This window comes from Clytia hemisphaerica, unplaced genomic scaffold (genome assembly GCF_902728285.1).
Source record: "Clytia hemisphaerica strain Z4C2 unplaced genomic scaffold, Clytia hemisphaerica genome assembly, whole genome shotgun sequence".
NCBI lineage: Eukaryota > Metazoa > Cnidaria > Hydrozoa > Leptothecata > Clytiidae > Clytia > Clytia hemisphaerica.
Window position 1 is genome coordinate 1,048,216 of NW_027104076.1, and position 51,315 is coordinate 1,099,530.

Consider the following 51,315-nt stretch of genomic DNA (forward strand, 5'->3'; position numbering starts at 1 on the left):
GGCTGCATCGTAGATAGCAGAGAATTCAGGATGGTTGTTCATCAATATGGTGTGAGTCGTGTAGTCAGATGTTGATGGATTTGCAATAAGTTGCTTCAGGAGGGAGAGTTTCCGCTTTTCAACAAGTTTCGATACGTCCGGAATATGGTAGGCGCGGTGGAGATGGTTTTTACTGTTTCTGGATACACCAAATAGGGACTTGAGACAGGACCGTGCTGCCACATTCAATTGGTTTGTTTCGGTTTTAGTCAGATCACAGAGTTCTAATCCATATAAAAGCTTAGGTAAGATGATATGATTAAATATGGTAACGATTGAGTTAGGGTGACAATGCCTCAATCCTGCAGAAATGAGTGAGGTAGTAGTTGACCACATTTCAGAAATACGATTGTCTTTGTGAGATTTGAGACTGATGTGGTTACGGTGTTTTGTCCAATGGAATCCAAGGTGGATAAGATCGTTACGAGGAAGCACTGGAATGTTATTTAGGGTAAGACGAGGATCCTTGATTGTCGATTTACCAGAGATTATGAATTGAGTTTTACTTTTTGTCGTTGTGTGGAAAAAGTTAATGCCGTTCTCCTTGCCAAACGATTCGCACGTACTAAGCATTCTCTGAAGGTGAACAAGGGTGGAACTCAACAAGATTATGTCATCAGCGTAAGCGATCACTGCGGTGTGAAGACCATTAGGGAGAAAGGTACCCAATTTCTGTGACTGGATCGACAATAACAGTTCCTCGGTGTAGATATTAAAGAGGTATGGTGATAATACACTGCCTTGACGGACACCTTGGGTGAGAGAAAACATTTTTGAAAAATGTGACGCATAGTGGATTACTGCTGTTCCGTTTAGATATAGTTTGATTAAGAAGCAGACTACTGAATTTGGAATGTTCTTTTCTAGTAGTTTATCAAAGAGGGAAAGCCAGTTTACACAATCGAAAGCCTTCTCCGCATCCAGGCTACAGATATAGACTGGTGAGTTTCTGCTATTGTAGTGCCGGATGGTGTCAAGAAGAATTGTTTCAGCGTGTAGAGTTGATGAGTTAGCTGTAAAACCAAACTGCATTGAGTTGCTCTCTTTGAAGATGGGACATTTCTCTACGATAATTACCTCAAGTAGCTTTGTCATTATTGGGATAAGGCTAATGCCCCTGTAGTTGTTTGGATCCTTGAGTGACTTTTTGAATGACTTCACCAGGGGTATGATGATGGAGGAACTTAAGCCTCTCGGGATAATGTCTGTAGTGAATATGTTGTTTGCAAGTTTGGTTAAATAAGTTATAAAAGTAGGTGATCGTGCGAACAAGAAATGCTCTGCCTTCAGTTGAAATGGATCCCTTGCTTTTCCAAGTTTCAGCTTTTTCAGGGAGTTGGCGACATCTGTTTCAGTGACGAAGAAATCTGGTTCCTTTGTATCAAGAGCAGTCAGATTTTCAAGAAGCGTTTTGTTTGAGATAGAGTTGTTGAAACCTGTTACCCGGGGCGTGTTAAGTAGATTATCGAAGTGTTCTTTGAATTCAGTGGTAATATCATCTTTGTTGGTTTTGCCATTAATCGTATACAGTTTTTGAGAAGAGCTTTTTAAAGCTTGCATTTGGTTCCAGTAAGTTTTTGGTTTGACGTTTTTGAGCTTGTCTACACAGACGAAATGATCAATTGTTGATTTATGTTTTGCACGTTTAACAAGAGTACGAAACCTTTTACGGGCAAACTTGTAGCGATTATATGAAATGCTGGATGGGTCTTTCGTAAAGCAGTCAGACTTCCAGAGATTAAACATTTGTTGTAATGTGTTACGTGCTGTACGGAGTTCATTGTTCCACCAACGTTTTGGAGAAAAGTTATAAAATTTTTTCTCAATCTCAGTGTATGCAGAGCCTGCTGAGTGTTGAAGGATAAGATGTAGATTGTCCAATTGGGATTGGGGGTCTCCATCAACATAGTTTTCGAGACTTCCAGTAACTTTCTGGTGGTATAGATTTAGAAATTTCTCATTCTTCCAAATGTAATTTGGTACAAAGTCATTCTCTATTTCAGGCTGTTGGGTCACAGATTCTGGACTATCTGGTAAACGAAAGGTAGCGGAGACAGGTATGTGATCCCCAGTGTTATCCGGGTGTGGATCAACAACATGAGTGTCTGTAACGTAATCGGAGAGCGTAGATGGAATCAAGATGTGATCAATGTAGGACTGGTTCGGAAGTGTCAAATGTTGATAGGTGTAACAAGGGCCATAACCATGAGTCATGTCTACTGGTAATAGATTGTTCTCTGTCATGAACTTTGAGAGGTGCAGTGAGAGGGCATTTGGTGGGCTAGATCGAGTACAGTTTTGCCATTTTGGACAGCACTGGAGGTCCCCTAGGATGATTGGATCTGCCAAATGGTTAAATTGATCAATGGTGCCTGAGATGCAAGCGAGTTGACTCTTATAGGTTTCGATACAGTCTTGTTTGCCATTCAGGGATTGCAGGTATAAAGCTGATATGATGAGGTTACTTTGATGGTGGGATGTTTTTACATGTCAATGTCTCTAGAACATGATCAAGTTTTAAAGTGGGAACAATTTGTTGTACTCTCTCGTCGATAGCTTTTACAATTTCCACTCTCCAAGCTCTAAGAACAACCTCATCTAAATGGTAACGCTCGCAGTAGGATTTAATGCATTTGTCAACACCTTTCAAAATTTCCATTTTAGCTGCTTCAAAATCTAGTTGTTTAGGTTCACGAAATTTAGGTCCACGAGAAAAAAGTTTACGTAATTTTTGATTGTCAATGATAGTTAAGTCACCTGTTATTATGTGATTATGAAAAGGATCTTTGAATTTGGAATCATTACATGAACAGGGAAGAATCGTAGGATCATTAAGAAATGACTTAACATCTAAAGTAGTGGAAAATTTGTTAAAATCAAAGATTCTAGAGCCAACAGGTTCTTTCAATGTATAAATGATGGTTGGTGTTTCAAAAGTTTTAGCTAAGAAAATGTAGGTACACACAAAAAAAAATTCACAGCCCTTTTTTTGCTTGTCAGAATTTTTTTGTTGAATGAAAAAGTACAACCAAGGGGGTAAAGCCATACGGACGGCTCCAAAAATCTGCTGTTTGAACTTAATAAGTGTTAGTTATTCAGGAAAACTTTTCTTCGGATTTCCATGAAGCCCACGGCTAAGCCCAAGTAAAAAATTACTGCAAAGCTTGTATTCTCGGCTGCCGTATCATTATTAAACAGTAAAAATGGTAGATAAATGGCGAAGAGAGGTTTCTGCGAAGAGAATTGTGCGGGAAATTTTGTGGAATGGTGTCCTGTGTTCCTTCTAAACAACTATAATAATACATAATAATTTTCTAATCAGGGAAAGTTTTACTGACTGATGGAGATTGGAAACAAGACCAACAAAGACAATGATTTGATTCCCTTTATTATTAAGCTGTTCTGTTAGAATCTTCAAAATCTTTATAGTTATAGTTTCTTACCGTCGTTAGACAAATCATTCCCATTTTCTGCCAAACATTCAAATGTTAAAATGGCCCAGAAAATGCAAAGTTTTGGTATGTTGAAAAACGAACCAAGCTGGCACTATGTAATAAAAATGAGAATAACATTGTTTATTCCGCTTTTTTCACGGGGTCAGAATTTTAGTTGATTGACCAGCGTGGCTTATCTTGGTCGTTAGAATTTTTTCATTTGAAAGTTTGGCAAAACATTGGAATGATTTGTCCAACGACGGTATTTTATAGCCTTTACCACATTTTGTATCAGGTTGAATATCATTGAGGGTAGTTGGTTTTCTAGAAACATATTTAGATGTAATTGATCAAGAATGATTCGAAATTCCCCAACTTGGTAGTTAGTAACGAGTAATTAACTTTTATGACTTTTAGCTATTTTTAGTCTTGGGTGAGGGTTCAATATAAATACATCAAAGGTATGGAAGCTTGAATCAGTTGTAGGCTCTTCTCCATCGACTAAGGATGTCAAATAAAGTTGGAAAGGTCAAGATTATCAGACTGTCTGCCCATTAAGAAGTACCACAGAGTGTATCTTGTTGTGATTATAAAAACCAGGTGAAACTTTTGAAAGAAAAATTAGAACTATAATTGGAAATTGGAAACACTACTAGGAAAAGTTGCTGAATTAACGAAACATCTTGGCCGGGGTGATTGGCTTCAAGACTTCAGATTTCAAAAATGATGAAGAAAAAGTTTCATACAATACATCTTTGCCAAAATTTCTATACAATCCCTTTAACACTTTTGATGAAGAGTAACCCCGAAGATATTTCAACACTTGATAAGGTTGTTGTAGTTGCTTGTGCTCTCACAATGAAGACTGATTATCAAAATAAGGTTAAACATTATAAGTGCTGCATGTGAATTAATACAATATATGACATTACACTTTTTGTGTTATTGCTATCACATCTTCTAGGTTTGGATCTCTTTATATTATTGCAATATACAAGATAAACGTGGTCCTTTAGACCTGCTTATTATGACCAGTACTTACGTTATATCTTCTCTATCAAGAGTCAGCGACAATGAGGCCTTTGGGAAGGCTGATACCCTTTCCACTTTATTTTAAAGTGGACCACTTTAATTTTAATTCTAAAGTGGATAATACAGACTATCTCAAAAAGAAAAATATCATTCAGAGAAACAAAAAAAAGAAGTTACTTTTGCGAATGAATTTCTTTTGGTGCTAGAACTTATTTAGAATACTAATTCTTTTAATCTTGGCAAGTATGAATTTTGGCGAACATGAGGCGTTAATATCAATTGTATCAAAATAACAGAAAAACTTAATATTTTTTAAAAGCGTGCGATGAGATAGTCTGGGGGATACCCAAGATAGATTTTAGTAGTTTATTTTTATTGATTTAATAATATTTTCAAAGTTTATACTCGTGACAGGGGGCATGAAGGTACTACATGACACTAACATAACACCGGTTAGTGTAAAACGCAGGTCACAGGTCACAGGTCACGGGTCACAGGTCACAGGTCACAGGTCAGTGTTGACAGGTCAGCTTTGATTACTGTAAAACACAAAGAAAATGTTTGAAAAACAGTTGTTAATGTCAATGATATAATTTCAAAGGTATTTTATTGATCTAGAACTATTTTGAAGCTAAAAATCTACCCACGTGTTTACCACGTGATTTCGCGTTTTATGCCGTGTATAACACGGACCTGTAATACTTGTATTATATATTAATTACATCTATATCACACATACAAAAAAGTTATCTTTTCAATGTTATACGCATGTTAAGAATGTTATATACAAAGAATAAAGAAATATTCGAATATCGATCTCACCTTTGCCTTAAACAGCCCCTAACAGGAAAATAGCTATTTCACAATCACTAATGTCATATCTCATTTTATCTCCTGCATCACCTTGGGTATGATGACAAGAATTGATGAAAATAGCGTCAATGGGATTATATCTTATAAATGTTTTAATATTTTTATCCCCTGCTTCGTATTTTTGATAAAATGACGTCACTATTTTCATCTCTCTAAAACAGCTCTCTTGGAGTATTTATTGTTTTCAAAACCTGTCAATCTATATCCACTTGCAGCGTCGGCATCCTATTACGCATGATCAATACTTTATTGTTAATTGGTGTACAAAACCTCATACTTTGAGATAACACCATTATTTACATAATTTAAGTGTCATTTGTTGTCAATTTTGTCGTTTAAGTCCTCTAAATACCATATTTCGATATTACATTTCCATTTCATATAATATTTTCAGGAACTTTTGTTATGAGTTGTATGTTATGGGTTGTATGTTACGAGTGCGTTACAGTTTTCCGGTCTGTAATTTGTATGACCTGTGACCTGTGACCCGTGACCTGTGACCCGTGACCCGTGACCTGTGACCTGTGACCTGTGTTTTACACTAACCGACATAACACACACTACAAAGTGGTCTAGTTTTGAATATTGTCAAAAGCAGTACTGCAGGGTGGTATTTTTTAAACTTCACTTCACTATTAGAGACCGCCAAGATAGGGTATAAATTTCCCCTGTTCGTACTCGGTTCATCGATTGGCTGGTGGTGAGAAAAAATCTGAGGAAAAAACTTTTTGTTTCTTTTCCTGATGCTTTAATTTTTTACTCAATGTGAGGTTTAACACCATAGGTAATATTACAAGACCTTGTTAAGAGCTTTAGTTAGCTTTTATGTTAGCTTTATATTCAAGGTGGTGACAATTTACATTTTTTCTTTGTATATAGGGACGAGATAACATGAATAGAAGCAGTATTATGTTGTGAGCAAAAATCAAAAAAAGATTTCAAGGGGGGGGGGGGAATTATTTTAAAAACCTTAGGGAGGGGAACTAAAAGGGGGGCAGAGGGATTTTTTTCAATTTTCAAGGGTGGGGAACCAACCTACTAGGACACTATGGCGCTGAACTGCGGATTCTAATGAATATAAAAAATAATCCATCAATTAATATCCATTATTTTCATGGAAACAATAAGGAAGGGTAGAACCTTTACAAAACCATTTGATAAAAGGAAGGGGTATAGAGGAAAGTGCCTTCAAAAAGAAGGGGTAAAGGATGAGTGTGGGTAGATTTTCGAAGAGGTTAGAACTCTTGAAAGAATATTTTAAGAATATATTTTATAGTTAAAGAAGTATTAAACCTTCAACTATTTAAAAAATGTACAATAAACATAGAAAGACAAGAACAATACCAATAAGCGGATACAACAATACAACATGCTCAGATTGAATATTCATAGAATGGAAAATATAAAGCTTTTAGTTCTATATTTTCAAAAGTTTTATTTCTATCTCTGGTCAGTGAAATTCTTTCTATCTTTGATACATTTCTATGATAAACTTTTAGGGGATAGGCTCATTTTGTGAAAACACAAGGTTCATAAAAGGGACAAATGCGTGGATAGATTTGTAAAGGAAAAGGGTAGGACATCTCTCTGCTAGCTACACTTTGTGCTAACAAAAGTTTTTGACAATTAAGAAAAACCTCTTTTTCAAAAGAGTTTCATGCAAGGAGGTTGTATCTCAATCAGGTTACTTTACCCTACTAGTCAACCTCGTTAATTTTTGAAATGTGTCATACTGGATGTGAATATGGAAAGCTTACAACAGGCAACCTGGATATAAACAAAATGGAATTAGTGTTCTGTACTAAATAGAATGATGGAAACATTTTTACAGAAACCTCACCTTTAGAAAAGTTTGTTGTATAATGAGAATTTAGAACTTGAAAGAAATTGGGTCTCTTTAGGGTCACTTTTGGGAATGATTAGTGAAATGTAACTTAATTTCTGGATATTTAAAACTGTGCTTTTATAAAACTAAAACATATTTAAAACTCATGTAAAATAAGGATTTTGCTTAAAAACTAAAATACAAATTATTGTGTGAAAGAAATTTGAATCATAATCAAAATCGACCACATGGAACCACTCTCAAGGGAATTATTCCACTAACATGGCTTCCACACGAAAGTCGAAAAGAGTACACACTTATTGTTAATAGATTTAAAACTTATTATGATAATATTATTGTGATAGTTATTATAACAATATGTGGCATATCCAGTGTCTTTCTTTTCCAGCTTCAGGGCAAAATCTTTTCCAGTGAAAGCTGTTTACTTTTGGTGACATTGATTGAATAATGTATCATTTTGGGGAAAAGAATTTGCCCTGACTTTGGCATGATCTCACAAATCTTGCTTTCTTCTCGGTTAGAAGGAAGCTGTCATCTAAGATCATTGGACTATGCATAGACAAGGTGTACTTTGGGTTTGTTTACAATATACACCATTCTTTCTTCCTGTGAACTTTACCAATATAGGCATTATTTAATAAGGCATTTGATGCAATCCATCCGTTCTTTCATTTTTGTTCGTCCTTCCTTCACAGCTTATGGTCTAGTATCAACTAATGACCAGGGTGACAAACAATAGGATCCCATCAAATGTTTCGATGTTCTGCAAAAAAAAAGAAAAGTTTAAATAAAACTTGATAAATATATTTTTTAAAAGATACTTATGGATATGTTGCTATTTTTTTCTATCTTTGAATTTTTTTCACTAATTTATTCAGATGTTAAATTATATATAAACAGACTGATCTGGATGAATTTTAAAGGAGATTATAAGAGTATGAAAATAGCTTTTCTGATACAATACAATAGAGTATATAAATATGAGTATTAAACTCTGTAAAAAGAAGCCTTTAAAGGGTATTGCATACCTCTTTATTGTGGGAGATAATTGACTCTCTCTCTGATCATTCTTTCTATGAAAAGCCACGTACAAAGAAAAAATCAGCTCGGTTCGTTGGGCAGGGATGCCAAACCCTGAAGAAGCAATCAGTGAGCCTCTACCGTACCCAAAGCTATAAACTCTAGTCAGTTCTTCATGTTAATCGTGCTTCTGTTCTTCTTGAATACATTATCTTTTATATTTATTTATGGGTCCATCATGAACTAAAACTTTTCATTTACGGGTCATGGTGACCCTATCTTTGGAACGTGTCCAAGTATTTTGATGAAAATAATAACTTTTCCTGTAGGATTAAGATTTTTGTTTTTATATCCATTTGTTCCTCCTGGTTCTTTTAACTTAAAACATGTAATGTGAATATATTTTTCACTGTCTTTAGTTTTTATAGATAGATATAAAAGGGGAATCACAAAGGTACTTTACCTTTCTCTTTACGGTGTGAATTATTAATCATTTTTACTTTTTCACATCTACTTAATGTTTATGCGGATTAGGTGAAATTTTCCATAGGGAATCCACCTAGGGACTTTACCTTTTTCTTTACGGTGTGAATTATTAATCATTTTTACTTTTCCACATCTACTTAATGTTTATACCGGGTGTCTCTGAAAAAACTTCCCCCTGTTTGATTCAAAATTGCGCAAAAGTGAAAAAACATATTAGCTTGATTTTTTCGAAATCGTTTAGAGGAGGATTTAACTTAAATTTTGGTATATCAAACTTTAAAATTGCTTCATTAGATCAAAAGTTATGACAAAAAGAGTAAAAAAATTGTTTTCAAAAAGAGCGCAAAAAAGACAAGAAAACAGGGTATTCAAATCTTTTGTTAGAAAAAATAGACACTCAAACTTTCTCTTCTCCACTCAGATCCCAATCAAAAATAAACCCCTGTTTTGTCACATTTTTAATGTCAACCACTAAATTGACCATAACTTGGGAAAATTATGTGGCTTACACTTAGGATTGCTTTGGTTGTTAAGCTGAGGAAATTAGCTATCCATTGCATAAAGGGCTAATTTCTGTGGCTTACTTAAAGGTGAGTTACAAGCAAATGAAATGTGGGCAAAAAATGTGGCTTACTGGTCATGTGGCTGACCCTACCAAGAAATTTTAAAGGCTGAGTTCTCAATAATGGAAACAGTCAGAAATATACTTTCTTTTCAGTATTGACAGCAAAGAGCTAAATTTTTCATTAGCTGCAGCTAATTTAAGACAAACCCTCCTCTAAACGATTTCGAAAAAATCAAGCTAATATATTTTTTCACTTTTTCGCAATTTTGAATCAAACAGGGGGTAGTTTTTTCAGAGACACCCGGTACAGATTTATAAATATAGGTGTAATTCTCCATAGGGAATTCACCTAGGGGCTCTCGAATTAACAATTATTAGAATGATTCATGGATACTAAATAACAAGGTGATACTAAAGAAGTCGCTAAGGATTTCGAAAGTGATTTTTCAATTTGTTTTTTTCCATAGCTACAGAGCTATGCTTGGATACAAATTCAACAAATTTAAAATGTTACCTGCGTTTAAACCAATCTCAAATTACTTCTAGATCGTCATTTTTAGAGTTTTAGAGAACTCAAAAAACTTTCCTTGACTTATGTTTGCTTCAAAAAATTACAGTTCTTACATTTTTGAACCTATTGAAGTAAAAAAAAGATGATAATAAGTAATTCCTCGTTAGGAAGATTATAATGAACATTAAATCTCTTTGAATTTCGCCCATTCTCAGCCATTTATGGTCCAAAAAGCATATATTTTTTTTCGAGGGTGCTATAACTGTTAATCCTGGTTCATCTAAGAAAAACACATACTTGAAATCAGGGAAGTTTCTGAAAAGTATTAAATATTACGTTCAGTAGAACAGTCTTTATTTCTTTTGGTATTTTAATTCTTACTGTCTTCTAACAAGGTATGGCTTTTGGTAATATTTTTAGTCAGCCCGTAGTTTGAAAAGAGAAACTAAAACAAGCTTTCATAGGCTAATTCATCAACTGTCATTTTGAGGAGCGAAATTCAAATTCAATACAGCAATGGTATTAATTTGTTTCACCGACTTCTGCTTTGGACGGATCCCACTATGCACCACTACTTTTTCGTCTGAACGTTTCAAGCAAATAGATACGCTCTTTCAAGCTGTTCAGATTTTAACAAAGCTAGATCTCTTATTTGTACTTCTAAGCCTTCTAAGCCTTTTGGGCTGACTTTCCAGCGCAGCTGGTTTATTTTCATTTAAGAGCAATGTTTGAAAATATTATTTCAACTAGGCTAAATCTAGAATTTCCTCAACTCAACACATCCCTGGTATTAGTATCTTGAACCAAACCTTGAACAGCTTGAACAGTTCTAGAATTACCAGCTTATTCAAGCTATGTGTTCAATCTTAGTTGAATTTGAAGATTTGAGCATCTTGAACAAATCTTGAACATTGTTGAACAGTCTTTCATTGAAAAAAGAGAAGGTTGAATTTTCTTGAACCAGCTGGGAAAGGATTTCTAAAGCTTGAACACGACTTGAATATTCTTGAACAATAAAGATAAACTATTTTTTAAAAGTCCAAAAAAATTTAAAATCATTTTTTGAATTTTTGAAGCCTGAACAGTTTCTTGAACAAGCTTGAACTTTTTTAAACAAGATTTCTAAAAACAAAAGAATCAAATAAATGGAACATTGTTGAGAGTGTCTTTTGTATTCTGTTGGATGCTCTATTAAATTTTAAAGTGTGTTCGTTGTTGTATGTTTTCTCTCTTTGAGTAAAAAGTGAAGTTGTGTGTGGATTGATAATTTTTCTGTAGTGGAATTTTTATGAAGTGATTCTTCAGCCCCAAAACTAATGGTTTGTTTCTCTACGTTACAAAGTAAGTAGTAATTTGTTTTGACTATATACTCTTACATTCTGCATTATCTAATACAATAAAATCTTTAAATTGACCAAAAACGCCATACAAACTACAAGGTCTTCCGAATTTGCATGAGCTTTGCCATGAAATTGTTTGAACCTTCTAGATGAGCTGGATCTTTGATTTATCACTTAACGTCAGAACTTCATCATTGTTGAAAACTCTAATCAATTGACAATTTCATTTCCTTTATATAAGTCTTCGGCTTCTCTTACCCCTGTAGATACACCTAAATATGCCTTCGAAATATAATTTTTTATAATCTAAAGATTTAAACTTTCAAAAATGTTATAACTTACAACTCATAAGTTACATCTTCTACTTTAAAGTCGTGTTGTTTTTAAAATGTTCTGAGCACACCATCTTGAATCACCATGCTGTCTTTGCAATGCATTAGTTTTAGTTTTATAGATAATCATTCAACCAAATAATGGTCTTTTGTTATTTGTACAAAGAAACCATTGATTGTTCTTGGAAGGTTGAACAAGGATGAACAGGCATGAACATCCTTGGATGTATATGTATTCATGAAGCATTCATTGTTTCAAGCTGGTTCAAGCTGGTTCAACTTGAACCAGCTTGAATCAGCTTGAACCGGCTTGAACCAGTTCTTTTCAGAATCACATTGATCAGTTCAAGCTTGTTCAAGTTTTTTCAAGCCTTTCCTGGCCAAAATTGGTTCCTGAAAATTCAAGCTTTTCCTTGAATTTTGCTCCCTTGAACCAGCTGGGATATTCTTGAATGAAGTTCAAGCTTTGTTCTAGAATTTTCAAGAATTATTCAAGCTTTTTTTTACCAGGGATCTATAAAGTTCACTGAAAATGTATCTATCAAAATCTCTTAGGAAAAATGCTAAATAAATGCAATCAAAAATTAGATTATTGCAAGAAATTGACAAGATGTTTTTCAACAACAAAAGCAGTCAATTCAAAACGACGTGTGGTGTGTACAGGAATTGGCATCACGTGTCCATTAGGTCATGGAACAAAACACTCATGGAAAAAACTTATCAATAATCAATGTGGGATTGTTAAAAATGAATTTTCTGAGTTCCCAAATCTACCTTCTAAAGTTGCTGGGATCATACCCAAAGGATTACTTGATGGAGAGCTTGATATTGATTCAATTGTTACCAAAAGCCAGCTGAAATATTTATCAAAAAGCATGGTATATGCTTTGGCCGCCTCAGAAGAGGCATTGAATTCATCCAACTGGAAACCTCAGAACGAAGAGGATCGCCAAAGAACTGGTGTTGTGATCGGTACAGGCATTGTAGATTTAGAAGCCATCTCCGAAACATCTAACATACTCCTAGAAAAAGGTTATCGTAAAGTAAGCCCGTATTTCGTACCTAAAATCTTAACTAATATGGCTGCTGGGCATGTTAGTATCAAATATGGATTTCAAGGACCAAATCATGCAGTATCTACAGCATGTACTACTGGTGCTCATGCAATTGGAGATTCGATGAGACTGATTAGGAATGGTGATGCAGATGTCATTCTATGTGGTGGAACAGAAGCTGCAATTGTACCAGTTTCAATTGCCGGGTTTGCAAGAGCTAGAGCTTTATCGACCTCATTTAACAATATACCAGGAAAATCTTCAAGACCTTTCGATAAACTTAGGGATGGATTTGTCATCGGCGAAGGTTGTGGGATTCTAGTCCTGGAAGAATTGCAACATGCTAAGAATAGAGGAGCAACAATATTTGGTGAGATTCTAGGATACGGTTTGTCTGGCGATGCCCATCATATGACAGCTGGCAAGGAAGACGGTACAGGTGCGTATCTAAGCATGAAAGGAGCTATACGAGATGCTGATATTGATTCGACCGATATCCAGTATGTCAACGCTCATGCTACTTCCACCCCTATTGGGGATGTCATTGAGAATAAAGCAATCAAACGATGTTTTGGAGAACATGCCAAGAACTTGAAAGTTTCATCATTCAAAGGTGCTTTAGGTCATCTGTTAGGTGCAGCAGGTGCTGTAGAAACTGCATTCACTTTATTAGCACTTTATAACAAAGTTATACCTCCGACATTGAACTTAGAGCAGCCTGGAGAAGAGTTTGATTTAGACTATGTTCCATATAAGTCTGTTGAATTTGAGCTGCCATCAAATAGAACTCGCAGAGTGGCTATCAAGAATTCGTTTGGCTTTGGTGGGACTAATGCTTCACTTTGTTTGGCGGAATATATTGATTAAAATCTTTTCTAATGAGATGTTTTACTGTATTTTTTTATACAAATCTTTTGTTAAAACAGAGAACTATTTATTATTCAAATTCGTTATAAGAAACTTCAGAGCTGTCTTTTTCGATTTCAAAATCCTATACATATGCATTTTTCTGCAGTTTGTAGCAAACTTTACTCGGTCTCAAAACTTCAGTTATCTAGTTAAATATTCTATTAACTTTTTTATTATTCCAGATCCAAAAGAATTGAAAATAATACAAAGATGGCAGAAGCAAATGACGTGTTAAGACAATATAATGTTACAGTGAAAGGCACGGAGAAGAAAGGAAAAGGACTTTTTGCTGAGGGTCGTATCAAAGAAGGTACGGTAAACTCTCGCTCTGCTTATTCGAACTTCTATAACTTTGAATCCTTCTATAATTCGAAGCTGTTTACAATCCTCGTAAAGGAGAAATCCTCTTAAAGTATTTTCTATAATTCAATTGTACTTAGTGAAGCTTTAGCATTGTAAACTTTTCTTCCCAGTTGACACATTTTCAGTGTTCAAACTTCTTCCCTCTCCGACAGATTTCCGTCTTTGTGAAGTAAATTTAAAGGGATTTCCAACTCAAAATTTTGTATAATTCTCCGAAATTTCAAGATTATGTTCTATAATTGCTATGTAAAATCTGTTTTCCGTCTCAGTCAAAAAACCTTGGTTTGACCATTGCATTTTGAATTAACAGGTGTCATTTGAAAATCAATTTATCGTTTGATGGCTCTGGTTGCTTGCCTTATGCTATAATAACTCGAAGAAACTGTTTGATCTAAAATATATTTAAGTAAAACTTTTACTTTTGCCAACCTAAGATATAGCGTTGATAAACCAATTGCCTATTATATTTCATGACATAATGTTTAAATGGGAGCATCCATAAAAAGACTGGGTGTTTGCGACTAAATTTGAATTTAAACAATAAAACTAGTGGCAAACGCCCGGTCCTTTTTTGGGTGCTTCCGTATGAAACATTACGTGAATATCTGATACGTGAATCAATAATTTACTCAAAAATAACATTTTAAGATTTTCATAACTTAAAGGTGACGTCATATTAATTGAGAAGCCACTAGTTTGCAGTCAATTCTTGTGGAATAAAACGTACAGCTACACCGCATGTGAATATTGTTTGAAGTCTATGGAAACTGCACAGAACATGGCACGAAGATTGTCCAGTAAATATGATTTGGAGTTACCCTACGCAGAACAATGCTGTGACAATTTGAAACAGAGGATAGAAGTCTTTCAATGCCCACGATGTAAAGTAAGACTTATTAATATTGCTTTATCGATTTAATGTTAAATATAATCTATACATGAAGCTGACTATTCTAATTGAGAACTAAAGTCAGCAGAAAGTTGGCTGTCTAAGCCCTCTTTTGACGCCAATGTTATGACTTCTTTAATCTTTTTCAAGAAAAGATTTTTCCTTTCAACCTTCTGCCTACTTATTACCTACTCTTAACAATTAGAATAGACAGGGAAGAAAGTCTAGAAAGTCTAAACCATCTAAACTAGAGCTTACTGATTCGGTCATCGAATTTTTCATCTTAGGAGAAGTATTGTTCGGAAATTTGTTTTCAAAATGCAGAACAGAAATACCATCGTTTGTTGTGCCTTGGTGACGGGCGAAGAAATGCTAGCCATCCCATCAACCAACTAGATGAAGCTTGGAAGTAAAAATCTACCATTTTTTCAATACATAGTTTTTCTATTTTCTGGGTCATCGTGTCTCCCTGAGCCAGTTCTTGGTCATTGTGTCTCTTTGTGTATTTCAGTTCACTGATACCCTATTTAATCCTGCCAATGTCAAATTGACCATTTGAACTTTGAATGTCTTTAAACTATTTTTTTACATAAAAGAAGCCCCTCTCCCAGTGGACCCAAATTTCACGCATTCACGCAAACCTGAATTTTTAGAAAATCGGGAAATCTTTCGGTGCAGATCGGGGAAATCTGTACAAAAACTGAAAACTCACGTATAAATAGCGCAGATTCACGTTTTCACGTTTTTCGGTAAACTTTAACCGCGATTGAAGATTGGGCCGTCACTGGATGTAATATCAAATAATGCATAGTTCTCTAAACTTCTGGATCCTACTGGTAGTTTCCAGTCAAAAAAACGAGTGTGTATTTCCCATCCTCTGATGTAATGGTACAAAATACCTCACTCGTTTCTCTTATACATAGGAGTCTCTATAATTCGATTTATGGAGACTCCACTGTATCATTCATTTAATCTCTTTCCAGAAAAGTTCATTACCCACCAGAAACAGCTACAGTTAATTTGATATTGAAAATGGTTGCCATGATAACACAGGTACGAAGAAGATTGATCAATTTATTTTTATCGACTTTATAATAAATTACTACCAACAGTTATATTTTAAAAGTTGTCTGAAAATTTCCCAAACTCATGTTAAGATTTTGTGCCTTCACTGCTTAGCTCTAATTCTAACTATTATATTAAAAGTAGGCAGAAAGAATAATAAAAATCTTTGCTTGAAAAAGATTGAAAGAAGAAGTCATTGCATTGACATCAAAAGAGGGCGTTGACTTTAGACAGCAAACTTTCAGCTTACTTTAATTCGCAATTTGAATTGACAGGGTAGAAAGTGGGCAGTCTAAAACTGGAGTATACAGGACATACCTTAAGTTGGTCTAATGTCGACAACCCTCTTCTAAATTCGACACCCTTCGTTAGAGATAAGAATGACGGGAAGGTCGAAATCACTGATTGAAACTATTTTTTTTCCTTAGTAATTAGAGAGGAATCAATCTCTTGTCTATCAGTGATTCTGACCTTCCTATTATTCCTATCTCTAAAGAAGGGTGTCGAGATAAGACCAACTTACTGTAATAAGGATCTTCCCCTCATGTATGCTTTTTAAATCGCTCCATATTCAAAAACTGTTCTTTCTACTATTCTATTTTATATTTTTTTATCAGAGCAGTGATCCGAAAGAGACACGTGAAGATTTTCTACAGTTTCATGCAGCAATTCGCGACCAGTCTCAAAAGATGGTTCATAAACTTTTAGGCGAAAAATTCACGGTAAAAATTGTCAATCGTTTACAAAATATTTTAATTTCAAAAAAAAAATGGAATTGACTTGGATGACTGGTTAGTTTACGCTTAGTAAATTTGTTTACATTTTTTAAATTTACACTTTTCTTCAGGAGCAACTGGAAACAATGTACAATCTACTACAAGAAGTTTCAACCACCATGGATTTGAATAAAGAGGTTTGAGATTTTCATAAAGTTTAAGTCAATGAGAGCGAAAAAACATCTTGTCTTTGCAGTAATTGTCTTGTGAACTTAAAACTACCTTAAATAAAGAGATTTTGGCTTAAATTTCATTTGATGGATGGCCGAAAAAGTTTTTTCGATTGAATCTTATTGGGCGGTTGACTGGAAAAATTTAATTTGCCTGGAATTTAATTCGGCAGTTTCATGATATTTTTGGGCTACCAGCGGTATTTTAATTCAATCAATGTTAATTTCTAATACCATCTTTGTCAGATGCGTCCCGTTATGGAAAAATGCCCGAAAAAATTTAAACATGTGTTTTAAATTTAACACTATAGGTCGGATCATTAGACGATCTACGTACGCTATTCGGTTTAATAGGAATGAATGGTCAAGGAATCGGAACAAGGTATTTGGTTATTTTCTCGTCATTTTCGGAGACGGAGGGAATATCTCCAAAGGAGTCAATAAAGAATTCCGTAGGGAATTTCTCTTCTGTCCACTATTTTTCTCAGTTTGAACCACAAGTGATTTTGTGGTTTAAAGATGCTGGCTAAATCGATCTGACAGAGCTGACGAGTCCTAATAAGGACGAAATGCATATGCTGCTCTGCCACCCAAATCTCCTGAAAAATATAGTTGGACAGAAATTCTTATTTCTGTACATTAATTTGACCTAGAAGTTTTACGTTGCAAAAGATGGTGAAATTTATGATGCAAGTTTAAAGAAAAAAATCATCGAATACAAACATAAGCAAACCACAAGATAATTCTGTAAATGGTAAACTTTAAAAATTATATGACAAATAAAACTATTTTATTTGAGAAAACTTTTAGTAACAAAGAAAACCCGAAATATCTGGTCCGAAATGTGTAACTCTCTTTTACCGATGACAGTTCGCTGAGCAAATACGTACACAACATAGATGCTATGAATCTTTCGGAGGACGAACGTGAAAAAGTGGACACTTTCATTGACGAAATATACGATAATATAAGCGAAGGTATTTATATGGTCTTAAACCCGAGTTTCGTCTGAAATTGTTTTTTAATTAAACTTCGTAATTTTATAGGTAAAGACATGAAATCAACACGTGCTAAAAAATTAAAACCCCTTTTAATTAAAACCTGCCGTAATGTCCTGAGCTAAAAAAAATCGTGTACATTTTTGCGTGTTATTTTCAAGGTCGTTGAATACTTGTCTACTTATATCAATGTACTCTGTACCAAAGTGTATCTCACGTTTATCGCTTCGTAGTACACTCTGTGCGTATTTTCTGTTTGATAAAAAAATTTCCGTACGGAAACCTCTGCGACGAAGTATGATTTATAAATAGCAACACTTCTTTCATCATCTCCCCTCTCTCATCAGCATTCCAATTCAGTGGTTGGTTTGAAAAATCTCAAATGAGAAAAGACAATGGCAACAGACCCTCTACAGCAATAAATTTTGAAATTAGCCGTAGACAGGGTTTGTGTACAGACAAATATTAATGTAGTAAGGTAATAGACAGGCTTACTTTCAATATAGAAAGCTGTGAAACCATGTGTTTCCATTTTCATTTTAGTGTCTGGCCAATTCTTGAATTGTGAAGGATCAGGGCTTTTCAAAGTGCAGAGCAGGTGTAAGTTTACTTCGATATTATATTTTAAGAATAATTAGTCTTTTGATTTAAAGTTACTAGTCTGAATCGCAAACCTGTAGCATGAAGTTAGGGCATGAAGCTACGGAATGCAAGCTCGTGGGTTCAATCCCTGGCCGGGTCATACGCAAAGTACAAACTTAGCACAAAATGATACTTGATTCCTCTTGGCAAAGAAGGGAAGTGGAGTATTCCAGGGAGAAAGAGTGGCGCTATCGAAGGAGGATCCTTTACTTACCGAAAAAATTAACTATTGTCGCCGGATAAATTCAATTTTTTAGCCAACCACAGCTGTGAACCGAATGCGGAAGTGACGTTTCCAAATAATAATTCAACGTTAGTTTTGGTGGCTCTGCAAAATATTCAACCGGGAGAGGTAAGTTGAAAATCTTCTTGTCCAAATGTTTTAATTGGTAATTGTCCAATTGTATCAGTTAGAATCAAAAAAAGAAAAACAAGTTGCTTGGAAGACATTTGACCGTTGATTTAACATGGCCTTCCTTTTACAAACTCGTAGGAGATATGTATATGTTACTTGGATGACTGCCAACGCGCAAGGAGTCGCCATTCACGGAGGAAAATACTCAGGTAATTTCAGAATTGCAATTTTGTAAAAAAGAATTCAGAAACACAATGCTCCAGGTGACATCAGGATTAGAAATCTTCCTGGACATAAAGTGGTTCATTTGGCTCCTGAGAAATTAAGCTGACATTAATAGTCAGGTTGCTGGACCACTTTTTTAGATATCTTAGTGCGAATAATCTAATAAAACCTTTTGGAACCATAACTTTGGGTTATTCTCAACTTCAGTTGAGTTAGAATCTGACAATGTGTGTGTGTGTGTCTGTCTGTGTGTCTGTGTTAGCGAATCCTACATACCAAGGACCTGTGTGTGTTGTAACCGTTAAAGTGAGGACCTCCCGCAAAGTGGTCGAAAACCGTTTGTCGAAAAATTTTTTTTTCCGGTCTGTAGAACCGGAAATGTGCCGGAAATCGTCGTTTTTTTCACATTTCCGTCACATTTTTTCAACTTATTTAATTGTTTCTTTACAGAAAAATGTTCTTTATGATGATGCCCAAAACTTAGCATTGTTTGATTTCCAAAAAAATCATCCTTTGAATCCGGAACTCCTTAGAAATCGCCGGAACAGGCGAAAACCGGCGTAAAACGGTTTCCTTCATTTTTTCAACTTATACTCGACAGATTTTCATGATTTTTCGCACAATGATGTAAAATGGCAATGCCCAAAATTATACATTACTTCCATTAAATTCTAATTATTCGTTTTATAAATAGGTAGGTCCATTAAAGTATTACTTGTTTAATATTATATCAAAATTGCTTTCTATTAACTTTTACGAGCTAGAGATCCAAAGGTTTTTTTTTGTCTTTCGAACTTTCCGAAATATTCCGGCCATTCCGGGATTATCCCGTCTTCACGATAATATACTGAGTCTATAGTATCAGTCCATACCTTTTGTTGATTCTAGACCTCATGATCAATTTTTGGCTTTCTTTAGGCTTTGATGATATTACGTTTAGCTCTTTAGATATTTCAATCCTATTTTGTATTAATTCGTCTTCTTGAAAAAATCTACATTTCCGGTATTTTCGGTACGTTGTGGAAATCCGGAATCCCATCTTTTTGTTGAGATCTTCATGTTAAGATTGAAATATTTGGCCTTTTTTATGACTTGTTCGATCCCGAAATCGATTTCTTTAAAGTTATACGGGCTTTGATGAGCTTGGTGCAAAAAGTGACACAGAAACATTGTAGGGACACAAAATTTTTTTTGAGAATCATCGATTTTAATGAAAATCTACCACTTTCGAAGACTCGGGATGACATTTTAAAATAGATTTTAAGCTTTTTCTGCTGAACGAAAACGCTTTTGAAGCCTTAAGGGTTTTCTGCTGAATGAAAACAATTTTGAAGCAGGCGAATGGTATTTAGAATCAATTTTAAGCTTTTTTTGCCGAATGAAAGCACTTGAGAAGACTCGGGATGACATTTTAAAGCTTTTTCTTCTGAATGAAGACAGTTTTCAATCCTTCAGATGGAATTTGGAATCGATTTGAAGCTTTTCCTGCTGAAGGAAAACACATCTTGAAGCATTCAGGTGGTATTTAGAATCGATTTTAAGCTTTTTTTGCTAAACGAAAACACTTTCGAAGCTTTAAAATTCATTTTAAGTGTTTTCTACTGAAGGAAAACATTTTTCAAGCCTTGTGATCGCATTTTGAATCGATTTTAAACTTTTTCTGCTCAACGAAAACGCTTTTGAAGCCTTCAGATGGTATTTGAAATCAATTTTAAGCGGTTTTTGTTAAATGAAAACACTTTTGAAGCCTTTGGGTGGTATTTGGATTTGATTATAAGTTTCTTCTGCTGAATGAAAACATTTTTAAAGCCTTATGATCGCATTCTGAATCGATTTTAAACTTATTCTGCTCAACTAAATGCTTTTGATGCCATAAATTCGTATTTAGAATAGATTTTGTACTTTTTCTGCTGAACAAAACGCTTTTGATGCCTTCAGATGGTATTTGAAATGAATTTTAAGCGTTTTCTGCAGAATGAAAACACTTTTGAAGCAGTCGGGTGATATTTAGAATCAATTTTAAGCTTTTTTTGCTGAATGAAAACATTTTTCAAGCCTTATGATCGCATTTTGAATCGATTTTAACCTTTTTCTGCTCAACCAAAACGCTCTTGAAGCTTTAAGATCGCATTTAGAATAGATTTTGTGCTTTTTCTGCTGAACAAAACGCTTTTGATGCCTTCAGATGGTATTTGAAATGAATTTTAAGCGTCTTCTGCAGAATGAAAACACTTTTGAAGCAGTCGGGTGGTATTTAGAATCAATTTTAAGCTTCCTTTTCTGCTGAATGAATACAGTTTTCAATCCTTTAGATGGAATTTGGGATCGATTTAAAGCTATTCCTGCTGAAGGAAAACACATCTTAAAGCATTCAGATGGTATTTAGAATCAATTTTAAGGTTTTTTGCTGAATGAAAACATTTTTCAAGCCTTATGATAGCATTTTGAATCGATTTTAAACTTTTTCTGCTCAACGAAAACGCTTTTGAAGCCATAAGATCGCATTTAGAATAGATCTTAAACTTTTTCTGCTGAGCGAAAACACTTTTGAAGCCTTCAGGTGGTATTTGAAATGAATTTTAAGCGTTTTCAGTTGAGTTAGAATCTGAGAATGTGTGTCTGTGTGTGTGTATGTCCCAAAACTTTGGGGCAGCCTGGAGACTTCAAAAATTGTTTGATTTGGCTGAAATTTGGCACACTTGTTCCTTGGGTGAATATCTGGGGGTGTTTTTTTCATTTTTCAAAAATTTTGATTTTTGGGGCCTGGGACGAGTTTTTCGCCAAAACGAGGCTAAAACTTTGGGGCAGCCTGGAGACTTGAAAAAATTGTTCGATTTGGCTGAAATTTGGCACACTTGTTCCTTGGGTGAATATCTGGGGGTGTTTTTTTTTATTTTTCAAAATTTTGATTTTTTGGGGCCTGGGAAGAGTTTTTTCGCCAAAACGAGGCTAAAACTTTGGGGCAGCCTGGGAGACTTGAAAAATTGTTCGATTTGGCTGAAATTTGGCACACTTGTTCCTTGGGTGAATATCTGGGGTGTTTTTTTTCATTTTTCAAAAATTTTGATTTTTGGGGCCTGGGACGAGTTTTTCGCCAAAACGAGGCTAAAACTTTGGGGCAGCCTGGAGACTTGAAAAATTGTTCGATTTGGCTGAAATTTGGCACACTTGTTCCTTGGGTGAATATCTGGGGGTGTTTTTTTTCATTTTTCAAAAATTTTGATTTTTGGGGCCTGGGACGAGTTTTTCGCCAAAACGAGGCTAAAACTTTGGGGCAGCCTGGAGACTTGAAAAATTGTTTGATTTGGCTGAAATTTGGCACACTTGTTCCTTGGGTGAATATCTGGGGGTATTTTTTTCATTTTTTAAAAATTTTGATTTTTGGGGCCTGGGACGAGTTTTTCGCCAAAACGAGGCTAAAACTTTGGGGCAGCCTGGAGACTTGAAAAATTGTTCGATTTGGCTGAAATTTGGCACACTTGTTCTTTGGGTGAATATCTGAGGGTCTTTTTTCATTTTTCAAAAATTTTGATTTTTGGGGCCTGGGACGAGTTTTTCGCCAAAACGAGGCTAAAACTTTGGGGCAGCCTGGAGACTTGAAAAATTGTTCGATTTGGCTGAAATTTTGCACACTTGTTCCTTGGGTGAATATCTGGCGGTATTTTTTTCATTTTTTGAAAATTTTGATTTTTGGGGCCTGGGGACGAGCTTTTCGCCAAAACGAGGCTAAAACCTTAGGGCAGCCTGGAGACTTCAAAAATTGTTTGATTTGGCTGAAATTCTGCACAATTGTTCCTTGGGTGAATATCTGGGTGTGGTTTTTGCATTTTTCAAAAATTTTGATTTTTGGGGCATGGGGACGAGTTTTTTTGCCAAAACGAGGCTAAAACTTTGGAGCAGCCTACAGGCCTCCTAAATGGTCGGATTTGGTTGAAATTTGGCACACTTGTTCATTGGGTGAATATCTTGGGGTCTACAATTGGGCCTATGAATAATTTGAAGCCACTGAAGTTGAGCCCAGTGCGTTGCGCACGTTCGACTATATAACATCATTAAGACATTAAAACAAAGACAATCATTCGATTTATTATGATTCGATTTTTGAAATTGTCTTCGAAAAATGCGAACGTTTTGTGTTATTTATACTTAGAAACTTTTATATTGTTATAATTTTATAGAGAGAATTATTTGTTCGAATGTACGTGTACGAGATGTGAATTAGACATGGGAGAGATTTCACAGACGTCATCAAGTGAAGAAGAAGAAAGTGAAGATGATTGTGACGAAATGGACGAGGATTGATTTTTGATGTTTTTTTTTTATAAAAGAAATAAACTTAAAACTTTATAGAATCTTGTTTGATTATTTCCTAACTTCGCTTGAAATTGATATTGATATAAACCGAAATGATTTACTAAATTTCATATTTTCATCAACAGTGAACTGATATTTTGAGTTTTCAATGACCATTGCTTTATACTTTACAGTTAAAAAGATGTTGTTTTTTATAAGCAATACGCTTATAAGCATATCTAGGCTCATATGGCAAAAATTTAAGCATAATTATGCTAAACGTTACTTTGAGCCTTCATTTTCAGAATTTGACTAATATTATACATAATAATAATTTTCAGAAATTTCTCTAAAATTTTGCTTAGGATATAAGCATAATTTTTCTTAGAATATAAGCATCCCTCAAAGCATTTTTCAGCTTTGTAAATCTCTTGATCTAAGCATTTCCGAACCAGCTTTTGGATTTTTGTATGCCTATAAAAAAAGACATGTACCAGGAGTAAAGCTATTTAGAAAAACCTCTTATTTTGAAAAATCATGTGAATGACTACTGCTTGATACATTTTTTCCTTATATCATTTTTTTTGTAGCAAAACTAACAAGAAAAAAACCTATTGGTAATTGACCCAAACATGGACACATTGCTGGCCACTGTTATTTGCATCACGCCATGGAATGAAATCTTCACTAAACCAGACCTTCATTGATTCTCCTTCGCGTCCATTGTACGGTCCAGTAAGATTTGGAGCTGGTAAGATCAAATTCTTTGACATATGGTGAAAACCAGGCACAGTGATTTCTTTATATCCAACTTTCGTTTCAAATTTTTTCACTGGGAACTGTGGATTGTTCAGAAAATCTGTAACAAGTGTTAAGACTGTGCTTGGCTTATAGCAACAGTTACATGCCCAATAACTTTTCAAATTTGGAGAACAACGTAGAAATCCACTGACATGTTCTAGTTTAATCGCGATGATTTTACCACTCATCGGTATCTTGAAAATCCCCGGTGATCTTCCAGTTGCTTTGTAACAGATTGGTCGACTGGTCGCTTTCACATATCCAACTACAAGATGAAAGTGCTGTACTTTTAGGTTCCAAATAAACGAGGGAACCTAATAGCGGGGGGGGGGTTGAAAATTTTGCTTCTGAAAACCCCAAAATAAGGTAAATATAAAAAGACGAAAATTAGAAACTTTAATATAGTTACCATTGACGGAAATCTTGTATTTAGAATACATTGGGCCTCTCTGTATTTCGCCTTTTTGGTTTATGAAAACTGCTGTCAAATAAATCAGCATTGATTCTTCTATATTTTGAATTGTGACGTCGATTGTATTCTTTTGAACAATGACCATTAAACTGGCGTTGAATTTGGAATTGCCGAATGTCGTTGTTCCTGTTATATCTTCCCAAATTGGTCTGATCTTTCTTGCATTATCTTTTTGGTAATGCACAGTTATCCAATCAATTTGTTCATCAGCCAGAGGTAGAAGTTTCCATTGTAAAGTAATATTGGAATATTTCGATACTGACTGCGACGACTTTAGTAAAGGCACGATCGTCCCGCATGAAACTGCAATGAAATAATTGCGAGGCGATAAAACTCAAAACAAAACAATATACACACTTATCTTTTGTCCTGTGAAAATCTTAGTTGTATTTTTCTATCATGTAGAGAAATGAGAGTGTTTAGTAGTGAACGAAACTGTATTTTCAGTATTCCCCTTTTTACCTTGGCTAGAATTAAGTCAGTAAAATATCTTCAAAAAATGGTAGGTGCAACTTACTTACCTAAAGGTATAGACAATATGATTGATAATGATAAACCCGTTAACAGATACATTTTGGATGTCATCAAAGAATTTCACTTACGACTAACTCGTTCAAAAAGCACTCTCTTTTTGTAAGTTAGTTGTTTGTTTACTTCGATGTAATTTGACCTCCTATGCAACTTTCCAGCAAACTTTACCTTACTAATCAGATCTATTTTTTAGCGTCTCCTATTACAACCAAACAGCCTCATAAACATATTATCTACAGTGAAAATCACATGCCAAAATCATGATACTACCTGTGAGGACCAATCGCGATTTTATTCTGCGCGCAATTGAGGTAGAAAAAAGTAACCATGACAACAATCCAAGATCTTGAATTAAGTTCAAAGTTGATATTTTTATTCGCGTATCGTTGAAAACACAACTCGAAAATGTCACCAACGCTTTTTTAAAAAAGTCAGTGATGATTTGTTTATTATTTCAGTTACTGTTATATATTTGGGAGTTATGTAGAAGATTTCTTTTGAAATAAACTCATTTCAATTACACTTTGAAGTTTCTGGGAATTTGTCGGTCAATAGTAATAAACCAGCTGCGCTGGAAGCTCCGGCTTAAGGGATTAAAAGATGTGAAGAATGAGTTTGTTGAGTTGTGTTAGAACGTTGCCCACAAACTAATAATCAATCAACATGAAAGGGGTTGCGGAACGAGCGTTCCGTTTTCGCAAAGCGAAGTTTTGTGACTCAGGAAATTCAGCGCTCGCTGCGCTCGCTGCTAAAAGCGATAAAAAACATACTTTTGATTGCCTGGCTAAGGTTATTGACAAATCTTCCAAAAATGTAAAAATACATAAGAAAAGGAATGAGAAAATTGCCAAAGATTACCTAACGGATTCGATCCACACCAAAAACGTGTAGTTTGTAAAACGCAAGAATTCCTTCACAACTCGAAGACGCAGAAAGTAAAAATTCTAATACACTAATTTTTTTTATAAGCATACGATAAATTTCGGCTGAAGCTTACTATGCCTAAAGCTCAATTTTGAGCCTCGAGTTATGCTTAACGCTATGCTAGGTAAGAAATTTATGAAAATTATGGTTCTAAAAATTTCTTTGGCTCAGCCTCAATGTATACTTAGTATATGCTTAATTTTTCTGGAAATTTGAGCTTCAGTATGCTTATAAACGTTATGCTTATAAAAAAATGAGTGTACTAAGGTATCGAGCACTTCACTAAAAAGCGGGATTTTTATCTCGTACCGTGGGTGATGTTTAGTATAGGTTAATAGAAATAGGGTAGCTTTTCTTCAAATCAATTTTGCAAAAAGAAGTCCTCAAATTCGACAACGTAACAAAATTGGACCATTTTAAAAAATACGTTATACCCAATGAAGTATAAGCCTAATTCTATCCCTCCGGGCTTATACTTCATTAGTTATACCCTTATGTTAAGCTTGACAGAGTTTTTTAAACGGCTAGGTCTTAGCAATGGGCATGAGATGTATTGAATTATTCTTGAATATCAAAATTTTCTGTTATGATATGTTTACATTTTTTAATAGAATATTATCTAGTATAATAATTTTTTAAAAAACTACAAATTTCTTTTTTTACTGTGCATAATAAATATAATAAAAATATTATAAATAATATAATAAAGATAAAAATCAACAATCTACCTTTACTCTCGGAATTTTTCACTAGAGAGTAGTTGTATAAAACACAACTCATTTTACTAAATATCGATATCATAGATATCACACAAAATAGGTCCCTCACAATTCCTGTTGAAAAGTTGAAAGTTTGTAGATGAATCTAATTCAGGACACAAGAGATTTAGGTTGCTGGGCTTAAGTCTGAGCCCTGAAAGAATTTGCAATGTTTAAACTAGGTATTTATCAATCCAGAACCAATTAAGACAATCATGGATTGTGAGGAAAGAACTTGACAACTTTAAAATCTAGTATCAAACAAACGAATTAGTTGTGTTCGAACGTTGCCCACAAACTACTAATCAGAACAGATCAGAAAGCAAAGCAATAAATCTATTGCAGAGCGAGTATGAGAAATAATCTTAACGAATGAATAAACCAGCTGGAAGTTTAGCTCTTCTAAGTGATTACACATGCACTTTCTTGCTTAAACAACCAAGCCCATCCCCCGCCCACTCATCCTCAACTAAAAAGTTCAAAATTGGAGCTAAAGGAGATAAACATTTAGAAGTCAATATTTCCAAGTTCTTATAAATTTATTTATTTCTAAACTTGCCAATAGCGAAGCAATGATGCGCCGTTGATTTGATTGTCCGGATAAAAATTTCGTTAATGGGATAAACTTTCGCGAGGATTGGATTTAATTTCACGATTGGGCCTACCCGCGAAATTTAAAAATTTTGCAGGGACTTACTTTCGCGGGTGGCAATATTTTCACGATTTTGTGACTTAACTGTCAAATCGTGCATTTTTGTTGTTGAAATACACATTATTAGCACTTCTTTGATGCCAGTAAACAAAAACATTCAAAAAGTATTTGTTTGACAAATTTTGAGTTTTGTTTAGAAAATATTTCGCGGATGAGGCCTTTCCAAAATTTCCATTGAGACTTAAATTTCGCGGATGACATGACACCCAAATCCACGAAATCAGCAAAATTTTAATCCCCGCAAAAGTTTATTCCATTAAGCCCGGGTTTTTAGCTAAGCATTATTTTTTCTGCTGGGATAATACTTAGAGAAGAGTAGGATAAACCAAATAAAATGGTTCAATAGTGTGTATGTAATAAATATTGTTATATTTGGAAAAAAAAAAAAAAAAAAACCTGTTTCGCGTTTGAAAAATGTTCAAAAGGAACGGTCGCCCCAGCCAATGAAATTACGACAAGTCCAAAAAATATTATTTTCAGTTATAACACAGTGTGAAAAAATTTCTCCGATCTTGTTCAAATTTACGCAGGAATAAGGAATTGTGATTTAGTATCCTTTACTGAATTCTCCATAGTGATATGTTTGTAAAAAAATCTGTGTCGGGTTTTGAAAAAAAATCAAAAGGAACGGTCGCTAGCCGCGACGCGACGAAATTACGACAAAGTCCAAAAACGATCATTTTTTTTCAGCCATAATTACTGTGAAAATTTCTCCAATCTTGTTTTAAATTTACACAGGGAATGTGTTTTTAGTATATCCTTTACTGAATTTCTCATAGTGATATGTTTGTAAAAAAATCTGTGTCGGGTTTGAAAAATCAAAAGGAATGGTCGCCAGCCGCGACGAAATTACGACAAAGTCCAAAAACGATCATTTTCAGCCATAATTACTGTGAAAATTTCTCCAATCTTGTTTAAATTTACACAGGAATTGTGTTTTAGTATCCTTTACTGAATTCTCATAGTGATATGTTTGTAAAAAATCTGTGTCGGGTTTGAAAAATCAAAAGGAATGGTCGCCAGCCGCGACGAAAATTACGACAAAGTCCAAAAAAAACGATCATTTTTCAGCCATAATACTGTGAAAAATTTCTCCGATCTTGTTCAATTTTCACAGGAAGGAATTGTGTTTTTTAGTATCCTTTACTGAATTCTCATAGTGATATGTTTGTTAAAAAAAATCTGTGTCGGGTTTGAAAAATCAAAAGGAATGGTCGCCAAAAATGATTATTTTCAGCCATAACACTGTCTGACTGTGAAAATTTCTCCAATCTTGTTAAAATTTACACAGGAACTGTGTTTCAGTATCCTATATTGAATTCTCATAGTGATATGTTTGTAAAAAATCTGTGTCGGGTTTGAAAAGTGAAAAGGAACGGTCGCCAGCCGATGATGAATACGACAATAACAAAGTCCAAAACAGGATCAATTTCAGCCATGCATAACACCACAAAAAATACTGTGTATCAATGGCTGTGTGTTTGAAAGTTACATTGTCAAGTTTGAAAATCCAAAAGGGACAACCACCGCAATTATATCATCATGAAAAATGACCAAAAGTCCAAAATAGATCATTTTTACAGCATAATAACTATACTACCAGTCGGGTGTTTAAGATAAAAACTGCAATTATTGCTCTTTTCGGAAATTATTGCCGAAAACGGCAATTTTTTTAACGATGAAATGCTGAATCAGCAGAAAAATAAAAAAGTAAATAAATGAAAATTGCCGTTTTCGGCAATTATTGCCGCGTTTTTTTGCAAATAAAAGTTGATTTTATTATTGAAACACGTGGTATTTGACACCCTCGCGATAAATAGGCCCACTTTGCCTCGTTTAGTTTTGTTTTCAACTGGTTTATGTTGGAAATGCAGATAGCAAAATCGAGTCATATGTAAACAAATTTACAACGGGGGTTTTGTTATCTCTTTCTGGCTGTGTTTCGGCATCGATGCAGGATCTTTTAACTTATTATTTTAGAACTTTTCATGTTATTGAGCAACGAAAAATTGAAAACAAAAAAAAAAAAAAAAAAAAAAAAAAAAAAAAAAAAAAAAAATCACTTTTAAAAATCCGAAAAAAAAACCTTTTTCTCGATGCAATTTTACTATTTTCAAACACCTCTGACATCTTTGCCCTTAAAAGGACAACACATTTTGCTGATTCAGCATTTCATCGTTAAAAAAATTGCCGTTTTCGGCAATAATTTCCGAAAAGAGCAATAATTGCAGTTTTTATCTTAAACACCCAACTGACTACGATTTGGTTGATACTTTCAGCTTTTGGCTATCGTTTAGTAGCAAAAGAGTTCTTTTTGGCTTTCGTTTAGCAAAGGAGATATTTCACGTGGTAACCTGATTGACTTTTTGATTTTTCAAGCATATACAACAAAATTCCCACATCTCGCATGCGCAGATCTAGAGAAAGGATGCTCCACTCGCTTCGCGCGCTTCGCGCGCTCAACGCTCGTTCCGCAAAAAGAAAAGTAATAATTTTATTGTAGAGCGAGTATGGGAAATAATCTTAATGAATAAATAAACCAGCTGGAAGCTTAGCTCTTCTAAGTGATTACACATGCAATTTCTTGCCTAAAGTGCCAACCCAACCCCCACTCACCGGGAGAAAAATAGCCTAAATTAGAGGCCACGGCTTTTAGCTAAGCATTAGTCTGTTGGGATAATACTTGGAGGAGACTAGGATAAATCAAATAAAATGGCACGATAGTGTACGTATGTAAACCTGTGTCCGGTTTAAAAAATCTTCAAAAGGAACGGTCGCCCAAGCCTTTGAAATTACGACAAAGTTCAAAAAATGATCATTTTCAGCCACAATACTGTGAAAATTTCTCCGATCTTGTTCAAATTTACACAGGAATTGTGTTTTAGTATCCTTTATTGAATTCCTACAGTGGTATGTTTGGAAAGAATCTGTGTCGGGTTTGAAAAATCAAAAGGAACGGTCGCCAGCCGATGATGAATACGACAATAACAAAGTCCAAAACAGAATCATTTTCAGACATACATAACACCACAAAAACTACTCGGATCGTTTTCAAATTTACACTGTAATTGTAATTTAGTATTCTCTTTTGAATTTCAATGGCTCCGCTGTGTGTTTGAAAGTGTCATTGTCAAGTTTGAAAATCCAAAAGGGACGACCACCATTTATATCATCATGAAAAATGACGAAGTCCAAAATATGATCATTTGTATTGTACAGCATAAAATCATGAGAAATGCACCAATCTTACTCAAATTTACACGCAAGTATTATACTGAATTCAAATATATTAATAGTTTGCTCTCAAAAAGTTTCCATCAATCTTGAAAAAGCAGAGTTTTTTGGTTTTGTGCATCTAGAAGAGAAGTTAGCCAGTTATATGCATTATAAACACTCGATCAGCTGAAGATTCGTGGCCAAAATTTCTCCAAAGACTTTCCACATTGTTAGAGAGCCAGTATGCATCAAACTTCTCATAAATCATGTCCAAAACCTCATGAATAATGATGAAAATGATCAATTTTTCACTGAGATTTGCCAATATTTGCTACACAGTCAGCAAAGTCAAATACTTTCGGCCAATCAAATCACAGTATTATCGGAATCAGTGATCCGTTTTTGTTGAATCGGACAAGATCAGATTAGATAAACAAACAAAAAAATGTCTTGACCGTTGTTGTTGTCGCCGGAAGAGAGAGAATTAAAGGCTCCTAGGCCGGAGCAAATATTCATACTGATACAGTCTGCTATAGTAGGATTTGCTTTCTTTCAGGTCGACATATGCTTGTGTTATGCTTAGGAATTCTGTAAATATGAGCCTTCATACGCTTATAAGCGTGCTGCTTATAAAGAAAAAACATGTAGGGGTAAAAATAATGGGCTGAAATCGATGGGGATTAATACTCTCATGCTTTTATGGCTTGGGGTTAGAGTGTCATTGTTTCAAGTCAGTAAATGTAGCGGGGGTGGAAGAAAGCATGATATTTTGTAGTCTGATCGCAGACCTCTATAGATATACTTCCTATAAGAAACTTTTTTCGCTAGAGGATGAGCAGAAACCTAGATATTTTGCAGTGAGGACTATAAGTATAATTCCCCACTGGGGACATATTTTGCCAATTTTTCCAGTGAGAGAGCGTCGTCCACTTGGTCTGAGAGAAGGGGGTGTGTAAACTTATGCTACCTTTATTTTATTAATTCAAGGACACTTTTTATTAGTCTATTGTATTAGAATATAACCCCTTGTAATCCTGGTAAATTTGCCCACGGCATAAATTAGATAACGAGACATACTTGGGTCTGGTTGTTTCGTCACAGGACAATTCATCTTCAAATTTGAACCAGCAGCGTTTTCTGTAAAGAAAGTACCAATAATTTTGATGACATCATAATTAAAATCATAAATCAGGTGGAAGAGTTCCAATCATAAAGATAAAAGAAAATAGGTGGCTAGTCTTATTTGAACTTCAAAAGACCTACAATCTTAATCTTGTTCCCAGAATCTACCGTACTTAAACAAATGTTTGATTTTACTTATGGGCGCAATTCAATCGTGAGCGCTATAAGAATCACAAAAAAAGCAAGCTAAGGGACTGGGTATAAGTTTGCTTCAATCTTCTATTGTTACCTGAGCACCAATGATAAGTGTTTTCACATGGGAAAAGCTCTTTAATCAGGTTATACAAACCAGTGTCGTATTCTTTCAGTTCAGAATTTGTGTTCACAGGGCCATGCACTCCATTTGGTGGGTTCGGACCTTCACGGTGGTTGTTAAAATAACTTTGCATACCTATTGATAAAGATACCGTTGACTCTCGCTAATTCGAATTATAGAGATATTTGAATTATTGAAAAATATTATAAAAGGGCTTCTCCTTGACGGGGACTACGGAAGCAAGTTCGAATTATAGAAAAATTCGAATAAGTTCGAATAAGCGAGAGTTTACTGAACCTTAGGGTAAATTTTCGTGAGCCTCATTATTCTTAGCAAAACTCTTTTTTTCAGCAAATACGCTTTTACTATGCTTACCATGCATGAGCATTTCATTTCTGGTAATTTTTGGAATTGCAGTAAATTCAATTTTTGAGATTTCGTAAATTGAGGCTCAGCATTTGCTTAGGCAATACTTAACACTGGGCTAACTTTTTCAAGATTTGAGCCTGGGTATGAACGTGTAAGCTGTTCTCTTGGCATTTCGTCCATTTTTGATTTGTAGATTTTTATTTTTGGTTGAAAGCTTTGACCAACAGACTACAAGTATATCTATATAGATACACCATTAGGCAAAGAAGCTAACATTCGATAGAACCCACCTTCGGCGAAATATTCGCGATGGTTGGTAATAGAGTACGTATTATTCCATTTTCCCGCTCGCTTGGCTGCAATATACAGTCTTTTCAATCTTTCGTATAAATTCGTCACACCTCCTGCCAAACCAACTTCCTAAAAAATTCAAAAAATAATATCTGATCAAAGGTTTTGCTACCGTGAATAATTGAGTGTAAAGCCCCGAAGGGATGAGACGAATGTTTAATATTTTTCAAACAAGAAAAAGTGGAGCCTTATAATTTGAGCTGCGTCTAGAATAACGGATTGAATCTAGCCTTCACTGAGTGCACATTGAATGAAATCGGGATTTGTCTTCACAGCATGATATGTAATATTCATACGCTGTGATACTCATGATAAGGTTTTGTTATTATAAGATAAGTTATAAGATAAAATCTAAAACCACACCTATCGAGATATATTAATTCCCTGAAAGGCCTGAAAATACTGAAAGCTAATGATTTTAATTTCAAGTATAATTAAAATGTATATATGCAGCGGAGGACTTTGTGTAAGTGAAACTGAGTGAAAACCAATAACTTCTATCTTCTTTAACTCAAAAGTTTTCTTGTCCCTTTTTAAGTAACAATGCCATAAAAATCTCACTCCATAACTCAAAACTCCCTTAACTCGAACAAATTTGTGTTACTGGTACGTGTTCGAGTTAGCGTAATACTTATACGAGTCTAATAAAAAGTAGTCGTAAAGCTTACCGCAACTCCATGGGCAGCTTCATGAAAAAATATATCATCCTTATAATACCGATCTTTTTTCAAGCATAAAATATTTTCTTCACCACCCGAAGAAAATGGGCGGACAAGGGTGGCACCCAAACCACGTGCATATCCGATGTTATACCAAGATGGTAGATTACTATGCTCTGGAAGGTCGGTTGTTTCTAGGTTTAAAAGTGTAAGGAGTATTGTGATTATACCTGGGGGGCACTCGATTCAAAAACGGCCGTACGTGCGGACCGAAATTAGGCCTTTGAAATTGGACCATTACAGTGCACAAAAAAAATGGGCCAAATTAGACTGAATTTTGGTGAAAAATCGACCCTTTTTAAGATTTCTGACAAGGCAAAATAAGGTCAGATTTTACAAATTTTACACCCTTAGAGGATGAAGTTTTGGATGAAGGATGAAGCCAATATGAAGTTTTCTGCAGTTTTGTGACCTAATTCTCGATAGCGTCGACCTTTTAAAGCATCTTTTACAGCTATTTGAGCTTTAATAAAGCAATTTTTTAGGTCTGCTGCGCCAAAGTTACAAAGAACTACCCCTCTGGCGTAGGGTGGACTTTTGGTGTGGGATTTAATTCCTCGCAGATCCGTAAGAAGTCTTTTTAAATTTCAAAGCGAGGTTGTGCCAGGCATGGTTTGGGAAGCCGTAGACTTGAACACAATCTCCAGGTGGAGCGGTAGTACAAGCAGAGGACGCAAATTGCAATATTTGCCCCCTATGTCATGGAAGAAAATGTATGGAAAACAAGAACGCGAGCGAAGCGGGCGCAAAATTTTTCGACTTTCAGTCCTTTTATGACTGAAAAACGGCCTTAATACGCTATTGTTAGTCAAGTATGCCTTGTTTGGTCGTATACAATTTTTTTGAAAATCTTTGATTTTATTTAACACTGACCATTTGTTGTCAAAAATCTGGTACGGCGAGCGACGTACCTGCCGTACCTAGTGTGGCGTTCCAAGAATTTCGCCAAAGAGAAAACCTTTAAAATTTAGAATGCCTAGATTGCTTGAAAACGCATCATGTGTTTTAATTGTTCGATGCTGCATGCATACAAGATGTTTTAGAACTACTTACTTTGCAAATTATTAAAGGAGCAAAAATCCTCTAAGTCTCTAAGTTAACGTGGTATCATTTTGCATTGTAGTAACAATATAAGTGACTACGGAGAGACGACCATTATTTCGATGCACTGCATTATTCCGCAATATATTGAAAACCACCATCAACGAGAAACTGTCATAAACGATGCTCTACAATTTGATACGCTCCTTTGTTCAGTGAATTAAATTAGAGAGTATCAACTGTACTTACTTTCGTTTATGCCGACCACAGCAAATCGTCCAGTGTATTTGTAGAATGCATCTCTCACGTCATAACGATCCGCAAATAGGAATCGCGTAATATGACACGCTCTCTTCAGCGCACGGTCACTGACACGTTCCGATGATACGATGGGTATTCCATACGCTTCTGTGTATTTATGGTAAAATCCATATCTACGACATAAAAAGTAATCTTTTGAATATTCTCATTCGAAATTCTTTATTCAAGGGGGCTATCAGGTAAAATTATGTTGAGTCGTTTCTTTCGCTTTTATTTCATACGATACTGCACTCGACAGAAAAAAGTCAATATATGTAGACGTAGTAGAAAGTTCTCCAAGTGCAAAAGAAGAATAAAGGTGAATAAGGTGAATAAAGCAATCGTGTGTGGATCTAAAACTACCGTGTTCTTAAAATTTTGGCCATCGAGGCTTTTTTTGTTCTTTTATGATTTATTCTTATGAAAAACGTATATAGTAATTAATACTTGGTAATGAAAGTTAAATCCTTTGGAACTTCATTTCTGATGGTATCACAAGAATGCGTATTTGTCGCATGTCCTTCTCGTTTGCCGTCACCCAAGATATTGGTTGTTGTTGTCTGTGATGATGCAATTTCCCGAGCTGAAGTGTTAAAAAGTTATTTATAAGATACAAAGTTTTATAAAATTTTCTTGGAATTCCATTAAACTTAAGAGTAGAAGTATTTGCGTGTACCAACTGGGTGAACCATTGAGTTTAAAGCCCGAAGCACTATTGAGGAATATTCAACCTTTTCAAGCAAGAAAAAGTGATTTCTTTAAGATTTGTGCTAAATGTAAATGATGGATTTAGTAGAGGCCACTATGTCTTCCCGTGTGCAGCAGCTTGTGCAAAGGGATTTTATGATTGAATATTGTTCCTTGAATGTAGAAGATCAAAATTTGAGAGGTGGGGCCGGGTGTGACTACCCGTTGCCATGGAAACTGACGTCATTGGTTACTATGGCAACCAAAATAAAAAGTCGTCAAAATTGAAAAAATTTTGTTTCATTCGAAAGAGCATGAAAAACTGATAAAGAAAAAGGTCACAACCTATAACTGAAAATGAATTTATCAGGAGATATTAAGGAAATAAGGCAAAATGACGTCATAAAACGATGACGTCATCGAAAAATAAAAATTTGCCAAAGTTCGAAAATTTTTGGTTTTTTGGAAAGAAGACCCTCCAATGAACATAAAATATTATTACGAAAATGTTTGAAAATTCGTTAAAAAAAGTCTATTGGCCAAAATTGACAATTTCATTTTTTGCCTGTCGAAGGTTGGAGCTGGCCCACCAAGCACATTACAGGCAAAATTTAAAAATATCAATTTTGGCTCATAGACTTCTTAAAAAGGATTTTCAGACTTTTTTGTAATAATATTTTTTGTTCACTGGAAGGTATTCTTTCCAAAAAACTAAAAATTTTTGAATTTTGGCAAATTTTTATTTTTCGATGACGTCATCGTTTTATGACGTCATTTTGCCTTATTTCCTTAATAACTCCTGATATATTCATTTTAAGAAATAGGTTGTGACCTTTTTCTTTATCAGTATTTCATGCTCTTTCGAATGAAACAAAATTTTTTCAATTTTGACGACTTTTTATTTTGGTTGCCATAGTAACCAATGACATCAGTTTCCATGGCAACGGGTGGTCACACCCTGCCCCACCTCTCAAATTTTGATCTTCTACATTCAAGGAACAATATTCAATCATAAAATCCCTTTGCACAAGCTGCTGCAAACGGGAAGCTTTTTCGCGACATAGTGGCCCCTACTAATTGAATCCAGAGCTTTCTTTATATTTTCACACAGTATGCAAACTCATTCCCGTGTATCCCAGGTTTTATTGACGCCAGAGAATATCACCTGGCGCTATTAATTATCAGTAAGCATATCAAAAAACTGATAACAAGTTGGGATTGAGGTTGCGCACCATATTATTCAAAATATGGCGATGAATTTCACTTTCGATCTGGTGTTTGTGTGAAAAACAAGCGGGCTTCGTGCATGGGATGGTGATTTAGAATAAATATTGTAAACATACTTGTCAAGATGAGAAAAAGCAGAAATCTAGATTTTACCATACTTCGACAAAGTTTCATCAGAAATATCAAAACGAATATAAAACAGTCAGATTTCTATTGCATAATTCTTTTATTAAGTAGATGTTGAAGCAGAGTATCTACAATCGAAAATCGATATCTCAAATTCACGTCCTTTTTAATAATGATAGCGGTGACCTCTACTATTTTTAAAACTAACATTGATGGTGTTTTTATCAAAAAACTAATTTTTTTTTCATTCATTATTCTCTATTATGAATTAAAATATGAAATTCAAAAAGTCATTGATTTAGGTAAAAAAGAGTCAAAATCCGCTGAATCGCCGGCGATGGGGAAATGGTTCCACACCTAGAGTAGTTCGGCCATCAGCTTGCAATTATTAGCGTAATTATGCGCCACGAGATGCACCACCTGTGTGGTTAGATAAAATGGAAAAACTGCTTCAAACCATCACTATTTTTAAGACTTTGACCTTCCGACCCTAGAAATTTATTTGTATTATAAATCATACCGATCCACCGACCCATATTTTTCTGAAGGCCTGAAGGTTTTCCCATTAAAAAAAATAATTACCTTATCGGGGAAACAAATGTCGGAGTTTTATTTAGTTGGGGTTTTTTTTTTCGTCGGGGAAAAATTTCGTCACCTAGCTAGAGGCATTTTCGTCACTTTTCCCTGACCAAAATTTCAAATTCGTCACTTTAACTAAATTGTCCAAAAGAAATGGTTTCCTTCACTAGCTCGAAAATGGATCTTGTAATTCGACGTTTAAAGCACTATTTTCGGTAAATAAAGGTGTAAAAAATTGGATTTGAATTTTGGTTGCGGTATAAAATTTCGGGTAAATGTTTTGGTCGGGGATAAAAAAATCGGGTACAAGTTTTTGTCAGGTGATAAAATGTCGGGGAAACATTTCGCCGATGTGAAATATTTCGTCACCCCCTCAGAATTTTCGTCACTTTACCCCGACATTTTTTTCCCCGACAAGGTAATTTCTTATCTGGCACCCGATGTAGAAATTTTCTTCCGACACGCTAAAGCTCTGAAGGTCGGGAAAATTTATTGGCCCGCTCCTTTAGAGCTTTAGCGTGGGCGGCCGCCAATACGCCATCGGAATATCAGATAAGGTAATTTCTCGCTCTCCAGATAATTTGCGCAGCGAAAGTTTCGCGCGCGTGGTCTGGAACGAGATCGCTTCCGTAAAGTTAGTATACACGTCTTAATAATGGTACCATTGCTGCGTACACATTTCGATGTAAACAAAACATTTTTTGGCGGTGGAAAGGACATCAAAACTCTTTTGAAAGATGAATTTCGGGCTCTTTTTGATATCTTTTAGTATTTCTTACTGTCATGGACTCTATTTCCACATGGGAGAGACAGAAAAGAAGTGTTTTATAGAAGAGATCCCAGATGAAACAATGGTCACAGGTATATTTTTGTTACGTATTTCTTTTTCATATTTTCATTTGTTTTTTTTGCTATCTTATAGTCCTTGCAGAATTTTATAAATTTGTTTGTAACATGTCTTACTCTTCATAATCTTTTTCAGTCCTACATTTGTGTTATTAACCAGATGGTGTCAATTGAATCAATCTAACGTCCAAATCAACATAGGGGCCAAATTGAAAAGTCGTCAACCAAAACACAAAATCAAAAATCTTACAAACAAAATAAGTAACTGTGATTTTTTATTTAAATAACCCTTAAATTTTCCAATTTCAACTTTTAAATCAACCGAGTCGCACTTTTGGACTCTGTAAGCAGGTGATTTTATCGAGACACAACTAGTGAGGTTTGTCACGGAAGGACAAGTGTTAAAATATAATGGACCTTCTTTTGAATAATAAAATGATTAATCAAAAATGAAATGATGTTTTAAAACAAGTACATACCCTAGTTAGTTTAATAGGTTTATTCATTTTGAAATAAGTCGAACAACAAAAAAGTACTGCAAGCAGAAACTTTTTTTCAAATATCGAATTCCTTCCGTGACAATTTCAAGACAAAAAGTTTTTTTCACCAGTTTTTGTGCAAGTCCACTATTCTTGATATTATTGCAAGTTCTAACTATTGGTACCCCCTAACAAAAAATGAAATTACATTCCAAAGCAACCTCTTTCATATTCACTTACAAGGTCTGAAATTATTGTCCTTCCGTGACACTTTCACCTTGTCCTTCCGTGACGGATTAAAAGTATCTTGTTTTTTTTAGAAATCTTGGACTTCAATGGGTCTAATTTATTGCAGGAGAGTGTCCTACAAGGTTTAGAACCATTGGGAACCAGCTCAACCCTGTATGGAGCTCAGAATAAGCTTAACTAAGGCTCCAGTACAGCGCTGTAAGCTTACAGTGTAGGCCCAGGCGGCTCTGGAGGCCTAAAAACCTGTTTTCTGGCAAAACTACTGTTCCCAGCGGGTTCTAAACGCTCAAAATCGCTTCAGCACCATGGAAATATGCTAATTAGAGCCTTTGGAAGTAGCTCACTTGCTTTCAAGGTTGCGTTTTTACGTTTTTTGCTTAAAAAAGCCTTAAAAACGCTTAAATAGAGCTTTTTAAGGGTTTTTAAGCTATTTTAGTGAAAATTTGTCGGTTCTGCCCCCTTCGCTGGACTTCAATGGGTCTAGTCCATTGCAGGGGAGTGTCCTTCAAGGTTTATGACCATTGGGAACCAGCTCAGCCCTGTATGGAGCTCAGAATAAGCTTAAAACTAAGGCTCTAGTACAGCGCTGTAAGCTTACAGCGTAAAGCCCAGGCGGCTCTTGAGGCCTAAAAACCGGTTTTCTGGCAAAACTACTGTTCCTAGCTGGTTCTAAATCCTCTAAATCGCTTCAGCACCATGGAAATATGCTAATTAGAGCCTTTGGAAGTAGCTCACTGGCTTGCAAGGTCGCGTTTTTACGTTTTTTTGCTTAAAAAATATAATCTTTCCTGTAAAATTTCCTAATTATTATCACCATTATAATTGAACAATAAAAATACAGTTCCAAGGTTTTGAAATGAGCTGAATAGTAAAAATGGCTATGATTCATGATATGATGTGTCACTTCACTAGTTTCTTCTGGTGGTATTTTGGTTTTAAAATTCTCTTTAAATTCACAGGAATCTGAATCAGCATACTTTTGTCTTTTTTAATGTCTTCGCTGCGTTCCTTCCGTGACAGAACCTTCAAAGTTCAATTATTCAACGAGGAAAAACTTTTATGAAATTTATTTTGCTTTGGAAGTAGTAGTACTATGAAGGCTTTAATTCAGGACTAATACTATTTTCATTCATTTTACCATTTTTCAAAAAAAGACCAAAAAAGGCTCTGATTTCCTTCCGTGACAGGAACGGGACTTTTCAATTTGGCCCATAGCTTGCTCGAAATGGAACGGAAACGACGATCGAACCAGTCAAACCAAATCGAACGCAATCGACTGATTGAAATTCGATTGTCAAACACAATCGAATCTCAATCGAACGTCAAAATTCTGGGTAATATTCAATTGGTTCGATTGTTGTTGTTCGACTGGTTCGACCATCGATTCCGTTCGATTGAGATTGTCTGGCTTTATTTATGCAGCTTCCCAACATCCAAGCTCTCAAACATAACAAGCTGAATAAAATTACTTTCAATTTCCCAAAATTATGCGATGAAAAATCTGGGGGTCAATGAATCGACAATCGAACGCAATCGCACATCAATCGGACGCAATCGAATATCAATCGAATCCGAAAATTGCTGTGACATTCGATTGAGACTCAATTGTGTTCGACAATCGAATTTGAATCGGTTGATTGCGTTCAATTTGGTTAGACTGGTTCGATCGTCGATTCCGTTCGATTGAGATCGTCTGGACATAATTGCCTGAATGTAAAAAAATTTTCTAGGTATATATCTTACATAAATAACAATTACGAGTGATGTCTTTCGTCTACCAGCATATTTTTTTTACCATGCTTTTGCCACGTGATTCCTGCTTTTCCCCAATCAATGCTTTGCTCGGGTTTTCCTCTGGATTCGGGTCAAAAGAGACATTTTAGTTTTGTTTTCTGATTTTCTTTGAAACTTAGGAAAGGTTATAACTAAACGTGTGGATGTTTTCGAAAGCCAAAAGCCTCTTCTTTTTGGACACTGTCATTTAAATGGTACAAAAAATAGCTGTTTTTGCACCATCTTTACACCCCTGACTAGTTTTGAAAATTAAAGACTCCTAAATGTCTACTAGGCCCTACACTGATACCTGTGGTTAAGTTAAAAGGTCCGTTTTCGGACCCATGCTGGTCCCGTAACTGTAAAAGGTATACTTAAAGAGATATAAGCTTTTGAACTGCGGTCCTAAAAAGGACAATGAATTGTCCTAACTGAAAGGATAATGAGTTATCCAAGATCAATAAGTCTTGATAGGGTGCTCCGATCAAGTCGAAATTTGGTACACATGAAGAACCTTATCCTACAACAAGATTCCAATTATAAAATCTTGTAAAAAGGTCCAAAAATGGACAATAAATTGTCCTAGATGTTGTAAAGTATGGGCAATTAATTGTCATCAAAATCAACTTTAAAACAAAAATTCATTCAAGATCCTCTCAGATCAAATTAAATGCGAAAACTTGTTTTTCGATATCTTTTCCACATCATTCATAGTAAACAAAAGTTTGAAGCTGGTTGACTGAATTTCAAGGCCGTGCAAGGTAAAACCTTGCCAAGATTTGGTTTAAGCAAAATTAAAACTGAGTGCCAAAAAATCGTGGAATTTAGTTGGGGAGTCTTGTTACCAAAGTCTAGCTGTAAAATTGGAACTTCAAATTGATATTTCTCAAGAACTAAAAGTTTTTGCCAGGTAAATGACCGCTCATTTTTTCTCTTATGATAAGGGCTTTCAAATGGCATAGGTTTTGAATTTGAAAATTAAGAAATTTTGACTGGCAGCTCTATACGCTGTTTTTTATGATTTTTGAAATTTCAACATTAAAAAAGAAAAGTCAGTATTTTGAAATAATTTCCGAGCTACTTTTTCAAACCTAATGTATGATAGCTCAAAATTCAAGTTAGAGTATCCTCTATACGATAAAGAAAGAATGAACAAAAGATTTAAATCCCAGGAAACTCTCAATATCTTGACAAACTTATAACGTATTGTCTAAGAAAACTGCAATTTTTTTTAGAATCTTCCTTACAATCTAGTTTTTATATTTATAAAAACTAGATTGCTGACGTGTGGAAAGGAATGTCGGCGTGACTGGTCCTTTTGTTTCGATAATAACATCAAAGCGGGAACTAATTTTCTTCTCGTTTCTTTATTTCCTTTTTCTTTCTTATAAGTTCACGCTTTCCCTCACACTCTCAAGCGTGGTTAGCTCAAGCGGTTAGAGCGTCTGTCTCATAAGCATGGTTTTCCGAGTTCAATCCCAATAGATGTCCAATTTTCCATTTCTTGATTTTGTTTTTGTGCTCATCACTTTAACTTTGAATCACATTTTCATGAGAGTGAAGAGATATCGACGCATTATGTATATAATGTTAATTGCTATTAGTAATTGCGCGTTCAATTAGATTATATGATCTGTTTCCTCCTAGTGAGGAGTTTAATACCCTTATAACAACCATTTTTTATAAGCATTGAATACTGAAATTCAAATAACGACCACGCAAGAAAGATAAGCAAACGATTGGATCAAGTGTCAAACACTTTGACCCGGAAATCAATTATCATTCTGCCTTTAAAGTATAAAACGAGAAGTTCAATGATTCTGAAAGAAGTTATTTGACGATTCTCTTACAAAGAATCGCTCGCTCACTCGCTGGCTGAAAGTGAAACTGAATCTGTCAGTCAGCAAACACAGGCGCAAATGCCTATACCCGCTCTTCTATATCTCAGCCTTGAATAATTGCTTGTGGTAAAAAAAAGGTTGAAGAAAAAAAAACTTAAAAAAGTTCTTATTAAGTGATGCTATCTAGCTTATCTAAACCTTACACAGAGAGCGGAGGAAATGCTAGTTACTTGTTTGATTGACCTTCATTATGATAGAAAGAAAATTAAAAAAAGTAATTTGAAGAATTGAAAAATTTGACACCCATCGGGATCAACTCGGAAACCCATGCAATTAGTTCCCGCTTTGATGTTAAAAACTAGATTGTAAGGAAGATTCTAAAAAGAAATAGCAGTTTTCTTAGACAACTACGTTCTGTTTTCTTTTTTTTGGTGCACCCAAGTTCATTTTGAAGTTCATTTTGGTGAATTCTTTCTTGTTCTGTGCCAAATGTCCGGAAGAGTGCACACCCTAACTATAGGGCCCCTATCTTTTATAAATGTCATATCTCTGTTTTTATGGTTGATGATATTTCCTACCATGAGATTTAGTAACTTGCATCAGTCGAGGCTAACATGCATAACCCTCACATGAATGACTAGGTTGGCCATTCAAATTTTATTAAAAAGTTAAATTTAAAAAAACTGATTTACAAAATTTGTACTGTATCTCCTAATAACAAAAGTGATGTCATACATATGATTAATATCATTAATGAATTTGAGATTAGAATATCATCTGAATTCTTGCCATCTTATTGATTTTAAGATCTTGCATGATTTATTATTAATATCCAACCACGCTTTTTTATTTACCTGCAATTCAATTTACCAAGTAACTCGCCAAAATTACTCCCACAGCAAATATGAGATTCTATGGTAGAGTAAAGCAGCGAGGGAAGCTGCGTAGTTCTTGCTCTGTTACACTTGTTTTGAAACTTTGCTGCTTTGATTGGTAATCAGGCATTTGATCTCAAGGTATTAGGAAAGGCTTGAAGATTATCTCTATTATATTTTGAAATTGAACTTTCTGTAAAACAATGCATTTTGTGATTGTTAGTGGGAAAGATGGCGGTGAAACGAAGGATGGAAATTACTGCGGTAATTGAGGTAAATTTCTGGTTGTCACGCTTGGCGTTCTAGAAAGGGGGTTGGGTCAAAGACCTCAACGTCAAAACGTTTGTTGTTGCAAAATGAGTTTGAATGTCATCCCCAATAAACCAAAATTTGTCGATTTAATCTCTGAGAAAGCGCTTCGATTCGTTAGGCCTTGATTACATGCTGAATTAGAAATAATAGTTGTCCAGGAGAACGCTACAGTCTATTGAAAAACAAATTACTCCAGCCAGTGCAGTGCTCCAGTTGAAAATGTTGAATATTGAGAATATTTCCTGGTATCTCATAGCTGAGAGGCTTTGCCTACACTGTCTATATAAGAAAGTTCTACGTGTGTACCAGGCTTAATGGAGAAAAAAAACAGAGGAAAGACAGTAGTAGGTCAAGTATTAATGAAGATGCAGGGTCCTGGCGCAGAATTCAATTGACTAAACAATTGTTGAAATCACATGATATTATTGTTTTGATTGGAAGTGTGTGAATCTGATTGGCTACTTTACCAACGGCTTTTTTTGGCACAAAATTCAAACCAAATGTAAACAAATTCAAACTGGGTCATAATTACCATGTTCTCAGTGAGTAGCTTCTGATGGGATTTTTGCTTAAATGTGTTGTAAGTTTTGGTTAGAGAGTATGGATCTCCAGACTAAGTATCTCATGAAATAAGAATCCCATTAACTTGAAATTTTGACCAGTGATAGATAGTAATAATTTAGTGTTATTTCTTATTTCATCAACTTTTTTTATGTTTGTTCATCTTTATAGGAAAATACCGTACCCAACTTTATGATGACCAATCCAACGATTACTTACCAGCAAGTCCTGGAATCGGAATGCATGTCGAAGTGTTAGACCCCGATAACAAGGTTGTTTTATCCAAATTCTACTCCTCTGAAGGTCGTTTCACATTCACATCTCACACACCAGGAGAGCATCATATTTGTTTACATACTAACTCAACTAGATGGAGCTTATTTGCTGGTGGAAGATTGGTAAGTTTTTGTCTTTTTCAGAATTCGTTTAATGGTTTTACGGATTTGGGATAATCGGACGATGTGAAATATTTTTCAAGATCATAAAAACCTCTAAAATCTTTTTGTTCAAATTCTTTTTGGAAATATTGAATTATCAGTGACAAGTTTTTGACTTTTAGCAGAAAACAATACAATTCTAACGTAAAAAGCGTGTTATAACCCATTTTTACAAATTTCAAGTTTTAGACAAAAAGATATGCAGGTGTCGCTCGGGACCATCAAAAGGATCTATAGGCAAAAGATCATCTGATTATCCCTTTACAGACTAAAATTTCTTAAACACAAGATAGAATTCAACCTCGCCCCGTGTATTCCAGGCTTTATTTACGTTACTGATTGATGTCAGAGGGGAGGGGGGACTTCTAAAAAAAATACGTCATAAAAATCTGAAGGCCGGTCTCCACTTTCGCGCGAAAATGAGTGAAAGTTTTTGTCAATCTTTTTTTACCTGCAGAAAAGATTATGCACATACATTAAAAAAGTTTCGAGCGAAAAAATAGAAAATTGAAATAAGGTCAACTTTTTTAAGCCGTTACGTCAGATTAGTGCAATTCCATTGGTAGAAATCGATGTAACGGATGAATAACTTTTTTTTTGTTCGCGCGAAACTTTTTTTTGACGTAATCTTTTCTTCAGGCAAAAAAGGTTAAGAAAAAAACTGTCGCCCATTTCGCGCGAAAGTGGAGTCCGGCCTTTACAATTAAATGGCAGTGCAACGACTTTAAAATCGAGGAGCAAATGAAATATGATGTTTTGTTTTTGAATTACGTTATCTTTCGCGACTGAAAAATAGCCAATGCCAGGGTGTTATCTAGCACCATCGTTAGGCAACAAAAAATGCTGATAATGCGCAAGGCACGAGGTTGGATAGCTCTATAATAAACAAGAAATTGAGGCCCCTGACTCCGATGGGCACATTTCTCTCGAAATTCCATGACTGAGCCCATGCTCGCACGTGATGGCTCCGTTTCGCTCCGAAGCGAATTGAGGCCATTCTATTGATTACATCCAAGTGAAACGTCACTTCTAACCAATAGAATGGCTTCATTTTGTTTCGGAGCGAAACGGAACCGTCACGTGCGAACATGGTCTGATTGTGATCTTTTCATACTTACTTAAGGACTTCTTTTCCTTATAAACCTAAAAGAGAGATCATAACTAGCCCTCATTGGTAATTTCATAAATCTGATGCTCTGTACTTATAATTTGCTGTTGTTGATTTTGATCAACTATTAGCTTTGTGTTCTTTGAAAATTGTCCTTATAAAAACATCACGGTAAATTCTTCACCCTTTTTTCATTTCAGAGAGTGCATTTAGAGATTTTGGTCGGTGAACACGCCAATGATTACGCCCAAATCGCCGCCAAAGATAAATTGACTGAATTACAATTGAGAATGAGACAACTCTTGGATCAAATCGATCAAATCACTAAAGAACAAGCTTACCAAAGAGTAAGTTTTACTTTTAAAACTTTCAACGATTCTTCCTTTAAACAAGAGAATTACCCTGCCCTTAATGGACGACTCTTTTAAGGGATAGCCTCAGTACAATTTTGACACTTTTTCCCCTTTGTTTTAACAGATTTAGTATGTTTGACAAGTTTTCAATATTTGAATTTGATTTTTTATCGAATAAGGAAGCGTATCAAATAGTATAGCGTCGTTTATGGCAGCTTTTTGTTGACAATGACTTTCAATCAATATCATCGAAAAACGGAGCGTATCGAATGCATGCTTTTTCTTTTATAAGAATATACTTTATAAGAATATTAAAGAATACCACTTTTAGAGCCTTTTACCTGTAAATTGCCAATTATTCCCCAGCAATGCTAAGAAGTTTCACAAAAATGCCAAATTCTTGCTTGAGGTATATATTGCATGCTAGATTTAGGAGGGTGGGTTTGCATCCTAACCTAAGAATATTGTAAGAATACTTCAGGATGATTTTAACCAAAAAGTTAAGAATATCCATGATAAATATGGAAAAACACGTCATCTTATAAAAAAAGTGTGTAGTAGAACGTCGAATTAGATGAGGCTGTTTTCCTTTGAAATTGAAATTTTTTGTTTTCCGTGTTTCAGTACCGTGAAGAACGCTTCCGAACCACTAGTGAAAGTACTAACCAACGCGTCTTATGGTGGGCGCTCCTCCAAACTGTCGTCCTCTTGGCTACTGGATTCTGGCAAATGAGACATCTCAAAGGATTTTTCGAAGCTAAGAAACTAGTCTAAATTTATTTCTCTGGTACTAAACCGCGAATATAATTTGAATTTGTTTTTCTCCCTAACCATTCTAGGAATTTTCAAATTTAGTAGTTTTCGTATTCGTATTTTTGAAATGCTTTTACTTTGACTTTTTTTGGTTCTGAGAAGATCACTCAGAGAAAATTCTGTTTCTTTGTATTGACTTTCGAAAAATTAAAACACACTTTTGACTGGGAATGGTGATTTTTAAAACTTTTTTTTTTTCTCGTGCATCTATATTCTTTTTTTTTCGAATTTTTAACTTAAAAACGATTGTGAGTTTATTTTAAGTAATTTTTTGGAGATAGGAGTGAATTTTTTTTTTGGTCGATTGGACTAAGTTTAATTATCTTGGTTGAATTATCCTTAGTATTCGACCGAGAAATTGACAGGTTTTTAAGTTACAATTTTTAACTTGAGGTTTTCTTGGCCTCAACTTGAAAACAACAAGAACATTTGTATTTGGGTTTGAGTTATGATCGGTAGAAAAGCCTATTTGAACCTGTGGCTAAGTTTTGTGTTTAGCGATCAATGTATCTTTCCAGGGGGTAACATGTCCCACAGATTTGGATAATAACAACATACTTAAAGAGCTTCTGTAATGTTTATATTATTAGAGAAACTTGATCTACTTGAATTTTGGCCTGGCATTTTTTTTCACGGGCTTGTAAAAGAATGGGAAATATTTTGTATAACCTTTTTAAAAAGCCGCACAATATTTAGTGACATTGTATATTATACCCAATAACTTTTCATGACCCGGTTTTCAATGAATTATATTTTGTCATCATTACTTGTATTTTTAGTAGAGTGAGAAATGTCAAAATATATTAGGAATATTTATTCATTTCTTTTATCAAAAAACCTGGGCATTTCTGTTTTTCAATTTCGGAATTTGTTCACACTTTTCTCTTCATTTAGACTTTATCATGGTGGCCAGCGACCCTTGAATTCCTTGAAACCCTTGAAACACTCTTGATTTTTCCTGCCCTTGAAACCCTTGAAACCCTTGAAAAATCAATATTATTGTGGGGACCCGTGAGGTGCAAGATTTATACCCTTGAAACCCTTGAAATCCCAAATTTTGTGGCCTTTTTTAGCCATTTTAACTTTCAGAAATACAAAAATTACAAACGTCAGTGAATTAAATGAGAAAACATTCTTTTGGAATCCCCGAGGTTCAAGGAGATATTCCACGCTCATTCTTAAGGGGTTTACCCTCTAACCCGTTAAGTGCTACTGGAATCATATGAGATCGCTAGGTCGGGGTGATAGAATGGGTTGTAAGATTATCAATTATCAGCCAATCTAAAGCACTGAAAATCAAAGATTTTCTCCGTCTATGGTTGGGCCCTCCTTTACCACAACTATAAAGAAAGTATCTGTTGAAGAATGTTATCGAGGTGCTGTTCATAATCAAGGGGATTGAAAAGACTAATTTGTTCAAACGATTTCAAGTTTTTTATGATTTTGTTAAAGAAAACGTCTTGAGTTGAAAAGTCTACCTTTCTCCTACTGTTCACAGATTTCCAACTAAAAACCCTAGGAACCCTTGAAAGTTTGTGGTAAAAAACCCTTGGAATCCTGGAAAATTAGTGAAAAATGACCCTTGAAACCCTTGAATTTGTTGAAAAGAAGTGCTGGCCACCATGTTTTATTGATCGATTTAAACATTAGATTACCCCTATTGAAGTTGACTTATCGTTAGATTGCAAGACCTGAATGAATTTCGATCACAGAAACGTGCCCTTATGATTCGCAGTATGATTCTGCTTTGGCAATAGTTCATTTGACGGTCAGCGTGAAAAACCTGTATGATTTTACTATCATAGCTTATATATTTGAAAAAAGTCTGAGCGACGATACTCAACCAGCAAAATAGACCTTCTTTTGAGAACGTTGAACATTTGCGTTCACATTTTCCTTCTTTAGCTCTCATCTTCAATTTAAGATTTATTGTTCGTCGTAACTCTGGATCATCCAGGGAAAGGCACACATTCTACCTTCTTTCACTGGGTAATTTAGTTTTCTTACCAGTTATATGTTTTGACTGACTGTAATTGAGGATTGTATGAATTTTCGTTGCGGTCTCATAAAACTACTGGAATTATTTTGCACGTCATTAAAGGTTTTGTTTTTTTAATAAGAGTGAAATTGCTTACTCATCAATTTTAATTCAAAAGTTTTTTCACATTGGATTGACAAGGATGTGTGCGGTGCAAGATTAGTCAGAAATTGCTTGTATCATAACAATACGACAATAGCAAGACACTGTCCTGGTATGAAATACATGTTTTTTTTTTATAAGCATTGCACTTATAAGCATATCTAGACTCAGATATGGGGAAAAATCTAGCATATGGCAGACATTACTTGAGCCTACGAAAAATGTTTTTTTCCTGATTTTGGCTGGAATTTTACGGATTTTCAGTATTTCCCTAAATTTATGTTTTAGATTTAAGCATCCCCTCAAGCATTTTTCAGCCTTATTAAGCTTTGAACCTAAGCATCTCTGAGCCTCTTTCGGATTTTTGTATGCTTATAAAAAAAACATGTATGTGTCTGATATGAAACGAAAACACTTACATGTAAAAATAAAACCCTTTAAACTACTGAAATTACTTTGAACGGTAATCTTTCATTGAGAAATATCATTGACCATTAAAAAGAAATGTAGAGAGAAAGAAAATTTGTCATGAAAGTTTTTCTTGGTTATCAATTTGATCAATTCATAACGTTATGAGCAATTAGTTGTGTTGTAGAGGAAAAATCTTTTTTAGAATATTTTTTGGCTTTAGCGCACTTTTAGAAGACCAAGGACCAAGGCAATAGTTATTGAAATAGGAGACCATTCGGTCAGCATATAGGGCAATCAAATTAGAACTAAAACTAACCAAAAAGTAAAATGAATCAGTTTATGTTTTTTGAACTCTTCTGACAGAGAAGAGGAATTCTTTTAGTTTATTTTAAAGAAATACTGTAATCAACGTTTCGGAAATTTTGATGCAGATAATAGCATCATCGTATATATAAGAATATTCTGTGTTATCGACGATCCAAAAAATATCTGCGATCTGATTGGTTAAAAAGAATACAATATATATTGTATTTTACATGTACAACATATGAATTAACGAAAAAATGTTGTTGCATTGTAGCGGTGGAAACAATCTAATGTCACTTTGCTACAAAATTTTGCCCTGCACTTTTTTCCAACACAAAAAATGCATTTTTTGGGTCACCGATAAACCAGTTATCAGACATTTGCTCATACAATATGGAAATATTTCACTCGTTCCGGATTTTCCGGACCTCGTAAAATATTTCTCATATTGTACTCGCAACTGTCCGATAACTATTACACGTTTTTTTTAAATTAGAACTCAGTTTATAAAAACATTGAGGCTGAAATTCGTCAAAAAATTAAGAACATCGTAAGAACATGCCCAGCCTCAGTTTAGAAAAAAATGACAAGGAACTACAATTTTTTCCTCTTTTCAACCTTCAAGCAGTTTTAACCCAACTTAGGCATGGATTTTCTAAAATCGAGAGTCAAATATTGTCCAAATTGTACCAATTTTAAGTGCTCTTTATTTTGCATGATATTATCAATTTAGAGTAGTCTGAAAAATTAAGAACGCATTTAAGAACATTTAAGGCTGAAAATTTCTAAAAAAATAAGCACATCCAGGCTCAGCCAAATTCTAGGTGTTCTAATAAAAAAAAACGTGTACTAATTCACTCAGGAGATGCGGCTTATATATATTGGGCACATATAGAGAAAGATTTAGAAATAAATTTGAGAAAATTAATTTGGAAAAAGTTCAGACAAAAAAAAACTAAAAAACAATTCAGAAAGAAAGATTGAGAAATAAATTTGGGAAAAAGGATTTGAAAAAGGTTTTAAGAAAAAAATTTAAAAGAGAGAAAAAAGATTCAAAAATAAATTTGAGAAAAAGAATTTGAAAAAGTTTTCAGGGGGTACCCGATTCCGCAATTCCGCCAATTTTTTCTCCAATTTCCGTCAAACCGTCTTAAATTGAACCAAAATTCCTTTGAAATTCAATATTTTTGTCGAAAATTCCGCAAATTTGGAATATCTTTCACCAATTCCGAAATTCCGCATTTTTTTTTGCTAAATTCCGTTTTTCCGCACTAAAATTGTCTAATTTTCCGTCTCCGTCAGAGAACCCAATTTCCGTAATTCCGTCTAAATTTTCACCAAA

General features: G+C 34.8%; 4 protein-coding genes and 1 long non-coding RNA gene across 5 annotated transcripts; 3 read left to right on the forward strand and 2 right to left on the reverse strand.

The window, feature by feature from the left end:
- Positions 1-12,002: 12,002 nt before the first annotated feature.
- Positions 12,003-13,493, forward strand: LOC136812610 (3-oxoacyl-[acyl-carrier-protein] synthase, mitochondrial-like). The gene has a single exon (XM_067069143.1). It carries the CDS (start codon positions 12,039-12,041, stop codon positions 13,398-13,400), a length of 1,362 nt encoding a protein of 453 aa, XP_066925244.1. The 5' UTR covers positions 12,003-12,038; the 3' UTR covers positions 13,401-13,493.
- Positions 13,494-13,624: 131 nt separating this feature from the next.
- LOC136812611 (histone-lysine N-trimethyltransferase SMYD5-like) lies at positions 13,625-23,368 on the forward strand. The gene is made up of 12 exons (XM_067069144.1): positions 13,625-13,752; positions 14,471-14,691; positions 14,982-15,103; positions 15,678-15,747; positions 16,377-16,481; positions 16,607-16,672; positions 17,017-17,087; positions 17,576-17,682; positions 18,247-18,303; positions 18,603-18,697; positions 18,839-18,909; positions 23,104-23,368. Exons 1-12 carry the CDS (start codon positions 13,653-13,655, stop codon positions 23,225-23,227), a joined length of 1,209 nt encoding a protein of 402 aa, XP_066925245.1. The 5' UTR covers positions 13,625-13,652; the 3' UTR covers positions 23,228-23,368.
- Positions 23,369-31,635: 8,267 nt separating this feature from the next.
- Positions 31,636-34,620, reverse strand: LOC136812549 (uncharacterized). The gene is made up of 5 exons (XM_067069076.1): positions 34,611-34,620; positions 33,459-33,643; positions 32,730-32,859; positions 32,044-32,205; positions 31,636-31,769 (listed from the first exon to the last, which is right to left on the reverse strand). Exons 1-5 carry the CDS (start codon positions 34,618-34,620, stop codon positions 31,636-31,638), a joined length of 621 nt encoding a protein of 206 aa, XP_066925177.1.
- A 179-nt stretch (positions 34,621-34,799) lies between these two features.
- Positions 34,800-36,998, reverse strand: LOC136812612 (uncharacterized). Its single transcript, XR_010847370.1, has 3 exons — positions 36,881-36,998; positions 35,298-35,433; positions 34,800-34,984 (listed from the first exon to the last, which is right to left on the reverse strand). It is a non-coding gene; the product is annotated as an uncharacterized lncRNA (long non-coding RNA).
- A 1,135-nt stretch (positions 36,999-38,133) lies between these two features.
- Positions 38,134-47,208, forward strand: LOC136812613 (transmembrane emp24 domain-containing protein 4-like). The gene is made up of 4 exons (XM_067069145.1): positions 38,134-38,330; positions 44,577-44,803; positions 46,151-46,297; positions 46,928-47,208. The coding sequence occupies exons 1-4, from the start codon at positions 38,207-38,209 to the stop codon at positions 47,075-47,077; spliced, it is 648 nt and encodes a 215-aa protein (XP_066925246.1). The 5' UTR covers positions 38,134-38,206; the 3' UTR covers positions 47,078-47,208.
- The last annotated feature ends 4,107 nt before the right edge of the window (positions 47,209-51,315 follow it).

Excerpts from the sequence above, each read along its gene's own strand:
- LOC136812610 (XM_067069143.1), top strand. The coding sequence starts at position 12,039 with ATGCTAAATAAATGCAATCAAAAATTAGATTATTGCAAGAAATTGACA.
- LOC136812611 (XM_067069144.1), top strand. The coding sequence starts at position 13,653 with ATGGCAGAAGCAAATGACGTGTTAAGACAATATAATGTTACAGTGAAA. Across the intron at positions 17,088-17,575 it reads GGTCAAGGAATCGGAACAAG|TTCGCTGAGCAAATACGTAC; the intron begins GTATTTGGTTAT and ends TACCGATGACAG. Across the intron at positions 17,683-18,246 it reads ATACGATAATATAAGCGAAG|TGTCTGGCCAATTCTTGAAT; the intron begins GTATTTATATGG and ends TTTTCATTTTAG.
- LOC136812549 (XM_067069076.1), bottom strand. Across the intron at positions 32,860-33,458 it reads AAGCTGCCCATGGAGTTGCG|GAAGTTGGTTTGGCAGGAGG; the intron begins GTAAGCTTTACG and ends TGAATTTTTTAG. Across the intron at positions 32,206-32,729 it reads TCGCGAATATTTCGCCGAAG|GTATGCAAAGTTATTTTAAC; the intron begins GTGGGTTCTATC and ends CTTTATCAATAG.
- LOC136812613 (XM_067069145.1), top strand. The coding sequence starts at position 38,207 with ATGAATTTCGGGCTCTTTTTGATATCTTTTAGTATTTCTTACTGTCAT. Across the intron at positions 38,331-44,576 it reads AGATGAAACAATGGTCACAG|GAAAATACCGTACCCAACTT; the intron begins GTATATTTTTGT and ends TCATCTTTATAG. Across the intron at positions 46,298-46,927 it reads AAGAACAAGCTTACCAAAGA|TACCGTGAAGAACGCTTCCG; the intron begins GTAAGTTTTACT and ends TCCGTGTTTCAG.